Source organism: Bidens hawaiensis, unplaced genomic scaffold (assembly GCF_021521415.1).
Source record: "Bidens hawaiensis isolate Kalapana, Puna unplaced genomic scaffold, B.hawaiensis_p1.1 tig00011408_1, whole genome shotgun sequence".
Classification (NCBI taxonomy): Eukaryota; Viridiplantae; Streptophyta; class Magnoliopsida; order Asterales; family Asteraceae; genus Bidens; species Bidens hawaiensis.
The window spans coordinates 293,615-365,703 of record NW_027491887.1 but is presented as its reverse complement, the minus strand read 5'-3'; the positions used below and the strand labels follow the sequence as shown (position 1 = coordinate 365,703).

Genomic DNA, 72,089 nt, shown 5'->3' with positions numbered 1-72,089 from the left:
ATCTTAGGTTCCCATTGACAAAGTTTGTTTACCGTGTCCTTGAGAGGCACGGTGTTCATTTGACCGAGTTGCACCCCATGGCGATCGCCAAGATTCGCCACTTCGAGTGGGTGTGCCGGATTTTGGGCGTTGAGCCCTATGTTGACCGCCTGATGACCTTCTATACTTGGAGGTGCATCCAGGGGTGGTACACATTGACAACCCGGATTAAGGGTTTAAAGATCTGCGCGACCGAGCGCAGTCTTCGCTCGTGGAAGCGTGAGTTCTTCTTCATATCCGCTCGCGCCATCCCCATTGCCATGAAATTCAAAAACGGGCAAGCACTTCCCAGCCTTCACGCCTCCAACTACCAGGAGGTGGAATGGTTTGCGAAGATATCTCGGGTCCAATCTCCGGTTTACCGGTTTGCGGAGTCCGGGATGGTGATGCTGGGGATGAGCCGGGTGTGGAAGGCTGCGGATGCGCATAAGATTCCAATCGTCCTCGAATACGGTTCGAACTCTGTTCCTTACGGTATGCTTTCTTTCTTTTTGTTGATTTAGAATTTCTTCTAACTTTTTTTCCTGTTTATTTCAGAGGGGAACGACTTGCAGTCGCTCCTGAACCCGCGGGAGGCTGACGGTCCCGCACGGATGGGTACTCGCGCTCTAGATGAGAACGAGTTGCCCATCCTAGAACAAACGGCGGATCGGTTTGTGGAGGTCTATCCGCAAGGCCATGAGATCCTTAGCGCCCGTCGGCCAGGTAAGGCGCTCTTCGACCCTCGACCCCTCAATGTTGAAACCTCTGCTGGAATTCCTCTAATCGTATGTTCTGATGAGGAATCCGCAGATGGTCCTCCGTTGGTGCGGAAGAAGAAGGCTGCCGGCTGTAAGGGGAAGGAGAAGGTGGCCTCCACAGCCGATCCAGCGCCTCGGTCTGACTCGGAGACCGAGAGGGAAGAGGTGGCGGGGAATCCCGGTGGTGACAAGATCACCATTCCGGAGGCTGTGACAACTGTCACCGAAGAGCCCAGGATGACGACGGTGACCGGCGTGAAGAGGCCGGCTCCATCGGGTTCATCCCCGCCCGTCCGTACTTTCAGGCTCAAGAAAACCCGTAAGTACAACTTTAGCTTTTATCTTCATAGTTTGATATTGTTTTAACACTTATCTTCTTTACGCAGGTGTGGATGTTGACGCATTCCAGGGTGGAGCGCAGAGGAGTACCTCTCCGCCAATGACGGTAGGCTTGGTCAGCCTACCTGAGGCGTCGACCCAGGCGCCTGCGCCTGCTTCCGCTGGCTCAGTTGCTCACTCCTTTGAGCCGACTGTTCCAGCTGAGATGACGTCACCGCCGGCTGTGAGTGCGATTTTTACAGCATCCTTCACCGAGCCGGCGGTTACTATTGCTTCTGATTCCGCGACGGCGACCGCGGCGGCTGCTACCATGCCCCCGCCATCGGCAACGACGGCCGATCCATCAGGTACGCATGGGGCTTCTCGCAAATCTCTGCCACCTTCCCATCTGCCTGACCTCTTGGATGGATTTCCGTTGGGTTCAGGTGATGGGTTCGGCGGCTATCGGCCTGTAATTGACCCTACAGGTGCGTAGGGTTCTTTTGGCCCATTTTTTATATATATATTTTCTTTATCATCTTTTCCTAACTGCTTTGTTTTTTTGCAGTGTCGGATTCCAATGAAGTGTATGTTCCACGATGGAACATTCGCCGAGGAACAACCCTTCGTACCCCTGTGGAGTGCGTGGACTGGGCTCGTCACGCTGCTCCCAGTGGTGCGTTGGGGGAAGCCATGGCTAGCTACCAGGAGGGTAGGCTAACCAATGAGCTTCGGGTTCTCCTGGCCCGGATGCAGCCGCGTGTCGAGCTGCTTTGTCGTGAAAACGACAAGTTAAAAGCAGCTCGCCTTAAAGAAGTGGCTCAGGCGCGGGCTGTCCGGGAGGAGAACCAAAGGCTTTCCGCCGTAGCTGCGGAAAAGGAGAAGGCCTTCAAGGCCCTCGAGGTTGAAGTTCAGGCACGACTCGAGGCCCGTTCCAAGGCTGCCCAAGCTGTTAATGAACAGCTTCGGCTGGCCAAGGAAACTGCGAGGAACGCAACCGAGAGGGCCACCAAGGCTGAAGCTGTTGCTGAGCCTCTACGCGTGGAGAATGAAGAACTTAAAGCCAAATTAGAGGCTCTCCAGCAGGCTCATGATGCCTTGGCGATGGAAGACGCCAAAAATCTCCAGGAGATCTTGGACCAGAGGGGGGTGCTTGACCATACTGAGCGGAAGCTAAAGGGCGTCGAAGAGGCTGCGGCTAAAGAAGTGTTGCTTGCCAACCTCAACAAGAGTGAAGCCGAACGCGCCCGTAACGATGCTCAAGCTGCCCTCCAAGAAGCTCTGGTTGCCAAGGAATGGCTTCTTCGAGAAGCGTTGTCTCAGGTAATCTTTTCTTGTCTTTACGCTTTTCTTTGTAAATAGAAAAGGTTTGACACTTGTATATTTTCTTGTAGGTTGTGCATCGGGTCTTTGCTGAGACCTCTTACGATGATGCTATGAGCGCAGCCCTCAACGCTTCTCACGAGGATGGGGAAAAGGTCGGCTTCCTGCTTGGTCTAGGGTTCGTTGAGAAAGGCATCCCGCCTTCCAACTTCCCTTTGTACAATGTTGATACTGAAGCTGTTTACAACCAAGCCGTGAATCAATACGCCGCCTTCCCGCATCCGGTGGTGGAGAAGGTGAATGAAGTTGCTGCTGCTGATGATGGGCTAGCTATCCTTAAGGCTTTCCTTGAACTGCCACGCTCTACAGACGGTGCTGGTCCAAGTGGAAGTGGCCCTGAAGCCTGATCTTGAAGATCCCTTCCCACTGCTAGGATAGATTTATCTTGTACAGATTTATTTTTTTGTAGGCGGGTAGCTACCCGGCCATTCTTGTAATGAATATTTATGAAATATAAATTTTTGTGCGGGTAATACCGCTACTTTCGTTGGGTTCCTTGCTTTGTGAACGTTGTATGACTTGCATACTTTAGTTTAAATTAGCAATTTTCCAAGTGTTTAGAATAAGTTAACCTTTGAACGTGGTAGATAGGCGTGAAGTTTTGCTTCCTCTTTCGTGATTGTGCGGGTAGGACCGTCACTTGCACTTAGTAGGATGGCTAAACTTTACCATCTGACCTGCGTGTAGGTCTTCCTCATCTTTTTGTTAGAAATTCTGTTTTGAACCGTTCGACGCGCGGTTGTCAATAGGTTAGTGTTCAGTTCCCTTTTTCATGATTCATGCGGATAGACCGGCACTTTCATTTAATGGGATAACTGAACTTTTCCCCTTCAACTGACCTGCGTGAAGGTTTGTCGTTTTTTGGGTTTATGCGGGTTTTGCCGCCTTCCCCACGCAACGACTTCACGTAATTATGCGGTGAAAACCGGCATATTCGTGTTGAATAAATTAACCGTTCGACGCGCGGTTGTCAGTAGGTTAGTGTTCAGTTCCCTTTTTCATGATTCATGCGGATAGACCGGCACTTTCATTTAATGGGATAACTGAACTTTTCCCCTTCAACTGACCTGCGTGAAGGTTTGTCGTTTTTTGGGTTTATGCGGGTTTTGCCGCCTTCCCCACGCAACGACTTCACGTAATTATGCGGTGAAAACCGGCATATTTGTGTTGATATTTCATAAAAATGTAAAATCATCAGCGTCAATGTTTTAAGGAGAATCGTTTCCATTAGAAGTGGCTCTTGGCCTTTTCTTTACAAATTTGGAATTGATTTACATGCAAACTGTGTAAATGAGCTCCCTTCCATGTTGTTGGGATGGGAGTGCCATCGAGCCGATACGCACCTGGTTCGGGATCTCGTTCTTTACGCAGCATGTAGTCCACATTGAAGCTGGAATTTTCTTCGTGTTTTCCCCAGCTGGGGTTCTACACGCATCAGCCTGCTCAGCGTTCATTGCGCCACGAGGTGCGCGAGCGTTCCATCTCTGACGAATGCTTCGACCATGTCCTTTACGTCTATGCATTCTTCAGTGTTGTGGCCTTTTGTCCTGTGAAAGTCACAGTATTTGCTCCGATCAGCATTGTGACGATGTCTGATTATTTGAGGCTTTGGCCATGGGAGCTCCTCGGTGGCGAATATCTCGGTGACGCTTTTGGTGAGCGGCGTCCATCTGGAGTTCTTGTTGGATTGTACGTTATCCCTTCCGCCTAACCGATTTTGCAAGCCGGATGAGGTGTCAAAGTTGACCCTTGACTGCCAAATGCCTAGCTTTCGCTTTTTGTTTAATCGGGCGGTAAGGACGTTGTCTTCCCTTGTTTTCTGGGTATAGAGGTTTGTGTTCTGGGGGAGATCTCTACCCAGTTGCTTCTCCGTTTCCGCAAAGCGTTTTGCTGCTGTCATGATGGCATCCCATGTGGATGGCATGCCATCTTTACCCGTTAAGGTGCGGATGAGCTCTGGGTCGTTCGCGCCCTGAATAAAGGCAGCGCGAACAAGATCTTCGCTAATGTTACCCAGACTTAGCTTCTTCGAATTGAAGCGAGTTATGAAGTCTAGCAAAGATTCATCTTTTTCTCGAATGCACTTGAGGATTGTCCATTGCTCCTCGGTATACTTTCTTTGCTGGCTGAAGTGTTGGCTAAACTTCTGTTGGAAGTCTGCCTAGTCGTAGATGTGGTTGACCGGTAGACGATCGAACCACGCTCTAGCAGCCCCGACCAGTGTCATTTGGAACATGTAACACCATGTAGGTTCCGTCCAACTACTGACGGTTGCCCCCGCTATGAATCTGTTCAAATGGTCATCCGGGTCGGATATACCATCATATGTGCCTATGCTGGACATTTGTTTGGCACTTTTTGGGGCAATTGCTTCCGCAATGTCCCTTGCAAATTTGGACGTTCCCGCATTTGCAACGTTCGGTCTGAATGTTTTGGAGAAGTCTCGTGGACTTCCCCCTGTGCTTTTTGGTTTGAAGGCTTGTCCAAAATGCCTTCTCGGTTGGGAGTCCGTTTCCTTACGCTTCCCTTTTGCCCTATGGCGAGGGTTCGCGTCGGAGTCGGACTCCTCCGAGTCATCGTCCCAATATCCTTCGAATTCGTCAGCCTGTTGGACGGAACGCAAGCGTTCGTCCAACTCAGCTTGGAATTCCTTTTGACGTGCCTCCGCCCATGCCTTAACCTCATCGAGTTTTTGGCGGGGGAGTCTTGTTCGTTTCTCTAACTGGGTATCGGTGAATCCCAGTGAGCGATTATTTACTGCACTTGCCCCAGCTTGGGTAACTGGGGTAGTGTTCGTAAAATTTACTTCACTTGCCCCGGCTTGGGTAGCCGGGGTAGTGTTTGTAAAAACTGTGTTGCCGGTATTCCCCCCAGTAGCTGGGGTTGTGGTTACCGGAGTTTCTTTAACCATCTTAGAAGTTTGAAAAACTGGAGAAAAATGGAGTTCTAGCTTTATGCACGGATGGCGCCAATGAAGAAACACTAAGTGAACCCACGAGCAGATTACTGGTAACCTGGGGGTTAGATAGATGTTTCCCACGAGGGGTTAGACCCTGAGAAGATGGTTCTTCTGATAACCTGCAAAACAGACACCGTGAGCTTGTCACTGAGAAGGGGGGGTTCCTCCTTGTGACCACCCTCCGGCGTGAGAATCAGACTAGATTGCTCTTTAAATATAAGTGTATATTAAGAGATTGCTAGAGCAGATATCAGGTATAATATGATGATACAAGATAAGATATGATGGTCATACCATTTGGGGTATTTATAGCCGAAGGTAGGTTTCCAAGGAGGTGTGGCCGGCTGCAACAGTGTTCCTGTTCCACCAACAGTGGCCTACGCACGTGCCCTGCTGGTAGTTGGTGGGTAGGCAGCGGCTGATAGTGACCAGGCCTGCTGTGTACTATTCCTTTTCCACCAACTGGCGGCTACGCACGTGGTATGGCAGTAGTTGGTGAGTAGGCAGCGGCTAATAGTGACACAGTACAGGAGCATGCTGCTCGCCATACTGTGGTCAATAAGCTGTCGTATCTTTAGTCAGATCTTTTTCCCATACCTCGTCAGGTACAGTACAGAAGATCTTCCTGTATCGTACGGACTGGCGGGAGTATTCCCCCTCCCGCCCTTGTGCGGGATTGTTCCCGGCTTTGCTCATTCCTTCAGGTGACACTGAGTGATTGAGAGCTAAGTGCCTTGTGCGTGTAGCCTTGCTGCGCGGGTGGCCTTCCCTGATGGCTTGTATCCGAGGCTGAGGGGACAGGCGGAGTCCTTCACCATTGGGAGGCATTTCCTGCGGGAACAGCTTGCGTACTGCGCGTAAGGACGTCACGTCTCTGAGCATGGTTGGTCCTGCGGATCCAGTTGGTTTCTGCGCAGACGTTCCTCTTCAAGGTGAGTCTTGCGGGTCCAACTGGGCTCTACTGGGACCTACCTCTTCAGTAGGAGATATTTGATGGTCATTGATGATGTATGGGACATAGATGCATGGGATAACCTCAGATTATTTCTACCACATGACAACACGGGAAGTCGAGTTATGCTCACTAGTCGCCTCACTGAAGTTGCTAAGCATGCAAAGTCAGGTGGATTCGTTCATCACTTGGGATCTTTAAACCAAGAAAGAAGCTGGGAGCTGTTGTGTCAGAAGGTTTTCCGTGGGATTGAGTGCCCTGAATGGTTAACTAAACCAGGCATGCAAATAGCATAGAATTGTAAAGGATTACCACTTGCGGTGGTTGCCATTGCAGGAGTTTTAGCAAAAAAAGCATGGAATGAAAAGTTTTGGGCGGAAATTGCTTACAAGACAGGTTCATACATTGCTGGTGAGGGGAATGGTTGTCTTGAAATGTTAGGTTTAAGTTACAGACATCTTCCTCTTTACTTGAGAGAGTGCTTTCTTTATCTTGGTGGCTTCCCAGAAGACTACGAGTTTGAAGTAAAATGGTTGATGTGGTTATGGGCGGCTGAGGGGTTTATTAAAGAAGATGGCAATAGAAGCTTGGAGGATATTGCAGAGGGTTATCTGATGGATCTAATTGACAGAAATCTTGTAATTGTACACAGCAGGAAGTCAAATGGAGGTGTCAAAGCTTGTAAAATGCATGATCTTATTAGGGAGCTATGCCTGAAAAAAGTCAGGGAAGAGAGATTCGTAATTCAAATAGATGGGCTAATATTGCCCTCAAATGTTATCACACCACCCTATAAGCCGATCCGTAAGTTCATTAATACCGACGACCCAGGATCAAGTCATCCTTCCACTCAAAACCTTCGATCGCTTTTATTTGTCAGGCATTCCAGATACCTGAGTGATGGCATAGAAAAGTATTTTGGCTCCTTTGTGCTACTTAGGGTGTTAGATCTACAAAGGGTTGAAATAACTTTTCCCGACAACATGGAATTGCTAGTTCATTTGCGGTATCTTGCAATGTCGATATGTTTAGAAGATTTTCCATCATCAATTTGCAAATTATGGAACCTTCAAACTCTCATTTATAAATCAGCACATACTCTTTTCTGCGAATCACGTGACACCAGTGTTGTTTTACCAAGTAACATATCAGATCTGGTAAACTTGAGGCATTTGAAGAGCTTGAAGTGCCACTTTGATATGGGTTCCATTGAAAAACCAATGAATTTGCAAACTATTTCACGCGTGAGGTTGACAGATGAGGCATTTAGTTTTCAAAAGTATTTTCCATGCATTAGGAAGCTTTCATGCATTACTGAAAGCTATAAGCAAAATGACTTCATATCATCGACCCACCTTGAAAGGCTAAGTTTGCGGAGTTTTCCTGTGCATGGAAAGAATCAGATTGCACTCCCAGCAACATTGAAAGCACTTACGCTACGAAGTTGTTGCTTACCTTGGAGTGATATGTCAATCATTCAATCGTTGCCTAATCTCCAAGTTCTAAAACTGCACTCTGATGCCTTTGTGGGAAGCTGTTGGAACACAGATGGTCAAGAGTTCCCACAGTTAAAATTCTTGAGACTTGACGAGTTAAATATCAAACAGTGGGAGGTCTATAGTCCAAGCTTCCCGTGTCTTAAACAATTAGAAATTAACAGGTGCCTCCAACTTGAAGAGATCCCCCTTGAAATTGTTGACATACCAACACTTGAGCTTGTTAAAATCAGGAAATGTGCCTACTCAATTGATGAATCTGTTAGAAGAATTCGACAAGAGCAACAAGATATGGGAAACTATGGCCTAAAGATTGTAGTCGTTTGGTATTGGTTGTGAAGTTAGTCTGGCTGTGGCTGCTAATTTTGGTCTCGTTTTGTACAGTTAGTCTGAAAACGTTTAGTGTAATATTTAATGCTTCCTTTTTACATTGTAGTATCGAAATCAGGTCAAGAATTATTGTACATTCTAGATTTACTAAAACCCAAATTTTATTGGAACTTGTTGGCAACAAATCATTACTGACCGAGATAAATGTTGAATTATAATTTTCTGATGTAATCTAGCTGTAACTAGTTAACTGCAATAGTACTCTTAATAAATGGTGAGTTTATACTTTTCTCTATCTCTATCTCTACTATATATAAAGCATGAGTCAGGGTACTTAACTTGTTGCTTATTGTACAACATGCTATGCATATATTTAAGAAATTTTAAGGGCAATGTTGTCTTTATAGCACATAATGACAGTTAATTTAGTTTATTCCATAATAGTTTCAATTTTAGTCCTCTAACTATAATAAAATCTTGTTAATTTATAGAATACTTACACATCTACCCCTTATTTAAAACAAACTACCTCCATGACTTTTAAACGTTCATAACTTTTTCATACGTTAATATTCTTTTAAGAAAATTATTCTATAAAAACGAACATTTTATTCTCTTTAATTTGAGTATGATATTGCTAGAGTTTATTAATTTAAAAAAAATTAACATTTACGTGATTACCGGTTTGTAACGATAATGGGTCAGGTTAGGCGGTTCGAATCATGGGTCAAAATGAATTAGAGTCGGAACATGTCAATACAAAAGTTGGTTAATTTGGTTCGGGTCGGGATGAGTTTAGGTTGAAAGGGGTCATGTAAAAAGGGTATCGGGTCGAAACGGGTTTCGAATTAAAACGGTGTCTGGTCCAGATGGGTTTCGGGTTAAAACGGGTTGGTTTGAAAATCGATTTATTTGAAATTGTTGTACATTTTAGGCATCAGTTCCGTGATGACATTGTTTACACGTACCATACCCGATAAACACATGTCCAACACCACATAACGAGCATAACCCAACCTTGGTAAGCGCCCAACACCACGTAACGCACAAGTAATCAACGTGAGTTACACACATGATGTCGGTTAAGCATTTTAATGCATGTAACATGCATTCAGGTGCCGGTTATGTGTGTTCAACTGTCAGTTACACACGTACTGGCTTTGCACGAGTTACGTGCCCAATTTCGAGTTACGAACGCACCGTCATCGGGTTTGCGCACGTACTCCGCTGCATAGCGCGGACACCTGACTAGTAGTTGTTTCATCATATTCGGATAGGGGAATATCGGTTATTCCTATTTAGCCCAAGATTTTCGGTTCTGATTATAGGTGTAGAAAATCTTAATAGGGTATACTTATTATGGCATGAGTCACGTGCAGAGGACGCTGGAGGCTTGCATGGTCATGCAACTTAACCTGCAACGGTGTGTCAAACAGCAACCTAAGGATGTAATTACTACTCCGCCATTCGGGTAATCGAAACTAGAATATAATGTAAGTTTCTAAAATGCAGGTATTGCTGGATGAAAACGGTGTCACCGATGGACATCTTGTAGGTCTGTTTATCCTGTATGTTTGATAACAGTGCAAATGGGGTGGTAGATGAAAGCACTGTTAATCTTATGTTGTGAGATATACAGGTCTGTTTTGTTAACAGTAATCCCAAAGCTTACTTTTTCTTTTTTACCAAAATGCAAAGTGTCTGATCATCACTCCTACCCATTTTATAGACGATTTGTTTTTTTTTTTAAACATTATTAATTATGTTTGCCACATGATGGAGTTCATCTGATTCCAACTGAGTACCTATTCAAAAATAAGTACCCGTATCTCCTATTTCGACCATTTTGACCCGTTTAAAACTAAAACTTGCATAGTCTCTTAGATTACAATCAATCTCAAGTTCAATACTACAAAACCGCATTCAAATATATGAATTTGGTCTGTTAGAAACTGATTATTGGTGTATCTGATAACACCACCAGTGTCTGCGTGTATTGATGAAATATATACGCATATTCATTCTTTATAATTTAAGGTGTATGCGAACGATACCCATGAGAAACAGGATCGCGTAATATAAGGCAAGTAGAGAAGTACAAGAAGAATAAACTCGAGACAACGGTAAAAGTTTGAAGTGTCAAAACCAGTGCAAACTAAGTATTAATATGAACTAAAGGAGAAATTAATAAAGTATAAGAAAATTGTTTCAATGACATGTATGAAAAATAAATTTATGCCTTAAAAAATTGCAAAATAAATATTTATAAATTTCAAACTTCCTAAAAAAAATCGTTTTCTTCATTACATGTCTTGTAATATCTTAAATTAATCATTTATGAAAGAACAATAATTGAGTTATTTGTGCATATAAACTCTATTATCAGAAACACTTAGAAGCAAAAACAACTAGCAATAATGAAATTAACTATCCACAGTCTACTCATAATGAAAAGATTCAAATCAGAAACATTTTTTCAAACAAACATGCAAATCTAAAACAGTTTTTTTTTTTTTGTTACGAACGCTTGTTCGCGATGAAATCAACGAGTCTCGCGCATACATTTGGAGAAAACACACCTTCCGCCACCAACGGCTTCATAAACCCCTCAATTTCTTCATTTTTCTGCAACATTATCCTTTCTTTCCAAATACTCCAACACGATCGCTAACTTATCCTTAACGGGCTCCTCAAAAGGCAAAAGCCGACAACTCAACACCGCATTCTTCAACGCGTCGACACCTTTTAAGACTTGCCCATCCTCAACATACCCGATCATTAAACCATACCATGTACGAAAAGTAGGAGTACCCCCTTTCTCAACACCCGATTTCAAAACCGCTTCAGCCTTCCCTAATTCACCATTTTTAACATAAACATCAATCAAATCATCAGCTACCCGAAAATCATAAAACAAACTCGTCATTTCCCATTCTTTAAAAACCCTCTCGGCCCCTTCCACGTCATCAAATTTCAACAACGCGCTAATCATGCTCCTATAATTAACATTATACACCTTAGCTTTCTTTAAAATGTTCCAAATTCTTTCCATTTCATCTTTCTTTCCTAACTTTGCATACGTCCTAAGCACGGTATTGAGTATTTTGTACCGACCCTTTTTGGTCATCGCCATTTTTTCAACCTTCTTTAATAATTCCAAACTTTTCTCACCCAACCCGGCTTTCAGAAACGCGTTTGCAGCGATAAGATACGTCTCACAATCCATACCGACGCGGGGATCTGCTTCCATGACCTCCATGATCTTGTTTAACCCTTCGACGTTACCAGTCTCCGCATAAGCCCTTAACCGAGGAGTGAATGAGTATTTATCTGGATAAAGACCGGCCTTTTCCATTTCTTTAATTAAACCATCCATTTTCTCCCAATTTCCTACATTGTAATAAAGTTTCAACAAGATGTTGAAGGGAAAAGGTGTCATTACACGGCCCGTCTCACGTAACTTCTGGAACACGGCCTCTGCTTTATCTTCTAACTTTTCAATAGAGTAGATGTTAAGAAGGCATACATCAACAATAAATCCTTTGAATACTTATGAAATGTTATTGTAGAATTCTTCAGCTTTCTGTAAACCATGAACTTTGTAAATTAAATGCAGCCGCTCCCTAATATCGCCCTTTGTCGGGGGCATGTATCGTTTATCAGTCATCCATTCTGATATCTGTGAGAAAAAATATAACACATTTTAGGATTGTAGCAGAGAAAAACAGGTCAACTCTTTTATAAGTTTTTGACAACGGGCCAAACGATTAAGATATAAGAAAAGAGCTAACCAGGTAGCGCCCTAGCAGGTTGAATAAATGTTTAAAAGCTCAAAATTTAATACATTTATGACATTTAAAAGGATGAAAACAAAAACTTTGTGGGCCGACCCAACCATTCTCGGATTTTTTAAAACGATCTGTTTCGACCCAAAGCTATTTTTTGGTCATAAACCGTTTTGACCAGAACCTAATTTGGTTGGAACCCGTTTAGACCCAAACCAAACCGGACCTGTTTTAGATTGGCTCGTTCTGAACTGAACCTGGTCTAACCCATGACCAGGCCCGCCCGTAATGTCAGGCCTACTCAAAACATGAGTTGACCCGTTACCCAACCCGCCTTTTGCCACCTGTACAGAACGCTCACTGCATCAGCAGCAACCGGTCTATTACAGTTTGGAATTCCAGGCTTTACTGTAAGGTCAAATGGTCAACCTGTACCAAACCGTCACATTCTCGATAAAGGTCGTTTTAACTTTTAACCCGAACCCATTTCCATCCCAACCTATTTTGACACAAACAAAAATGTCACCTTTTTAAAACGGCCCGTTTTGACCAAAACTTATGTTCACTCAAAACCCTTTTTGACCCGAACCCAGTTTAGGCCCGAACTTGTTTTGACGAAAGCAAAAGTGGAACCTTTTTTAACCGTTTTGACCCAAACTCATTTTCACTCAAACCCATTTTGACCCAACCCCCAGCCCAGCCCAAGCCAAGTCGACCCGACCCGACCGTACATCCAAATAACTTAACCCTTTTCAAGAATTGTTTGGTGAATTCATATGGATAAAAGCAAACCTTTTTAGAGGCTTCAAAATCCTAAAATCCGTGTTACATGTTAGGGTACATGGGCATAATTAGAAGCAATAATACACAACTCAAAATATACAAAACATGCAAACCACAAGAAAAGACTCAATTTTTATCCTAATTCTTTAAACACAAAATTAGCATTAAGAACCTGAAGGGCATGCTTGAATCTTTTGAACTTGATCAAAGACTTAATGATTTTATCAAGAGAATCTTTATCAACTGTCTTCCCTTCAGTGACCCAGTGATCAAGAACTGGTACAACTGAAAGATCAGGATCACCCACTGGTGAGATTCTTCTGTAAAGTGATGATGAATCATGTGAGGGTAATTTTGTTGAAAATGAGGTGCAGAACCTCTTTAAGGCATTTCCACAAACACCTGGTGTGCGTAATCTTAATAATCTACAAAAAAGATTCATCTTTTACCAACAAATTTAGTGTAGCTGAGTAGGGTTTAACATTTGGGGTTTATCAGAACCGAATTGTCCTGGTAAATATATATTTTTTGATTTTTTTTTCTTGGTAACACAATCTATTAAGCGGGCGGTACGGTGAGAACCAATGATTAACTAAAATTAATTTGGGATAATTAATTAACCTTTTAGAATCGTGACTTTTTTGTGTATTATGTCATCGCACTCTCTAATTTGTCGTTCCCCTAGGACACTATACCGCCGCTTGTCACTTGATAGTACAAGAGGAGAGTTATTTGGCGTAACACACGGTTGGACTAAAGTCCAGGTGGGCTCGGGATTTGAACTGAAAACCTCGCAAGACCTAGCTCAAATTTTTCATTATTAATATCCACCCAAAGTGTCACAAGTAGGAATCAAACTTGGGTCTCCATCGAAGAACCCAAGCCTCCAACCACTAGGCCACAATTTAATCAATCATTAATCGGGATTAGTTGATGGATTTTTACAACCTTGAAATCTACTAATGAATTTTTAGTATTTATTTTTTCTATTATTTATCCTGAGTAATAAAACTATAATTATGCATGACACATAGCCTATAAGTATTGTGTTAGGTAATTGACTGAGATTTTACAATCAGATACAAGATTACAATTATCGGATAAATTTGTTCAAAAAGGTAGTGATTCACTCGGAAACTAATTCACTCATAAATTGGCTCATCTGCAAACGAGCTAAGTTGAGCCAACTATGTTTGAACTCGGCTCGAGCCCGAGCGAAGGTTGGCTCGGCTCATGCCTCATTCGTTAACTGACTCATTGGCTCTTTGAATTTAGCGCTGAAATTTATACATCTTTGTAATCGAAAGACAACATTTTTTTATGAAAAAGATATTACAAACTCTCCATGACTTGTTTGAAAGTAATACGTAAGTTATAATCCGATATAACAAATTATGAATATGTAGCTCATAAATTTTGCATTATGTCCTTACATGTATGTTACAAAATAGAATTTCGTTTATATATATATATATATATATATATATATATATATCAAATAGGTGTAAAATATATTTAAAAAGTTAAAACGGGTCGGCTCAACTGGCAACGAGCTAGATCAAGCTTTTAACAAATTAAGCTCGTAAAGATAAAGGAGACCATCCTGAACCCACTCCAACTTGTCTCGTTTACAACCCTATCTATACTATATATAATATACCAAATAAGGGCAAATTAAAACACCCATTTTTAAGTAATTTACAACACCTAAAGCATGAGGTACATGTATTAGTAAGGGTAAACATGTCTTTTAAACACAATTCATCCAACTTACAAGTTTGGTCCCTCATATTTAATCATATTATGTTTTTATAACTTGTAAACTAACTTCCCACCCATGATTTTTAAACGACTATAGCCTCTTCATACGTTAATATTTTTATAAACAAATTGCACCATAAAAACGAGCATTTTATTCTCTTTAATTTGGATATGATATTGTTGTAATTTTTTTTTTCATTTTAAATAAATTAATATGTTACGTAGGAGTGTTCAGTGTCGGTTTTGATGGTTTTTAAGTTAAACTTGTGAGTCCAACCGTTAATACTGATTTTTTGTCGTCCAAAACCAAACTCAACCATTGAAAGTTGAAACCGAATCGTTACTAACGGTCTGGTTCCAGTTTGGTTTCACAGTTTAAACTTTAATAATAAATTTAGTTTAAAATAATTAGTAATTTAAATGTACCATCAATTTTAACTAAAAACCAACATAATATGATACTTGATAGGGGTGAGCAAGATAAGGGTAAGACCTTTGAAACCCGGTTACCCGACTCTTAAAACCTTAATTAGACCCGAAAAAATATTATGGGTCGGGTAAAGGGTATTTAAATTTCACCTTAAAGGGTAAAATGGTTTCAAGGGTCCGACCCTTTTTCAAACCCTTGACCCGTTTACTCGATAGATATACATCAGATTCACGATTAATCCGAAATTTATAAGAGGTTTGTATTTCATATATGATTTATCAAAAATTTCCCAACTACTAAGAAAACTAAAAATAAAAGACCATACTAATGAATGGAAACATATATAAAGAAATCACTGAATGGTTCTCTACAAGTAATTCGGGAATGTGAATATTGTTTGCATTAGTTCAAATGATTTATAAACTTTCGAAGTTAGAAGTTACATTGTTATTAAATGAAAGTATAATTGTTCTAGGATTCATAAATTAAAGTCATTTATGAGATATGCAACTAGTAATACAGAAAATGAGATGTGATTACTGTCTTAAAGGGTAAAGGGTTGGACCCTTGAAACCCTTATTTATACCCGACCCTTTTATTGGTTAGAGGGTAGGGTCTCGGGTCCACGTTTCTTCCTAAAAGGGTAAAGGGTCCGGGTAAGGTATTAGGTAAAAGGGTCGGGTCTTACCCTTTGAACAGTCTTGAGATGATCATAAATAAAAAATGATAGTTTTAGCCACATAAATAGTAAATATTAATGGAAAATCTAGGACGTGAAATAATAACAACAAAGATTACAAAAGAAACATATTGTAATTAGGTTAATTTACAATCTTTTCTGGTTTCATATGGTCGGTTGTCGATATAGACCGCGAACCAACCGTTCACTACGTTTTGAAAATTTTGAAGCCGACCAACAAACCGAAAGTAAAAAAGAAAAAGAAAAAGAAAAACAAAGTCAAACCAATGACCGATTTAAACGATTTCAAGGTTTTAACCGAACCATAAACACTTATATTTGTACGTGATTAACATGTTCAAACACCCGCTGCATCGCACGAGCACTCGTCTAGTTATATTTGATACACGGTACACACCCCAAAATCCCAAAAAAAATTAATCTCAATTCTCGTCGGCCCGATTAAAGTCTAGGCTTAGTGAAAGCCCAAAACTTTGAACATAAACTTTACCAAATACTAATATACTACAATAAAAAGAAAAAAATTACAATTATTTACTACATTTGCAAAACCCGAAATACATAAGTTCTTTAAGGCATTTCTACAAGGAAAATTGGCCGAAAAAAGTCACATTTTTCGCCGAAAACTCAATCTTTTCGACCAAAACCTTAGATCGGACCTTTATAAACATTTTTCTAGCAAAAACCTTATTTGTTGAGGTTGCAGAAACCCTAGAATCACTGTTTGAGTCAATTGGTGGTGCTCAAATGATGTTGCAATTGGTTGGTTGTGAGTCAGTTGGTGGTGGTTGTGTTCAGGTAGTGGCGTACGCAGAAAATTATTTTATGGGGGGCGGATTTTTTTCCATAGTCGGTTGCTTATCGCATAATGGCAAGCCAATTTCGAGTCGGGTCGGGTCACGTAATTAAAATAATAAAGCTAAATTAAATTTCAAATATATAACAAAACTATATCAACCGTCGTTAGATATCAATAACAAAAATACAATATGCGTACATTGCTCTCAAGAAGTATATACAAATAATTCTATAAACTATTATTTAACAAATACACACCAACACATGTAACTTAAATATTAATTTGTTTAAACTGTCTTAGTTTTTTTTAAAATATACCTTTTCGTATGAAATAATAAAATTGAATAAAAAATTTGTAACATTTAACTTTATAAACTACAAAAGTTATATTAAATAAAGCTACAAATTAATTCAGTAAGATACAACTAAAGATAAAAAAATATTGAATTAAATTTACATATGAATATATAAATAAATCAAAAGTTAAAGAGAACCATAAATTTTAAATCTTACCATCTTAATGGTTGTAAAGTGTAAACTATAAAAACTAGAGGACCTTAATGTGTTTTTCAAATATTTAGTAACAGGATTCAAAAAGTACACTTTTTCTCTTTCACTTCTTCCTCATGTTCACCAAACATAAGTTGCAGACACTTGTTGTAAGCATTAACCGGGTGAAAAAAATTCTAAAATATATATTTTTGCCTTCTCTTTTCACCCAGATCCTCTAGTAGTCCCGTTTATGAAGGGCGGTGTCAAAATTTCATCCGGGGGGGGGGGGTAGTGTTAATAAATCGCATATATATACTTAAAGAAGATAAAGTTTTAAGGTGGGTGGCCGCCCCTCTTCTCCACATACTAGGTCCGCCCCTATGTTTAGGTTATGTTTTCCAACCGAAAAATGTGAGTTTTTCTACCAAAAAAATCTTTTTGACGGCCTGCAACTAACGACGTTAGTGTTCTGTTAGTCATAAACCGTTGTAAACATATACATCTTCAGTTGAGACTATCACCAACCAAGTGTAAAATTAAATTGGTTATTTGCAAATAAAACATAGTTATAGTTATTATTTAAAAGTTAAAACCAATATTTCATTTCTACAAACACCTGGTATGCGTCATATTAATCTTCAAATATTCATGTTTTACCAACAAATTCAAATTGGGCTTCCTTATAAAACTTCCATTAGCCCATTAACGAAAAGCCCAATAAACGTTTACCGCACAAAGTACAATTACACACTGCATCTGCAAAACCCTAAAACCCTACTGAAGCAATCAATCAATCAATCAATCAAATCCAATCAACCCCAAATTGAACGAACGAAATCATGATGCTTTCAATGGCGGGTCGATTGAGAAGCCTGCAAAACGCAGAAACCCAAATGAGATTATTTGCCACGGGTCAAAAATGAAAGTAATAAGGTGACATTGTACTCGAGAATCAGTCCGCTTGGAGACCCGAGTATAGCGATGACACCGGAGCTAAACGATTGGATTGAATCCGGAAAGAAGGTGAGGTCATCGGAGGTTAAGCAGATTATTCATGATCTTCGTAAACTCAGACGCTTTCATCATGCTTTAGAGGTTTGTTAATTGTCACCATATTCTGTTATTATTGTTGTTGCTTTTATATGGTTTAATACTTTGAATGAATTAGTTACATTTGTTAAGTTTTATAAAAGTATTTCGGGTTAAGTTGTGTGCACAGTTCGGTTTGGGTTAAAACCAAAACAAACACGAAAACTCTGGTTTTTGAATTTTCGGTTACGGTATGGTTTTTTCATTTGAGCTTGAAACTTTTGGGTTGAAAAAGTTGGTTAGAATAATGAATTTGGGTGTGCATTGTTTTGTTAATTAGTAATTAACTGATTGTTATGCATTTCGGTTTAGAATATGTGAGTTTTGGGTTAAAACCGAACCAAAAACCGAAACCTTGGTTTTTAATAATTTGTTGAAAACTCTTTTGTTTTTGGTTTTGGTTTGGTTTTGTCATGAGCTTGAAATTTTTGGGTCGAAAAAGTTGCTCAAAATAATGAATTTGGATGTGAGTTATTTTGTTAATTGGTAACTAATTGATTGTTATACATTTCGGTTAGAATATGTGAGTTACATGTAAAACCGGTTTGGTTTTTTCAGTTTTTATTACATCCATACAGCCAGTGAACACTTGGTTCATGTGCCTAATACGATTTTCGGGTTTGTGTGGGGTCTGACCAATCAACACGGCCAGTTTTAACAGTCCTAGCCCTGACTATGCATACTCGCATAGTATCTACATTTTTCATATAGTAATTGTCATATGCATCAGGTTGTAAATGAGACAAGCCTAACTCAAGCTCGGCTTAGCACAGGCTCGTTTGTTATTTGTTAATTTATTTATATACACTTATAATTAATTTTACTTGTATTTATAATGATATTTTTTATAAAATAACATAAAATATACCATTTAGTTTTTTCTATTGTAATTTCATATACAATGTTTATTATTATGTAAAAAGATATTTAATATATTAAAAAATTAAACAAAATTTATATAAACAGTAGGTTCGCGAGCCTATTTTAGCTTGATAAGTGAAGCTTGGACTCATTTATTAAACGAGCTTATATTCAGCCTATGCTCTTTTACACCCCAACTTATAATATTATAATATTATACCATGCTGCAGGTTTCAGAGTGGATGAACACGAAAGGCTTATGTGCATTCACACCGACCGATCACGCGGTTCAGTTAGACCTGATCGGTAAAGTCAAAGGGTTCCTCGAGGCTGAAAAATACTTCAACGGGCTAAGCGAGCAAGACAAAACTGGTAAGACATACGGGCCCTTCTCCACTGTTATGTCAGACAATGAGAAACCGAGAAAGCACTTTCACTTTTCCAAAAAATGAAAGAAAACTGTCTCGTTTCATCGCCCGTCACATATAATGACATCATGAGCCTTTATGTCCGTACCCATGAAGCTGATAAAGTTCACGACTTGCTAAACGAGATGAAAAAGAACGGAGTGTCTCCCGACAATTTAAGCTATAGAACGCTTATAAATGTGTACAGGGATGAAAAGGGTAAAATGGACATTTTCGCTCTCGAAAAAATATTAAAGGAAATGGAGGACGATTCGAATATCGTCATGGATTGGAACACGTATACGGTTGTTGCGAATTGTTATATAAAGGGTAATCTTTTAGACAAGGCGAGTAACGCGTTAAAGAAAGCTGAAAAACTGGCTGGGAAAGACGGGTTAGCGTATAACCATGTAATCTCGTTACACACGCGTTTAGGTAACAAAGATGACGTCATTAGAGTGTGGGGTCTACAAAAGAGCGCGTGTAAGAGACGGGTTAATCGAGATTATATCACGATAGCGACGTCGTTAGTGAGACTTAGTGAGTTTGAAGAAGCCGAGAAGGTGTTAACCGAGTGGAATTCATCGGGAAATGTTTATGATTTTCGGGTTCCGAGCACTGTTCTTAATATAAGGTTGGAGGGAGACTGGGAACTTAACTCGGATGTTGTCGACAAGTTGTTGGAGGGTGTCGGTGAAAAGGGGCGTGTGGACGACGTCGATGTGTTGCTTAAGGAGTCGAAGAAGTATATGAAGTTTGATAGGGAAATGTATCATAGTTTGATGAAAGGTTGCATTAGTGGTGGTAAAGAAGTAGGTAATGTTTTGAAACATATGAAAGATGATGGGATTGAAGAAGATGAAGAAACAAAGAAGATTCTTGGATTGAAGCAGAAGGTTTAACTGTTTAAGGATTCAGGAATGTGAAATGACAAGATTGCCCTCCACCCCGTTACCACACACCTCTCTTTTTCCTTGTAGTTTAGTAGGTGCAAAACAATTTTAATTTTTAATGTGATCTTCCAAGTCTTTGTTGCCAAATTTGCAAGTGTGTTATGTATGCTTATGCTTCACTCATATGTTGTATTGTGGTAGTGAGATGCGAGTACCTTAGACCGCATATCCTAAGTTCCAAAATAATATCCCGATCCCCATATCACAACTCGTAATTTATCTTATGTGATTAAGTCAGGATGTCGTTTGATTACTTTCAATAACACATCAATCGTTATGTATTCGGTTGTGTAAAACTTTGTTTGATGTTTTGCTTGTACATTTTATTCTAGAACAGTTATTTTACTAATCTCGTGAAAATAACGTTAACAGTGGCGGAGGGTTAATCAGGCATCATGTGGTGGCGTTGATAGCCGAAAGAAAAGGGCACATGCACCAATCAGCCAATGTCTCGATGATTGAGTGCTATGTGCCTTACTATTGGTAGGATATACTGAGTACGATGATGATGATGATTTTATTCTAGAACACTAAATTTGTTCATCAATATACATAAGGAAAAAAACATATTTAAAATTGTAATGGTAATGTAGTTAAAGTACTTTTATCTTAGAGAAAATGCAAAGCAGAATTTGTCAAATCACAAATGCACATTTTTCTAATATTGTTTTAGGTGGTTTCATATTGACATTTTCAATATTCTTTCCCACTGGCATCCTACCACCTCCATCATTGTGATATTGACAGTGAAGATTGTCTTTTAGTTTGTTGTTCATCAAATGTAAATAGTCACATTTCTTTCAGTTTGTTTGTCTAATCTTGCCTTATTCTTTATTTAATTGTGTATATTGATGCTTAGTCATTTACTTATTTATATTGGTTATTGAAAAAGTAGGCTACTAGCCATAATTTTAAGAGTTAAGAGGTTGCAAGTAAATCATGTTTTAAGGTATCAATTCAACTTCAACATTGACACTTATAATATTTGTAATGTTGATCAGTTTCTATAATCGATGATATAATGGAAACAAGGAAATATGTAATACCTGATAATCCAGTGATGTTTGAGATTGACATCTTCTTAATCTGATCGAGTTCCCCTTTAGGGTGTATGGTTAGGATGGAGATTAGGTGTTCTTGATGAACACGATTTGAGAGAGAGAGGTAGGGGATGATTCTTATGGTGTTATTATTCATCATTAGTTATTAACCTCTCTAATAAGCTCTCTATATATACACCCAAGGGAAACCCTATTAATGTTAGTAAGGGTAATTCCGTCCATCAAGGATTTACCAGTTATAAACATAAGGTTATTTAGGTCAATGATCAATAATAAGATAAATAATTATAAGGGCCATATATAAATATATATAAAAATATATTTATTCTAACATTCTCCCACTTGGCCTAGTAATTATTTATTATGAGCATTAGATTAGTCTGATCAGAGGTTAATACTCATTTTAGTTCTAAACCCAAATTGCAGCAGAGAAATACAGTCGTTGAATCAATATTCGACTCAGGACCCCCATTAATCATACTACAACTCAAATTTAAAACCTAACTTTAGGATCAAATTGACAAATAAGCCCTTACCGTTGATTTGTATAATTAGTGTCTATACGTCTTTAGGCATGCATGAACGTATTTAGAGACAAAACAAATTTTCAACGTATGAGGAAAAATTAATAATTAATCATTCATAGTACGATACGCAGTTGCGCTTGGTCATTGGTAAAACCCGTCTCTATTATTGGCCATTTAGGAGACTTATGGGTGACAGACCTTTAATTAGTGGATCCATAAGCATATCATGAATGCATTCGATACAAAAGTTTAGTTTCCTCTATTTGTTCTTAAGTCATAAGCGAACAATAATTTAGACTTGTATCGAATTCTAATGCAGCTCCGCTTGAACTGTTACTGTTCAAGAAATAAGGGTAGCTGACTTTATCACAATAAGTCTTCAATATTGGATTTATATGAAGTTAATAAATTATGAGTCAACTGATAAAGTTTTCCAACAACATTTAGTGACACGTTGCGTTATGATCAGCAACATATTATGTCATTATAACTTAGGTCGTTGTTATCAGTTAGTTAGGACTCCTTCATGAGATAGTAATGTCTACTGACATAAGGATATACCCAGAAGTTGACAAAGTTAGAATATTAGTAGTCAACCGTTTTTTAGTTCTCACTTCTTCTTCTTTAAATTATTGTGTCTCGTTTCTTAGAGATATTGTGATATTTTATCAGATGCTTCACAATAGAAATAATTAGTCGAGTGTTTAGCAATGTGACCAATATCTAAACGAGTATAGATTTGAACCTTCTTAAGGCATCTAATTAATGATGCATAAGGAAATAATCTCATTTATCCTATTAGCCTCTAAAGGAGAGCAATATTGTATGTTACAAGTGTAAGGACCCGTTTCATGTAAAACATATAAAACTAATGAGTCTATCTCGGTGTATTTTGATAACTATTAAATAAGAGGTATCTCCGAGATTGATTAGGTCAAGATATGCGTTAACAATACTTTGACTCATGTAACATATACTTGTCAAAAGAATGTCATTTATATAAGGACAAGTTTACATTAGTTGCTCCCACTCATCTTGAGGTAGGTAAATCAATCCACTTAGTTCTTGATGAAGAGAGTTGCATTATGATTTCATTATTGATTCTTGCATCAACCCATACATGGATTTTATTGACTTACAAACTAAGTGTTCTTAACCTTCAGTTTAGAACTTACAGGTTATTTTACGAACATGTAGGCCAGTGTTAGGGAAAGTTGTTTTAATGTTCATGTAATGTAGCTCTAAATTATTATAAGCTACTAGAACAGTGATGATCCTCAAAGTAACCTTTTGTAAGACAAGGAACTAGGTTCTTTGATAATTTATTCCCTCTTGAGTATACCTTTATCAATCAATCATACCTTTAGTGTATTAACGTTATTCATTCAGATTTAGTTTAGTAATGACTACCTTTTAGGTAATTCAACCAAATCCCAAACATTATACTATTTTAGAAGATTGATTGATACTAATGGTTTAATTAGAAGAGGTAGGATCATTAAACCTTCCAAAATCTATTTAATCTTTAGTCAGGTAGGGTACATAATCATCAAAGTTAGTAGGCCTTTGAGACCTAGATGACCTCCTGAGTTGATTATTGGGTTTATAAGGAGTTTCATATTTTCAGGTATATTAGGAGCAATATTAGTTTCTAAGTATGTAAGAGTTGGTGCAGTATGGTGTACAAGAGGTGTAATCGGAGTTAAAGTAAGCGACAATCTCTCCCCCCGCGTCTTGTACTTAGCCAAGTTATGATAAGGACTTTTACTGCTCCTACTGACCTTAGAAATATGTAAGAATTCAGCATGCTTAGGGTCAACATCAGAAGACCAAAAAAAATTCTAATTGAGGATTATATTAATTAGTCTTGGTAAGAAATCTAAGTTTTCCCATATTTAGGTATCCAACAAAATTTGTTATGAGTAGCATTAAATGTTAAGGAGACAAGATATAATGGAGCAGTGTCTTATACAAGGGATGTTTTATGAGGTAGATTAAGTTGTTTCTCCCCCATCTCTTGCATATAAGGACACTCAGTGCTCCCACTGATCTTTTAGGCCTCTAAAAGTCCATACAAGTTTTGGCGATTCATGTCATAGGAAACTTTCATACATTTTAGACTTGATTTCCTTATTGTCCATATTTCATAAGAAATTTTAAGGACATATTTAGAAGGAATACTGATAAGTATATATGAATTGATTTCTTTAAAGAACTTGTCCAGTAGGAAACAGATTAGATACAAGTTGATATTCTTCTAAGCTCCACTAATAGCAGTGAATTTTAACTTATGGTGGACCTCACTTACTCCCTTTATCCAGTTTATATTTAGGGCATTTAACACATGCTTTCAAATCACTAAGAATGAGATTTAATGGCAATTCATCCTTTGTCAACCGAGTCATGATTTCTCATGAAAATTTTGGTCTTAATGGATGAAGTACGTAAGTCTCATTTATCTTTTGTTAAATTCTCATTTCTATGATAACAAAAGGTTGTGAAATTTGTAGCATCGCTTAGTTTTATCTTATAAGGTTTCTATTCAGATAATAACGACCGATAATATGATAGTTTTAGTTAGTAGTGACTTTGTTTTGGTCATTTAAAACCTTATAACTGTCAAAATGTAGCTTTAGTATTGATACTAAATTCTGAGTAAACTCTAGAATGTTTAAGGTATCATAAAGCTTAATACAAAACAGCTTTTATGGTTCTTACAACCTTAATATTAAATGAGTCACTGACTCTCATCTTAATTATTATCGATTTCTGATAAGGAAACGTATAAAACTAAACTCAACTAACATGTGTTAATAGGGATATTAATATTAGTGGAGTTAAATATCATTAATTGGTAACTACCTTTCTTAGCCAACTGTTCACTTGAGGTATGGATAGTCTCTTTGCTCGTGCCTAGTCTAATGGCATGATTTTGCAGTGAGACTTTCCCTTTGAGAACGTAGAGCTGGAAGCAGTACTTGTATTTTGTTTCAAGACTTTAGAACTATCCTCTTTTAAGGTTTAGTGGTAATAAGGTGAATAACATTTGATTTTCAATTTTAGGCATTCCTTTTCCTGTACATATATTGCTAGCAACACACTCAGTTTCCTTTAGTACTTCTGAGTGTTATAGTTGATTCTTAAGGCATCTAATTGTACTGGTGGAAAAGTAATACACTGAAAAGACTTCATTAAGTTCCATGTATAAGCTCTCAGTTTATGGGTCATGGAATTAAATATTAGGATGTATTCACAAATGCCAATTAACCTTTTTATTTAGAATTAGAGTGTTTTGCATGCATCTTAGGAATTGTTTTGATTCTATTATTTCCATAGAAAAAAAAAAAAAAACGTTAGTCTTAGGAATTTTAGAATCCGTAATTGCTCACCTGATAGGAATCATGTAAGGAGTTCTTGATTATCATAAGAGACATATTTATTTATCCCACTGATTATGCTCAAGTGTTTTTCTGTAATACTTTTATCAGAATGAGCAGTAAGAATTTCAAGTCTTTAAGGATAATCAAGACTCAAAAGGGCAAATTTTATAAGACCCTTTTAGAAGCAAAACTCTTCTTAGGTTTTGTAATAAGAGTGGATGATTTAGGTTTGAGATTCAAACTTTATAGAAGAATTTTAGAGTGATTTATGTTATGGGTAATCTAATAAGGCAGACTGAAATTAGGATCATTAATGAAGGATCATTAATGTAAGGATCATTATGAAGATGTGATAATTTTAAGTATAACACCAAAATTAATTTTATTATACTTAAATAAAATAGATCACCGTTGGGCAGAAAATGTATTATTTAAGTATAAAATTCTTGTGCGAAAATAATTGTAACAAATCGCCGTTGGGCAGAATTGGAACAATCAAGTTGTTATGCACAAGGTAAGTTTGCAATACATAAATGTAACAAATCACCGTTGGGCAGAATTGAGACATTTAAGGTATTTAAGGCAAAGTTAATGTCATTTGAGTATCTAGCAATTTTAGGATACTCATCTTTTAGATGACTATGCTTAGTTAGACTAAAACAACTTTGTTAAGCTACCACATCACCATTGGGCAGAAGTGAACTCATGAAGTGTTGTTTAAGTTAAGCAAAACTAAAGTCATGCGAATGTCTGATAATGTTAGGACATACACTTTTAAGTGACATACTTAATTAGACTTAAATAACAATATTAGGTTACACATCACCGTTGGGCAGAAGTGAACTATAAGTGTTATTTAAGTTAAGTAATTTAACGGAGCAGGGCCCCTTAATCAGTTAGGTTATATATAAGGGTTTCTGATCATTCGCAACATGTAAGATATAAGTAAAGTTGCGATTTCTTCGAAGTGATGTTGCGAATTTGGTTAGGGGATTTTAGATGTTGCGAACAGTGCAGTCATAAGTAATGTTGCGATTGATGTTTTATAAGAGATGTTGCGAATGATGTTGTTATGAGAGATGTTGCGAATGGAGTTGTTGTGATGTAATCAGCATTGTTGCGATTTAAAGCACTCGCAACATAATTGTTGCGATTAAGAGTACTCGCAACATCCTGTGATTTTATGGGCTGATCGCAACATCAATAGGTAATACTCGCAACATCTTGCAAAATTAGCTCGTCGCAACATCTTAAGTAATACTCGCAACATCTTAAGGTTCGCAACATTAGTGACTTTTCGCAACATATGTCCCTTCGCAACATTCTGTGATGCTAGGTTCTGATCGCAACATAATTAGTGGACATTCGCAACATGTTACTCGCAAGATAATATGTAATTCTCGCAACATCATGCGATTTCGCAACATTTCATTTGTTGCGATTAGAGTCCAGTTGTTGCGAATAGATGCCTTGATTCGCAACATTAGCAGAATTCGAAAAGAATAATCAACCTGATAACCTTTTCCTAATTTTAAGGGATTTGGGAGATTCTGTTATAAAGTTTTAGATTATCTCAAAATTTAATAAGATTTCAAAATTATATCTTTTATCTTATTTAAAAGATTTTGAAATTAAACTTAGAGATAATATTATCTCTTTAAAGTTTTAGATTATCTCTAATTTTAATAAGATTTCAAAATTATATCTTTTATTTTATATTAAAGATTTTGAAATTAAACTTAGAGATAATATTATTTCTTTAAAGTTTTAGATTATCTCTAATTTTAATAAGATTTCAAAATTATATTTTTTATTTTATTTAAAAGATTTTGAAATTAAACTTAAAGATAATATTATCTCTTTAACATATTTCATTTTCCCAAGTTAATCCTAATTAAGGTTAGTTTTCGAAAATTATGATGTTCTTCAAGAACATCTTCGAAAAAAACAAGAACAGTTTCAAGAATTTTACGAAACTGTTTTCGATTATATTATCAGATTTAATACTGGAATCGAAATCTGAAAGTTTTGTAAAACAGATTTCGAAAAAAAACAGGTTTTTATAATGAACAGGTTTTAATCAGACCTAACAATTCGTTAGAAGTAATACGAACATCAGATCCAATCAGTTTTATGATGATGATCAAAACCGTAAACTTAAGGGTTTTAATCAAAAACTCGTTTCCTATTTTAATTCCAGTTTTTATGGACATCGAAGAAACTGATTAATCAACATCATGCTCTGATACCACATGTTGATCAGTTTCTATAATCGATGATATAATGGAAACAAGGAAATATGTAATACCTGATAATCCAGTGATATTTGAGATTGACATCTTCTTAATCTGATCGAGTTCCCCTTTAGGGTGTATGGTTAGGATGGAGATTAGGTGTTCTTGATGAACACGATTTGAGAGAGAGAGGTAGGGGATGATTCTTATGGTGTTATTATTCATCATTAGTTATTAACCTCTCTAATAAGCTCTCTATATATACACCCAAGGGGAAACCCTATTAATGTTAGTAAGGGTAATTCCGTCCATCAAGGATTTACCAGTTATAAACATAAGGTTATTTAGGTCAATGATCAATAATAAGATAAATAATTATAAGGGCCATATATAAATATATATAAAAATATATTTATTCTAACATGTAAGCCTTGGCAAAGTTGAAGTGCATTTTAAACCTATAAGCTATTCATTAAATCATGTATAAGTTTTTATAAGTGACTAACTATTGTTTATAAAAATTGTTAATTGTTGGATTTTTTAAAACTAGTTACACTTATATGAATTAACTCGTTAACTTAAATCTATTGTTAATTCTCGTGAATTAGTCAAACCACATGAATCAAGGGTGATTGTAAATTAACCGAGTGTCCCAACATTTCTCTTTTATTGTATAAGAAAATTATGTATTATAATTTGTATCTTAAAGATTATATAATTCTAAGAAAACTCGGTTATGTAAACTTATAGTTTTTTTTAATTTTAATTTGTTTTGTTTATGATCTTGATTTTTTATATAGAAACAAAGATATTACATCAACATAGCAGGTAGGCGGGCAACAAGCTGCGCCGCCACCTCTATAATGCAACAAACTTATAGTGTAACAATTATTTTATTTTGTGTTCACATTTCAAATTTTCAATAATTTAAAAAACGAAATAAAAATAAAAAAAAAAGAATTCAAAAAATGACTAATAGTATATTTATTCCATGATTGATAGGATATATATTTATTCCATCTTTTAGGTTTATCAGTAAAAAGCTCCACAGTCCATATAAACTTTGTCTTTTGATGGTCAAGACAAATATCTCATTTTTTTATTAAATCACATGAACTGCAAATATTAAAAAAATTATGCCATCATATCTCTTTCAATTTAATATTGTCACAAAACATTTAACTTCCTTAAATTTCGGTCCATAAAGTAGTTCAGTATGTCTCATTTTATATTTTCCCAAGATTCTTTGTCCAAGATTTCACACTTTCTTTTTACACTCTGCAAACACACACAGTTGTTGAAGTTCTTGAACAAACCCTAAATGTTAAAAATCAGTTGCAAGTTTTGATCTTTATTAAAATCAAAATGAGGGTTTCATTAGGGACAGTAATTGGAAGGTTTCCCTTTTCTTCTTCAAGTAATGGTGGTGGTGAGCAGAATCAAAATCTTGAAGTGGGTGACGTCATCAGGCATGATAGAAGATGCAGAGATATACCTTTTCTTGTGTTCTTCATTGCATTTTGGATTGCTTTGATTGTTAACTCCAGTTTTGGGTTCTATAAAGGCAACCCTTTGAGGTAATTTCATTAACTATTTTGTTCAAGTTCATGTTTCTTGAAATCCCATTTTACCCCTTGTAATTTTGACTTTGTGAGCACTTGTTTAGTTTTTTTTTTCTAACCAATAAATTTGATCAAATTTATGTTTTTTGAAATCCCATTTTACTCCTTGTAATTTTGACTTTGTGTGCATCAAGTTAGGATTTTTAACAATATACATGTTCAAGTTCATGTTTCTTGAAATCCCATTTTACCCTTTGTAAGTTTGACTTGGTGTGCATCAGTTTTAGGTTTTTATTCATAAATTTGATCAAATTATTGTTTCTTGAAATCCCATTTTACCCCTTGTAATTTTGACTTTGTGAGCACTAGTTTTTTGTTTTTTTAAAAAAAAATTTTAACCAATAAACTTGATCAAATTTATGTTTTCTGAAATCCCATTTTACTCGTAATTTTGACTTGGTGTGCATCAATTTAGGATTTTTTAACAATATACATGATCAAACTAATGTTTTATTAAAATCCCATTTACCTTTTGATTTGTGTACTTTGTTTGCATGAATTATTCAATTTAGGGTTTTATAAAGGTAAAACCTTTAAGGTTTCTTTAGCAATAAACTTGATGTTCTTGAAGGCTTGAAGCCCATCTTTACAATTTGATATTTGTTTGGTGTGTATCAATTTATGGTTTTAATAAGATTAGAACCCTTGATTTTGATTTTAATATGTGTATATATATGATTCAATGTAAAACTCCATTATACCTTTTGTTTAAGTTTACTTTAGTATGTGTCTATTTGTGATTCGAAAGTCATTAAACTTATTAAAAGAATAAGATTACTTCAATGACACTCCTAGCACAAATGCTCTATAGAATAACAACAATTTGAGCAAAACCAACCATAAAGCAACATTTTTTCGGCTTTAAAATTGTTTAATTTTTAAAATAAGCCAATGAATCAAGTTAACGAGTGTCGTTAGATTCCAACTTTTGTAGTAAACTAAGTCCATTTTATTTATTGTACTCGCATTATTTCCTACTTTTGCAACACCTAGATTGAAATTACATATTTAGCGTTATGATCTTCAACGAGAATTAACTATATTTACTAGTTTGTTCAGCATACGCAAGGCGTTTATTATAATTAACACTTCAATTAATTTAAAATGCCACACATGAAAGTGTTTAAAACTCAGATGACTTCTACTCATAGTAAATCGTATGGGTGTAAACGAGCTGAGCTCGGCTCGTGTTAAGAGGGTTCGAGCTCAAGCTCGGCTCGTGGGTATTTTTCAAACTTGAGCTCAGCTTGTTTATTATTTATTAATTATATTATTATTTTATTTAAATGTGTATATATTTATATATGTTTGTAATTATAATTTTATATACAGTATGATCTAATAATTTTTATCATAATCTTATATACAGTAATAGTTATTATATAAATATATTAAATAAAAATATAATGTAAATAAAAAGACATTTAGGCTCACGAGGCGGCTCGAGTTTAATATCCTAAGTTCAGGCTTGAGCTCGTTTATGAAATGAACCTCAATAAAAGCTTGAGCTTGTTTAAGCTCGGCTCGATTCGAGTTTTTAACGAGCGGCACAACTCTTTTACACCCTTAATTAAATGTACCATGTTGTGGCTCCTCTGTTGTGCAAGTTAAAAGGAGACTCGATTGTGGGTCCCGTTGGCTCAACGTAACACACTTTTATTTTATTTTATTTATTTTATGCATGCTGACATTGTCAATGTTTCATTAGGCTTGCTCATGGTTTAGATTACAAAGGAAATGTGTGTGGTGACAAGAATGGAAACCCCAATCTTCATGGGCTAGGAGTAAGATATTGGGTAAACCCTAATCAAGTATTTGAAAGCGGGTTCAAAGACACTCATTCGGACTTGGAAGATTTCAAAAGCATTTGTTTAAAAGATTGTCCTGTGCCCTCTGAAGATACTCTCAAGTGGGTGTGTAATTATCCTGAAGGGGACGAAATCCGTCTTTCAATGAAGCAATGGGTGTCTCGGGATTATGATTATTTCTCGTTTTTAACGCCCGATATGAGAAAGTCATCCTTACAACTTCTTGGTCCATGTTATCCTGTGCTTTTTCCAAGTGTAAACGGTAAGTGCTATATTGGACTGTTCAAAAAGTTCGCGGCTCACTTGTAGACAAGCTGGCTCGTGGCTTGCTTGTTCGCTTGTTTATATTAAGGCTCAAATTTATACACACACACACACACACACACACACATATACATATATGTAACTTAAAGCGACATTTTTAATATAAAAAATTAAGAAAAGTTACTAAAATTTCTTGTTTGGCTCGTTTTAAAGTAAAGGCCAATTTAATATATACACTAATTATGCAATATTTAGTTTATAAGTTCTGGATTATGTGTATGGCTGTATGCTACAAAGATTAGTTTTACTTTTTATATAATAATAATAGTGTAGTATATAATCATTTTTTTAATAAACGAGCAGGCTCGGACAAGCCATGACCTGGCTCGTGCTTTTGATGAGCTGAGCTTGAGCTCAACATTCAGCTTGTTAAGATAAACGATCCGGCTTGGTTTGTAAATGAGCTGAGCCTGAGCCCACCCTGGCTCGACTCGGCTCGTTTACAACCCTAGTGCTATAAGAAATCCTTTTTTTTGGTTTTATAGAGACTTACCAAAATAATCACTTATTAGTCATGAAATCATTACAATTTACACATTTGCAGTCTTGTGGAGTTGTGAATTCATGACGCGCAAATCAAACGTATCTCTTCAACAATGGCACCAAATGGGTGGACAAACAGTTGATGATGGTATGATGTTAGATAAAACAGTTCACAAGTCCATTAACTCTCAATCATCCGTCTTAAAGGTTTAAAACTTTAAATTTTATCTTTACAATCTTTTAAACTAAATTCTTTAAAATTTAATCAACTTTTTATTAAGAAAACTAAAATGCTAAAAAATTATGTATGCAGCGTTATGTTGCGGATATTGGGAAAGCATGGCCCGTCTTGATTGTTTGTGGAGGACTATTACCTTTAGTGTTATCGCTGGTGTGGCTTGCAATGATTCAACGCCTTGTTGCTGCGATGACGTGGGTAACGGTCACCCTTTTTGATATTCTTATTATTGCCGTCACCATGTTCTTTTATTTGAAAGGTTCGGACTCCTCTTTAACAATTCTTTTCATCTCTTAACAATGCTACATTTAATTGTGTTTTACCATGACAAATACCCAAAATGCCCTTACATAATGATAGCCATTAGATGAATTTGCATCATATCAGTGAGCATTGGGGTAAAATTCTTGTTGTCATGGTTGTGCATATTAAAAAATGAATGTAGAGAAGTAAAGTTTTCGACTTTTCTCCTATTTTTAATAATTACTAAAAGGGGTAAATTCATCATTTCTGTTGTTATGCATGTAAGTTTCGAAATACAGAAATGCTGTAATTTAAACAGGTTCTTTGTTATAGAAACCAAATTGGTTCGGGTCAAGAACTTAAAGAACGTGAATAAAGAACTTAAAAAAATGTAGAGAAGTGAAGTTTTTTTTCGTAATTTTGGTAATTACTATAAGGTGTAAATTCTGAAAGTGATTATGGTTGTAAAGTATCGATCATTATTATTGATAAACAATGACCCTATATATAGGGAAGAATACAACCAAGAAATAAGGGAAGGATATACACAATGAATACAATGATTATCTCTAAATAACTAACTATAATCTATTCCTAATTTACATAATAATTGGCTGGCTAAGACACCCCCTCAGTTTGAGCGGGTGGATGACAGACGCTCAAGCTGGACTGAAATGATTGGAATAGTTCACGAGATAATCCTTTGGTAAATATATCCGCATACTGCATAGAGGATGGGACGTGAAGAACTTTAATGTGCCCCAGACGAACCTTCTCTCTGACGAAGTGTATGTCAATCTCTATGTGTTTTGTCCTTTGATGTTGAACCGGATTATTGGACAAATAGACCGCTGAAACATTGTCACAAAAAACTACTGATGCGCGCGTTAAAGGAGTGTGAAGTTCGAGCAGCAGATTCCTAATCCAAGTCGTTTCTGCAACCGCATTTGCAACTCCCCTATACTCAGCTTCCGCACTGGATCGTGAGACAGTAGGCTGACGTTTAGCAGACCAAGATATAAGATTGTCACCAAGGAAGACACAATAACGCGATGTCGAGCGTCTCGAATCTGGGCAACCGCCCCAATCAGCATCAGAATAGGCAACCAAGCCATGTGAATCAGATCTCATGATCCGTATACCATAGTCAATTGTTCCTTGCAAATAACGGATGATACGCTTCATAAAGGCAAAGTGAGGATCTCGAGGCTCATGCATGAAGAGACACCTGTTGAACTGCATATGATAAATCTGGACGAGTAAAAGTTAAATATTGCAGTGCACCAGCCAGACTCCGATATAATGTCGGATCCGAAAATAGAGTTCCATCTGTAGCACTTAATTTAGATGAAAGATCAACCGGTGTTGAACAAGGTTTGCACGAGGACATGGAAGCGCGGGTGATTATGTCTTTGGCATATTGGGTTGGTGACAAGAAAATACCATTCTTTTGCTGAGTAACCTTTATTCCCAAGAAATGATGTAGACAACCCAAATCAGTCATGGCAAATTCCCTTGAGAGCGTGCCAATAATGTTGTTTTAAGAGACGGTCATTAGAAGCTGTGAGGACTATATCATCAACATATAATAATAAATATGCAATATTAGACGGGTCCTGTTGATAAACAAATAAAGACTGATCACAGGTGCTGCTACGAAACCCCTTGGAGGTAATAAAATTAGCAAAACGGGTGTACCAAGCCCTCGGTGCCTGTTTAAGACCATACAGTGATTTCTTCAACCGACAAACGTGGTTAGGAAAACGTTTATCATAAAAACCGGGTGGTTGATGCATAAAAACCGTCTCATGTAGTTCCCCGTGTAAAAAAGCATTCTTTACATCAAGTTGATGAATAGGCCAAGTCCTTGACACAGCAAGAGACAAAACCGTGCGAATAGTGGCTGGTTTGACCACGGGACTAAATGTCTTATCACAATCGACACCAACTGTTTGTGAATTTCCATTAACCACCAACGTGGCCTTATAACGTTCCAATGATCCGTCCGATCTAAATTTATGCCGAAATAACCACATGCAACGAATCACGGGACGGTCATGTGGGCGTGGAACAAGCTCCCATGTTTCATTATCCTGTAATGCCGTATACTCGGTTTGCATTGCATGCAACCAATTTGGATCAGTTAGGGCTTTGGCATAGGAAGTAGGGACCGGGGAAAGGGAGATGGTGTTGTGTATAGATAAAGGGTTGGATTGGGATTTGGAACGAGTTGTCATGGGATGTTGGTTAGTAATCGGACCGGTTGGCTGGATAGGATGGCGTTGGGCTTGGGCCGAAGCTGGTATGGTGGTAGAGGGGTTGGTCAAAGGTGGTGCAAGACGAGGACGACGCGAGTATGTGAACGGGTATGGAGCCGTGACCGGGTTGGGTGTGGGCAGGTTAATGTTGGGTGTGGGCTGGTTAATGGGCCAATGGAATGTGAATCCAGGTGGGGTGGTGTCGTCCAAAAAATTGTATGAGGTAGGATGATGAGGAAGTGTAAACGAGAACACGTGCTCATCAAAGGTCACATGTCGGGAGATGTGTACCTTGCCTGTGGTAGGGTCGAAGCAACGGTATCCCCGAAAGTCAGGTGGATACCCGAGAAAAATACATCGGATGGACCGATGGTGAAGTTTATGAGGCTGAGTAGCTGATGTGTTAGGGTAACACGCACAGCCGAACACACGTAAGTGTTCGTAATCTGGGTGACGAAGATAAAGAGCAAATGTAGGTGTGTAAAAATTTAGGCGTTTGGTTGGTAATATATTGTGAAGATAAGTGGCGGTGTGTAGGGCTTCAACCCAAAACGAAGGAGGTAGATTCGCATGAATTAAGAGAGCCCGTATAATGTCGTTCAGGCGGCGAATCATACGTTCTGCCCTTCCATTTTGAGAGGATGTTTGAGGGCAAGAAAAACGGAAAAGCAAGCCGTTTTGTTGGGCAAAAGTTTTAAACGCTAAATTGTCAAACTCACCCCCTAAGTCGCATTGAAAAGTTTTTATTTTGCGGTTAAATTGGGTGAAGATTAATTGATGGAATCTGGCAAAAGTGGGAAAGGTTTCGGATTTATATTTTAGGGGGTAAACCCACACGAAGTGTGAGAAATTGTCAATTAGCACCATATAATACTTGTATCCTGTTTTACTCGTGATTGGCGAAGTCCATAAATCGCAATGAATAATATCAAAAGGAGCAAAAGTAAATGTATTAGACGAATAAAAAGGCAATCTTTTACTATTTGAAAATTGACAAGAATTGCAAAGATTGTGACTCTGGTCCTTATTACATTGAAAATTAAAACTACGATTTAAAATATCTAGAACTTGCGCCCCGGGATGTCCTAGACGATCATGCCAAGGTAAGTGGTGGAAAGCAATAAAGGTGGCTTGAGGCGGCAGTTGAGGCGGCGTGAAAGTATAAAGATTCCCGGTACTGTTGTGGCGAGATAGTGTCTTCTTAGTTTTGAGGTCCTTCAAAGAAAAACCAAACGGGTCAAATTTGACAGACACTTGATTATCACGAGTAAAACATCTAACAGAAATAAGATTTTTAATTATTTGAGGGCTATAAAGGATGTTTGGGAGTATATAAGTTCGGTTTGGTAAAGGGTGAAAGCCGGTACCTGATCCTTTAATTGGTAAAAACATACCATTACCTACCAAAATATTACGACATACAGGAGTAGAATCAGGGATAACGATTTTACCTTGGTCTTTAGTGACGTGAGACTCGGCCCCTGTATCCATAATATCTGAGTTCCAAGCCATATTAGGAGAATTAACCCGCATATTAGCCATTGCAGCACTCAAATCAGTTAGGCAGAAGGGGGGGGGGGTTATACATGGGCTGGTTGAATCCGGGTTGTGCAAACTGAGCCTGAGAGTAACCGGTGGTCGGAGGGAAGCCGGTGAACTGAACCTGAGGAGCCGAGGGTGGGTCGGGTTGCTTGTTGCCAGACCATTGCTGCTGGGTCGGGTAAGGACATGGTGGAGGTGTCCACCAAGCCCAATTAGGAAAAGAAGACGGTTGTCCCTGATAGGCGGTCCATGGGGGCTGTTGCTGAGATCTGCCCCTGCCTCTGCCCCGGCGATTGGAAGCCCCGCCTCTGCCTCTGCTGCCACGACGATTATTGGTGGAGTAGGAAGCTTCAGATTGCTGGTTGTTGTTGGATGAAGAGCCGGCTGAAGGCGGCGCTGCAGTAGCAGCCAAAACTGTATTCTGTGAGCCCTTCTGAGCTTCAATCCGGATGACTTCGTCATTAAGCATAGTGATAGCCTGGTCCCAATCAACACCCTGCTGATTAATTAGAGAAGCAGTGGTGTTATATTCAGGTGGAAGCCCGCGAACAAGCTGAAGAACAAGCCGTGATTCAGAGACGGGCTGATCAACATCGGCCAATTGGCTGGCTAAATCGGACAGCCGTTGATAGTAGTCGTCAACCGAGGAACATGCTGTCAGTGTGAGATTACAAAACTTCGTCTCAAGCGCCGCAGCGCGAGCCTTTTTGTTGCTTAAGAAGATCTTCTCGAGTTTTGTCCAAGCCGCTCTAGCCACAGTTGTATCTATAAGACGTTTCATAAGATCATCCGAAACGGTGCTGTAGATCCACTGAAGAACCAATGTATCGAGTTTTTTCCATTGGGCGTATTCGGGAGATGTGGCGGCTGGAGGGGCTGATTCATCGATATGGTTTGACACCTTATATGCAACAGTATGAAGGCGAAACAGTTTTACCCATGCCGAATAAGTAACCTTCGTTCCGTCCAAAGTCCGGATCTTGGATTGAATGTTCGACACGGAGTAGGCAGGATGAAGAGGATCGGGTTTGTTCGATGATTCAGCCACGGTTTCTTTCGTCATGGTGACGGGGTCGGACGTATCCGGTGAATATTAGGGTGGGATCGAGAGAAAAAAAAAAGAAGCAAAGAGAAGGTTATCAGATTATGGCTCTGGTACCATGAAAGTGATTATGGTTGTAAAGTATCGATCATTATTATTGATAAACAATGACCCTATATATAGGGAAGAATACAACCAAGAAATAAGGAAAGGATATACACAATGAATACAATGATTATCTCTAAATAACTAACTATAATCTATTCCTAATTTACATAATAATTGGCTGGCTAAGAAATTCGTCATTTATGGTTATAATTTTCTAATAACACGAAAATGCTACAATATAAACAGGATCTTTATTGAAATGTTGGTTTTTAAACAGCTATACAAATATCGAGCTGAATCTTGTTATTACTTTAATACCCTTCAGCTGGATGGATCGGAAATGATGCTATCTCACCTATCATTGGCAAGCATGATCCATATTATCACATATCTGGTCGGGTACGTAACTCATTAAACTACAATTCACTTTTTTCTAAAGGTGACAGACTGACAGTTTCAACTCATAATGGAATGAGTCAAATGGGTTGGAAGTGACCCAAAGTCTATTTTCTATACATACTACTAAATTTGTATTAGATATTAGAATGTTTTGTAATCATAATTATCCCATTGAATATTTATACATAAAGTTAGTAAACAATTGACAAAAGTGCTCGTGTCAACACATTTTTTGCGGCTTGCACTTACAAAATGTCCTGTTGCAATCCGCGCACCAGGGTGTAAAGGAGCCAAGCCGCTTGTGAGCTACTCAAGATCGGCTCGGTAAAAGCTCGAATCGAGCCGAGTTTAAACAGGCTCGAGCCCAATCTTGAGCCTAAAAATGAGCTTGTTTAATATAAGAGCCCAAGCCCAAACTTTACTTATCAAGCTCGAGTTGGCTTGTGAGCGTAAACAAAACTGTTATTTATATAATTTATTTATTGTATATGTATATAATAATATTTATTAATTATAAAATTATGATAAAAATAACTAAATAATATACATATAATGCTATAATAATTATAAATATATATAAGTTAATTAATAAATAATAAACGAGTGAGCACGTACCAAGCTCGAGCTTGAAAAGGCTACTCACGAGCTGAGCTCAGGCTCAACTCGGCTTGTTCACACCCCTACCGAGCATGTCCTGATTTGTTACCCAACCCAAATATGTTTATATTTTCATATTGTTTCAGGAACGGGGCCATCTTCATTTTGTTGCAGTACTCATGACAATCATTATGGCTGTGGCCATCCTCTCATCGATTGCCATTGCCCGTCGTATCGTGATGGCAACTTCCGTACTAAAGGCAAGCGTTAAATTTGAATGCTTTTACAAAAACACCCTTAATTTCAAGATTCATGAGTAAATTTTCTTGCTTTAATTTATAAAACCACCCTTAATTTCAAGATTCATGAACAAATTTTGTCGATTAATTTTACAAAAATGCCCTTCATTTCAAGATTCATGAACAAATTTTGTTGATTAATTTTACACAAATACCTTTCCTTTCAAAATTCATGAACAAATTTTCTTGATTTATTTTACAAAACTACCCTTAATTTGAAGACTCGTGAACAAGCTTTCTTGATTTGCAGGTTGCATCCAAGATTATAGGAGAAGTAAGAGCTCTAATTATTTTCCCAGTTATGCCCTCCGCCCTTCTCGCCATCTTTTACATGATATGGATTTCGGCTACTCTTTACCTCCTTAGCTCGGGTCAAGTAGTTAGAGATAGATGCAATGCCAATTGCTGTGCTTACGATCTTCGGTTAAATCATGTGAATTGTGAACGCTGTTGCGGGCATACGATTCACTACACTCCTCATATCGGGTTTGCGGTTTTATTTCACATATTTGGGTGGTATTGGGTCACACAATTTGTTAAAGGCTTTTCTTCAACAGTTATTGCGGGCTCCGTTGCTTCTCATTATTGGGCCCGTGGTGAAGTTCTTGTAAGTTATCTTACATCTATGTTGGTTAGTCAAAGTATAAACTATAAATTGCTGAAAGAAAACTGACTCCTGAAAAACATGTAAAATTACGTAACTACCCCTAACTTCAATAAACTCATTCTAACTTTTTGTGTCTTAACTATCACTTTGAAATTGCACATGTCATGATTAATGTGTAAACATGAAGTGGCTGACACTAAATTATTATTGCAGCAAGAGATTTCATTTCTTCCTATATTCTCTTCGGTAAAGAGGCTTGCGAGGTATAATATTGGCTCGGTGGCTATTGGCTCGCTTATAGTCTCGTTTGTCGAGTCATCAAGCCGGATACTAAAACCGCTTCGCCGGAAACTAATGGTGGTTGATATTAGTACTCACAATCGGGTTGGAAAATTTTTGTCTGTTTCTTCCCATTATGCCCTTGCAGCTATCGAGTGGATCATCAAGTCGGTCAACCACAATGCATACATAATGGTAATTGTTTATACCGTTTTTCTGTCTTTCTTCATTTCGCGGTCCCGTCTATTCTGGGACACAAAATACAAATGGTAAATTACAGTTTTGTCCTTTAACTTCGACAAGTGAAACCTTCTATTTTGAAAGTCAAACACCATACTTTTCATAATCAAAATTATCACGTGTCGTACTTTCAACATTCTTGTTTGAAATGTGTAACATTCTAGAAGAGCATTAATGTGTTTAGTATTTATGCACCAAATGTTTATAACATGTTAGATTTTAAACACTGCGAAGTTTGTTTGACTCAGAAAAGTCAACTCAAGAAAAATGTTTGTTTTGCTTTTACAGATTGCCATCACAGGTGAAAGCTTTTTTGCAGCTTCTGCAATGGCAACCGAGTTGATTAAGAACAATATTATGCGGATCGGGAAGGTGAATGTTATTGGAAATGTTATTCTTTTTCTTGGGAAGCTTTGTGTTAGCCTTGCAAGTGCTTTGTTTGCATTCCTTATGTTGGATAATCACCGGTATAAATCTGCACACAACAAGGTCTCCTCGCCATTGATCCCCGTGCTAGTAAGTTTTCTAACCGCTTTCATGTCATACTGTTCATCAATTGAACGGCAAATGAATTATTTATTGTTTATGATATTATAAAGTTTGGAGCTAGGACTATTCAAAAAGCTCGTGGCTCACTTAAAGTTTGATAAAAAAAACTCGCTTGAAATTGGCTTGTTTGTAACTGAGGCAACGAGCTGAGCTGAGCCAGCTTGGTTTGTAAACGAGCCAAGCCCATGCCAAAGTCAGCTTACTCGTTGGCTCGCTTGTTTGGCTCGTTTTAGCTGGCTCATTGGATCGTTTAAATTAAAGCTGAGTTTTTTATGTGTATAAATTATATACCCTAAGTATAACCCAAGTTTTTAGTGTATATAATAATATAAATTTTAAATTTTGAAGTTTATTAGTTACGCATTATGTGTATGTAAAAGCTTTTTTTTTCTTTTATATATATAAATATGTGTAAATATATAAAATTAATTATTTCCAAAAAAATAAACGAGCTGGCTTCCTGGCTCAACGAGCTACGAGCCGGCTCGATCTTTCTGCGAGCTGACCCCGAGGTCAACATTTCAGCTCATTAATATGAACGAGTCAAGCCAGCTCTGCTCGGTTTATAGATGAACTGCGCCCTAGCCCAAACTGGCTCGACTTGGCTCGGCTCGTATATGGCCCTATAAGGAGCAATAAGTACAAATTTAAATTTTTATAAGGTTATATATGTAATTAATTTACTATATAAATATTAAATTCTAGAACCTATTAAAGAACTAATTTTAAGTAGAGAACTGTATAACCGCATAAACACATGTATTCATTGCTTTAAATGTGATACATATGATATTAAATCTATTTTGTGTGGTTACATGCTAATAACAAAACTCGTGATTGTTAAACTTAAACAGGTATGTTGGGGTCTCGGTTTTGTGGTGGCGACACTCTTTTTTGCGGTGGTTGAGGTATCTATAGACACCATTATACTTTCATACTGTCAAGATTCCGAGGAACATAGAGGGACCACACAATATGCAACACCGCTCCTCATGCAACCCCTAGATGACCCTAATGAGATGGATACTCATACTCATGAACAATGACAAAGTAATCTTCTGTTATTGTTGTATTCCAAGATGTACAACAGCCGAAGCATATGGTACAACATTCGGTCCGGGCAAGTGTTTTGATCTCTAGGATATTATGTATTTTAATAGTTATAAAGTTAGGATAGATTCCTCCTTGCCATTGATTTTTATGAGTTGCGAGCATTTATTTGGCACGATGATTACTATGTAAACGAACAAAATAGTCGATCTCTATGTGACAGGGTGCGGTTTTGAGGAAGTTGGTCCAAGATTTTGCGCGATTAAGATGTTGGTAACGTGTCAAAACGGGCTAGGTTGAAACGGGCTAGTCATTAATGTATGGTTGGATTGACTTGAAGCCTTTTTTTACTTTTTTTTAATAGAAGATTATAAATAATATACAAAATAAAATATAAAAAGTAGTTGTAGGCTTAAGCAGAAGTGTACATTTTTAAACACCTTTGGGTTGAATGGTTTCGGATTGGGTCAACAAAAGTCAAAACTTGTTCGCGGGGAAGGATTGGTTCATGTTCTAGTTCGGGTTTCAAACCGGTTTCAACTGATTTTAGTGGCATCGGGTCTAAATCCGATTACAACATGCTGGTCAGCTTCGGTTTCAAACCGATGTTCTAGCCTAACAGTTTCAATATCAGTTCCGGTTACGAACTGGTTCTGAACCGGTTCAGAATCAGTTTTGTTATACCTCTAGGTCAGGCTTTCGGGCCTTTTAAGGGGTCAGTTCGCACTTAGCAGACACGAGCTTTTGGTTTTTGAGCTTTGGGCTTTTGATGTAAAAGGTATAGGTAGAGGTGAAAAAGATAAAAAACGTTCCCAACCGAATAACAAAAAAACCAGTTTGGCCCAAACCAATTTCAACCCAACCCTACCCGGCAATTTGGATACCGGTTCCCCCTCACATGGCCCAAACTAGTTTCTACTAACTAACCCGACCCAAACCAATTTGTATGGGTTGGAATATTTTGTACCAAAACCGGTTTATGACCCAAAATAAACGACGCCACTAGCTCTTTTCGGATAACAAAAGTAGGTCTTTTAAAAATTATCAGAATAGATCTTGAGGTGATAAACATTACTTTCATAATCCGTTGGACTCGGCTTAAGTAATATCACAACCTTAGACGCGATTAGACTTACACATTCAAACTATTGAAAAGAAGACATAACAATTTGACACATTAATATCACTAGACCAAAGTCACTTTAATATACGTCCATATCAAATAATAAAGTAAATTTATATGCTGTTTCTATTTATATACATAATAATACTAATAATAATAATAATAAGTATAAATTGGATGTGGCTCAATGGTAAAGCACTCACTTAACTAGTGAGATGTAGGGTGTTCAAACCTCACTACCACCAATTTATATGGGAGATATGAGGGATGATCCTGACTTGCCAGGGTTTGAGTCCTGATCTCACCCGGTTTTACCGTCTCCTTGTTGTCGTGCCATTAGGCGGGTGTGGTGGTCGGGTTTTATCCGGTGAATCCCTCAATAGGGTGGACCTCTAGGGGCTTCATCCGTCCGGAATAGTAGCCGGCTCGGGCTACCTTTGTCCAGTGGGGACCGCGTACAGAGTACCCAGCACACCGGCGTTAGTCGTTCAAAAAAAAAAATAATAAGTAACTTATTATATCATGCGGTTTTTAATGTGGTCGACATATTAATAACCTTTTTGAAAGAATCCTTAAATTATCTTATCGTTGACCTAACATACGTCGAACGATTAAGAATGCCACGTGGAATTAAGGACAGTCAAACACATGGTTTTAGTTTTTATCGAAGGATTGCTATTTGTAGGTATTCAAAGATGTTACGTGGCATTAAGGATAGTCGTACACACAATTGCTTTGAAGTTTTATACAATGATTGCTTGTTTGTGGTTATTCAAAGTATTATTATTATTATTATTATTATTATTATTATTATTATTATTGTTGTATTGACTAGTATGGTCATTTGTGTTGTGGCTATATATCAACCTTTATTTTTGAAGATTTAATTGAACAAAAGTATTTTTTTTAGTTACTTATGTTAAAATAAAATTAGAATCTATCAAATTCTCAAAAGAATTAGAAGTTAAAATAGTTAAATAAATTTATGTTATACGTTTGGATGACAAAATACAATAATAATTTTCTGACGTAATCAATTTAAAACCGAAAAACGGGTTAGAAAGTAAAATAATGTGGGAATTTGCTGGTTTTATAGATATTATATCCTTAAAATTAAACTATACAAAGTATAAAATGCATTTTTAAGGACTACAAGCTGTAAGCCTGTAATAAACGATATTTGTATCACTTCTAAATATTTATTTGATAAAATATATATGATTATTAAAAGATAAGTACAAAACCAATGAATATTTAATCCAACACCATAAGTACGTAAATAAGTTTATTTCTCATTTAAACACATGTAAACTTGTTGAATAAGAATAAGAAAACATACAAAGATTACTTTACTGTTGCATGCAAGAATTAAATAAAAAAAAGCAGGTACTACCGGGAGTCGAACACAGGTCGCTGGATTCAAAGTCCAGAGTGCTAAACCATAGAACCGATTTGTATATATTTCAGTAGATAATTAATATACCTAATAACTCAATGGTTTACTGAAATAACTAATACAGCTTTTTGATTTTCTAGTTCGGTTAATTGATGAATTTCTCTCTCACACAAACAAGGGTCTATGACGGGTTAACTGGTTGGATTGGTGAACTCCAAAACGACTCGTATATTTATTAGTGTCTAATACATTAACCCCGACACACGTAACATTACGCTCTGTTCGTGTCGTGTTAGAAGTTGACGCTCCTAATTACCTAAGTCAGTTATATATATATATATAATATAAACGAAACCATAAAAATCCTACGTGTCGTGATGTGGTCGCTCTCCCTTTTTGTGGAGTCACCAGATTTGCTTGATTTTTAAATGAAGGTTTCTCATGCATTTGACCCGAATTTACGGTATGTGTCTCATCAAACCTAGATATTTGTTAAATGAGTTATAACATCTCATTAAGTTAAAGATAATATCACCAAATATTTGATATAAAAATTTATCATCAAACCATATATTATTAAATTTCATACTAACAAAAAATAAAAATTCAAAAAGTAACAAAAATATTAAAAATAAATAATATAAAACAATATAATGGGATAATATTATATTTCCATTTGCATTTCGAAAAGTGAAGTTAGAAAAGAAGAAAGAAGAGAAAAATGGTGGGAACACAGAAGAGAAGACAAAAGACTATCCCTGTCCACTCCACCTACCGTATGTATGTATGTATGTATGTATGTATGTATGTATCAACTCTTTGATCTGATCATATCATGTTCAATCATACTAATTGTCTAATATTTACTTGTTAGTATAATTACACAAACCATAAACACGACCTACCTATAATTACACAATCCTCAAATCAAACTACTTACTTATTATTATTATTATTATTAATGAATGAAGAAACATTTGATTGATTTGTATGATTAGGTGGTGAAGAGTCAAGAGATAGGTTTAGTTTATTAGGGGGAAGGTTAACGTACAAATGAAATTAACGTGCTAAACATGAGAATCAAGTAGAGTAATTAATTATATATACAAGTAGAGTAATTATAATTAATTATATATACAAGTAGAGTAATTATGTAATTACATTATAGAGTAATTACATAATTACTCTACTTGTATATATAATTAATTACTCTACTTGATTCTCATGTTTAGCACGTTAATTTCATTTGTATTTGATCCAAACCCAATTTATTACTATGTTTATTTATTGGTTAATGGTTTTATTTAATAATTGAATGTTTATTAAGGTGTTTGATTTCAATTACTAGATATTATGAATTTGAGCCATAGTATGTTTATTTGGCAACTTATTTTATGTATTAGGGCTCTGCTGTAATATAATAGGTTTGTAAGTTTATTGAATAAAACAAAGAGTCACGGATCGCGGTGTTTGATCACCGAACCAGTTGAGACTGTTGTTTCTGATTTCCAACATGTTTTATGGGGAGTTATATAATTTTGAAATTCAATAGCACACACCTAACTGAAAAAATCATGTCAATCACTGGTTCTAATTTCTAAAATGTGTGTGTATTGATAGTTTTTGTCACTTGCAAGCCAATAACGAGTGGTTTGTCTGATGTTGTTCTGTATTTATTTTACAAGGTTGAGTTTTCATTTGTAAATCCAACAAACATGAGTTGTAGCTGCTTCGGTTCCTCACGTGTACTAAAGAAACAGTCGACTACTCCTAGAGAATTAGAAGGTAAAATTTTTAATATCTTTTTTTTTAAACTGTAAGATACTAATTATATGTGTTATTTCATTTTCTCTTCAAAGTCTTACTTGTATTTATGAACCTACTGTGTTGTTTGTTTGTTTGTTTGTTGCGTAGGTTTTTCTCTTGATAATATAAGGAGCTTTTCATATAAAGAATTACGATTAGCAACGTATAACTTTGATCGAAGTACCAAGATCGGGTGAGGAGGTTTTGGAATCGTTTACAAGGTACTTATTTGTATTCTGTTTCTTTACAAGTCTTACTTCCTAATATTTTGACAGTTTGTTACCATCCTACTTTCATCGTAATCTTGTATAGTTTTTCAATAATGTAAAATTTTAGTTTAAACGAAAACAGGTCAAAAGTTTCCCAAAATATGGTATTATCATGATAATAAAGCTTTTGCCACGGTATTTAACGTTTTAGTTAATGCTAAATTTGATCAAAATATCAGGGAACCCTTAAAGATGAACACACGTTGCAGTGAAGACACTTTCTGCTGAATCAAAGCAAGGGGTTCGTGAATTTTTATCAGAAATCAATACGATAGCGAATGTCAGACACCGAAACCTCGTTGAGTTAGTTGGATGTTGTGTTGAAGGAAGTAATCGTATTTTAGTATATGAATTTGTAGAAAATGGCAGCCTTGACCAAACAGTATTAGGTAAGCTTTATTGCTTATTATTAATTAGCACATACTGAATAAAATAACAGCCTACGTTCAATTCTATTTTTACCTGCAAAGTAGCAGCTGACTTTTAGATTTATTTCCTAAAATGGAATAAGTCACAAGTATATAACTATCTTCATTGAAAATTTAAATTGCCTATAATGGGAATTGAGTCAAAGTAGGCTGTTAATTTAAGGGCCCTCTTATGAAAACACCACCTTTAGAAGTGTACACCAGTGTGCATCTCACACCATATCATACGGACTGTGTGATGTCACATGTCACATGATGTTAAATCAAGTGTGAACACCAGAGTCTGTCACGTCATATGAACCGTATGATCTTGGTTTTAAAATGCGCGCCTCTTACGCTGTAACGCATATCGTGCTGATTGCGAGCATTATGTTTTAATCAGAATCCACTTCAACTGAATCAAAATCCACTTCAATTGGTATTCAAAATCCGGATTTGCGTCCTTGGGTGCTTCAAAGAATTATAATCGGTGTTAAGCGATCGTGATGCAGTTGGTTTCCGAAAAAAGTAGTGTTGCAGTTGGTTTTCAAAAATCAGCAAGTTATTGATTTTGTAAAATTCAGTCTTTTCAAAATTCAATAATGTCCTTTCTTTTGATTTTATATATTACTGATTTGCTTATGCATATTAGTATGCTTTATATAGTTTGATCATATTCGCAAGCTTTTTTGAATTAGTATGTTTCCTTTTGAATTTTAGCTTAATGTCGTATATTAGTATTTTTCTAATAAAGACGTGATGTGCTCGCATCACGCATCAGAGTTTTTGACCAAACACATTGGAGCGCATTACGCAATTTAAAACCAAGCGTATGATAGTGCGAAGAATGGTTATACACTCCGTACGATATTGACAGGGGCCACATAGGTCAAACACATCATACAGACTGTACGATTTGCTCTTCATACAACCCATATGACCATTTTTTGCCTGCCATACAGCCCATTTGAACTTGTTTCCCCTATCACACGACCAGAATGACGCTTCGGTGGTGCCATCTGGATAATGTGTCAGTATTGTACTATTGTTCTTTTAGTCGCAACCTTATCTGATCCTTTTATGCAATTTGCCCTTTTTAGTTAAGTGCCAAGTTAATATTTAACCTTATTACAGGTAAAAGAAATCATGTTACAGAGCTTGACTGGGAAAAAAGATCTAATATTTGCATCGGTACAGCACGAGGACTTGCATATCTTCATGAAGAACTCAAGCCACATATTGTGCATCGAGACATTAAAGCTAGTAATATACTTCTAGACAAAGATTTCACACCAAAAATTGGAGATTTTGGATTGGCTAAACTTTTCCCTGATAGCATCACTCACATAAGCACAAAACTAGCCGGAACAAAGTAAGTTAATATTACAAATTTCTTGTTTATTTTTATTACAAAGATACAATTCATATACCCAAATGATCATTCTAGAATTGTTCTAATCTAAGTATAACCTGTTTAGAATGTTATCCTCAATGGTTTCTGATCGTTAGGCATGAGTTAAGCTTCTTACTAGAATTTTGCTTGATGAAATTCTATTTTACTCTTCAGTGGTTATTTGGCACCGGAATATGTATTGGGGGGTCAACTGACATTGAAAGCCGATGTTTATAGCTTTGGGGTCCTGGTTCTTGAGATAATAAGTGGAAGAAGTAGTTCATTATCAAGTTGGGGTACAGATCAGAAAGTTCTATTGGAATGGGTAAGTATTATTTAAGAAAAAAATTAGAAGTTCATTGTCGCGTATTTATCTTTACTCATGTATCATTTTAGTCGTATACTAGTATATAAACCATGAGTTACGTAAATACAAAAAATGGATACGCATATCTGATTCGCGTATCATTTATTTTGGAGGCAAAAAGCATTTTTTGGGATGTTCTCTTATCATATCTACTCCTAAAATAGTATATAAACCACGATACGTCAATACAAAATATAGATACATGTATCTGATTCGCATATCAAATACCGAGACAAAAAAGAACATATTTTACACATATCAACGTGATTTGCATACATTTATATCTTGTATTTTATCATTATCATTGATGTTATTATTAATATTATTACCATTTTTTAACACGTCTATGTTATGTTACAAAGGCATGGGAGCTATACGAAGAGGGAAGACTTCTAGAACTCGTGGACGACCAGCTTAACACATATCCTAAGGATGATGTCATCAAGTACATAAAAGTAGCCTTTTTTTGTACTCAAGCAACCGCAAACCGGAGGCCCAATATGAGCCAAGTTGTTGACATGCTGTCGAAAAACGTTAAACTTAACGAAAAAGAACTTACACCTCCGGGATTTTTCCAAGACTCTAATGACAACAAAAAGGTATCGGGTGCTTCCACGAGTGGACACATAACCTCTTTCCCTACTACAATCACGCAAGTAAAGCCTAGATGAATTCAACGTTACGAAAATTTTTTTATAGGATTTTATTATATTTCGTTATTTTGTATACTGAACGGTAGAAAGATACAGGTTGGTACCATTTATAAGGAGATTCATATAGAATGTTAAAAGTTTATTAAGATGGAATAACGATCCGTTGTGACCGACTGCTAACGTGCCGAGATGGGTTCCACTGTCTACAACCTATCATCTTGTGAATCGGAGGTGGTGGTTTTGGAGGTTGGCATAGAGATTAAAGTTCGGGAAATTGAATTATTTTGAGAAGATTTAAGTTGATTATGGGCAAAATTTGTTATTGTTTTTGTTGGTTCTAAGTAAGAAGATATAGAAGAATATTTTTGTGCATGTCTATATGTAAAAGGATGCCCATTTATGTGAAGTTTTAGTCTATAGTAATTTCTTTATCAAAATTATAAGAACATTCTTAATATTGCAAGTAAAATTTTAGAAAGAAGCGTTTAAGCAAGATGAATTTTATATTGAGTTTGTTTTACACTATGTTAAAACTCGAGATTATTTATATTTATGTATAATTACCTATTTAATTATAATAACATAAAATTTATTACTTTTGTACAATTAATTGTTTTATCATAGTAACAATTACTGTATTAAATAAAAGAATAGTTTCATTTAGAATCAGTGTTTACTTAAATTCGGTATTTGAAGCTTGAGATTAAGCTTGTCACCAAAAGAGCTTCAATTAAGGCAGGAACCCCAGCTTAATGTCACGCACTGCCAAAGTGCACAACATTTTTCGCGACATCTGGATCATTCCGGGACAAACTAGAGCAGCATAGAAGACTCCGGAACCACCCGGACCTTTCAAGAACAACCCGGTATTCTCCGGAACAATCTAGCACAGCCCGGCACACTTCGGAACAGCCCGGTACTCTCTGGAACAATCCGGAACAGCCCGGTCCTCTCTTGAAAAGCCTAGCACTCTCCAGAACTCTCCGGAACAGCCCGGTACATACTACATCAGCCCGGAAGACCCAAGATGCTTCTAGGACAACCAAGAAGCTTCAAGATCAGCCCACAATCATCAAGATGCTGGATATTTTTTAAGAAGGATCTAGTAACATGCTAAGATATTTGTATAGAATGATCTAGGTTAGGAAGACTCTAGAATCAGCCCTAACTAGTATAAATAGGTGTCATGGGGTCTCATTTGAGACAACCTAAGCTCTTGTACTCATAAACACTTGTAATCCATCTTTTTAGTAATATAAACTCTTTACTTGTATACTTGTATCAAGTATTACAAGCATCACACTCTTGTTTAAACACAAGCATCATTACTTGCAACATTGCAAGGTAACACACTTTACTAAAGACTTCCGCTGCCAAAACACTACAAACCTAACCATCAAGGCTTACTTAGACCAAGTTCTAAGGCCGAACGCGAGTCAAAGAAATAACTCCGTGACAGTTGGTATCATAGCGCGTTCGATTCATTGGGGTGGCATCTGAAAAGAAGACCGAAGATCTAATCCTCACCACGGGAGCAGGAACTCAGAAGGGCAAAAAGTCTGCTAAGGAGCTGATTGCTTCCTTAAACAAACGAGTCGAAGACACCGAAATACATGTCGATGCACTCAGAGCTGAATTCAACACGTATAGGGAGCACGTCGATGAATCCCTACACGAAATAGTCCCCATGGAAAGCAACTTTGGAGAACTACGAGAAAAGTTTAAACTTGCAATCACGCTGACGAAAGCCGAAATAAAAGAACTACTAATAAATGAGCTGGGGCAGATTCAAGAAAGCTTTGAACGCAAACTTGCGGCACATGAAGAAAGCTTCAAAGAATTACAAACAGAAGTGAAGATACTCAAGCAAGCATTTGCAAATGGAGGCGACGCTGGAGGCACCAGCAAGGTGGATCACCCAAAACCAACACCATTTGTTGGCAAGAGAGAAGCACGAGCCGTGGACGACTACCTTTAGGAAGTTGAACAATACTTCAAAGGCATGGAGATAAGAGAAGACGCCAAGAAAATCAATACGGCGGCACTCTATCTGAAAGACACCGCTGCACTATGGTGGCGACGTAAAAACATGGAGATTGAACAAGGTACGCGTACTCTTACCACATGGGCTGATTTCGTCAAAGAAATCAAGAAACAATTCTATCCGGAAAGAGCTCAACATGAAGCAAAGATCCGACTTCGAAACCTTAAACAAAAGGGATCACTTAAAGAGTACATCACCAAATTTACTAATCTCGTACTCGAAATTCCGGATCTTTCACCTGAAGATTCTCTAATAAACTTCATCGATGGCATACAATATTGGGCCAAAACCGAACTTGAACGTCGCAATGTTCAAGACTTGTCATCAGCCATCGCTGCTGCTGAAAATTTGGCTGATCGTAACGAACAACGATCACCAAGGCCCACATCCGTGGATCGCTACAACGAAACTGGTGGGGGAGCCAAACCCATCAGCAATTACAATCAAAATCAAAGAGATGACACAAGAAAACCAACATACCAACCAAGGTATGGCAAAGAACCAATGACGAGTAAGAATTGTTTTCTTTGTGATGGGCCACATGACACACGAGATTGCCCAAAGAAATCCAAGTTGACAACTTTGATAAAGACTGAAGAAGAACCCGACGAAACCGAGGAAGTTCGTCTAGGGGCGGTGCAACTACAATTGTTAAACACCTTAATCGCTCAACAAGGAACACCTTCCACAATGGCGAACCAAAGTAACCCGACATCTGTTGAGGGCAAACCAAAGGGACTTCGCTTCGTTACCTTGGAAATTTGAGGGCAACGAGTGAAGGCGCTAGTCGATACCGGCGCAAGTCACAATTTTATAACTCCTGAGATGGCCAGGAGGCCCGGCATAAGAATTACAGCTCATGAGTCCTGATCAAGCCCGCATCTGGAGACGCTAAACCAATCCAAGGAGTAGCCTGGGGAGTAAGAACCAAGATCGGCGCGTGGACCGGAAAAATGCATTTCTCTGTGGCACCCCTAGATGACTACGATATCATACTTGGGATGGAGTTTTTCCGAAAAACAGGGGCTACCATTGCACCAAGCATGAACACTCTTTGCATAATCAAAGAAGGTCAGGTGTACACAATAGCTATGGAATCCGGAAAAAACAAACGAGAGACAACCATAGCGGCTTTAAGACTCGTCCACCCAAGCCGAGGGTTAAAGACTCGCAACGAGGGCGTTGCGAAATCGGGTGGGGGAGGATGTCACGCACCGCCAAAGTGCACAACATTTTTCGCGACATCTGGATCATTCCGGGACAAACTAGAGCAGCCTAAAAGACTCCGGAACCACCCGGACCTTTCAAGAACAACCTGGTATTCTCCGGAACAATCTGGAACAACCCGGCACACTCCGGAACAGCCCGGTACTCTCTGGAACAATCCGGAACAGCCCGGTCCTCTCTTGAAAAGCCTAGCACTCTCCAGAACTCTCCGGAACAGCCCGGTACATACTACATCAGCCCGGAAGACCCAAGACGCTTCTAGGACAACCAAGAAGCTTCAAGATCAGCCCACAATCATCAAGATGCTGGATATTTTCTAAGAAGGATCTAGTAACATGCTAAGATATTTGTATAGAATGATCTAGGTTAGGAAGACTCTAGAATCAACCCTAACTAGTATAAATAGGTGTCATGGGGTCTCATTTGAGACAACCCAAGCTCTTGTACTCATAAACACTTGTAATCCATCTTTTTAGTAATATAAACTCTTTACTTGTATACTTGTATCAAGTATTACTACTTGTATCAAGTATTACAAGCATCACACTCTTGTTTAAACACAAGCATCATTACTTGCAACATTGCAAGACAACACACTTTACTAAAGACTTTCGCTGCCAAAACACTACAAACCTAACCATCAAGGCTTACTTAGACCAAGTTCTAAGGCCGCACGCGAGTCAAAGAAATAACTCCGTGACATTAAGCTTCTTTAGGGTCAACTCGATTTGTAAATTAAGCAAGTCAATATCTAATAGCTCACGGACCACTCGACTATATATTTACATTTACCATTAACCGCGTAATTTGCTCATAAATTAAAAAAATAGGAATAATAATACTTTAAAGAAGATACTTAACTGTTACAAGTGTTTATTGACTTGCCTCGTTTTTCAATATTTGGAACCTCACGAGGAATTAGCTAAGCTGCCGCTTTCCAATATTGTTTATCGGCTTCTTTGCGGAATGTTTCTTGTTTCGCAACATACATTTGAAAAAATACAAACATATGATTCTTAACTAGGCCTGTAAATGAATTGAACGGGGAGTGTTCGTGTTCGTTTAACTTTCACTAAACAAACGTTTGATCACAAACAAATAAACAATTGTGGCTTTCTTGTTTGTGTTCATTCATTTAGAAAATGAATATGTTCGTGTTCGTTTATGTTTGTTTGTTAATAGTATAGCTAATTCTTCACGAACATAACTAAACAAAGATGAATGGAAATAAACAAACATAAATGAGCAAATATCAGTTAGAAGTAAGTGTGGGCTTCTTCATGTTCGTTCATTTGTTTGTTAGATAAATGAACCTCTTTGTTTACAGGCCTATTCTTAACTGTCATATCAACAATGCATTCGCGTGCAATACTATGCATGATAGGGAGCTTCCAAATTTAAGTTTGAGCTCAACTTGTTTTAAACTCTAATTGTCAAGATCGAGCTCAGCCCATATACAACTTTCAAAATCAAGCCCGACTCGTTTATTATTTATTTATTAATTTGCGTGTACATATATTTAATACTCGTATATTTATAACTTCTATAACAAATAATATAAATAATTTAGTTTTTCTTATTGTAAGTTTTTGTAAAACTAATAAATATTATGTAAATATGTATTTAGTATATGAAAATTTGATTTAGATATATAATACTCATTTAGACTTGTAAGCCTACTCAAACTCAATAAGTGAAACTTAGGCTCAAGCTCGGCTTGATCTTGATAACTTACATGCAGCTTGGCTCATTTTTACAACAGTTTTTTTCTTTTAGTATTATGAGTCTAGAGAAATTCAAATGAATAAAACTCGACCCAAAATCCATGACACAACTTTGTGTGTGTATTTAGTTATTACGAATTACAAAATTAAAACTCGTGAATTGTTCATGAACTTAGTTTAGTTTTATAAACAGTTAGAATTGTGACCCACAATCTATGACTTAGTTTTGTACCCATTTTTTCAAAGATCATCACATAATCTTTTTAAAATACAGAAAACTGTCTTATAGAAGACATAGGAAGGTCATCATAATCCCATATATAAACACAGTCTAAGAAAAAGATAAAAGGAGAATCAAGTTTTTTACATTAAACATTAGAATTAACGAGTAATTAGTAACACTCGTAACTTCATAGCTATAGTTATAATGGACATTATTATTACCATTGTAGTCGGTAGAGGGTACCCGATATAAAGATGAGGCGAGTATCGGTATCCCTGTCTCATACCCCGTTGTAAAACCGTGTCCAATACCATATCCATGTCTCATTGGGTTATCCCAATCCGATATTCCTTGTATTGGGAAAATTACTCACTACAGTTTTAAACGCATTTCTTACTATATAAATTTTTATAAAATTTTATTACCAACAGAAATTAAAAATATAAATAGTAAAAACTAGTAAATTAGTAGATTATTTATTTTATTACCTAATGATAATAAGTTAATTAAAAAGGTTTACATATGGTTCGGTTAATCAAGCGGGATAGTCATTTAATAACATATTTGTCTCATATTCGAAAAAAAAAATGTTAATTTAATCTCATCGTGAAAAGTTTCTAAATTAATATCATACCATGATACCAGAATACCCGTCCTAAATTTTTCTAGCGTTAGATTTTCCCATCAAGTTTGAGTTCCGTTTACCATCCCTACACCATATATTGTAATTTGACTCGATTTATCTAAACCACACGTTGGGTCAAATCCGATAGTACATTCGGTAAATGTAATAGAAATCACGTATACCTATCCGAAAATTGAACGGTTTATTCAATGGAAATATCACATTTGCCATTACCAAAATTCCTTAAAACAACTAAAAACATCTAAATTTGGAAACTAGCAGCAACTACACAAGTACAAAGATACATGAATCACCATCATCTTTGTCAGCATGATGGTTGCTTCCAAGTCTCAAAACACCACCAAATCAAGAAACTGCATTGATTTTCAATCCTAGTTTCGTGCTTTGGCGGTTTTCCGACCATCCTGGCGGCCAACACAGACCAAAATGAGACCATGGTGCAAGTCAAAGCCAAAGTCAAAGTCAGATACAATATGCTTTTTTGCATCTTTGTATCCAAGTTCAAAAACAACCAAACGATCTTGCCTTGAAGGGTTACATTCACAGGCGGTGTTTACAAAATCGACCATATGGTAAAGCAGTTTGTAATAAAAGATCCATTTAATGAAAGAATATTGTCAAGGAACGAGAGAGGCTTTTTAAGGGTATCTTGCAGACGCTGCCATTCTTTGCATAACTCTCGGGTCCTCTGGTCGAAAGCGTTTGGTTGGCATTCCTTGATATGATCTGATCAAAATAAACAAATTAATGTGTTAAAACGTGTCTTCAATATGAGAAACAACCTTTTATAAATAATTCGCGTTTATATTTTTATAGTAACAGACCTGGAAGAAAGTTGACGTTTTTGAGGGTGTTGCCCGATCTTTGCTTTCAAATTTTGGAAAGCGGATTCTGCAGCCTGATGTGTAAAGTAAAAACATGAAAATCAATCAGTGTCGCTTAAAATTGGTTATGTATTGAACACGTCCATATTATATAATAATATAGAAAAACATATATGTACCTGCATCTTAGCTTCATCCCACGTCAACCCGACTCCCTTACCCCACACCTCCCCATCTATTTCAACCTGAAAACATAACCAAAACACGTGATAAACATTGCAAAAAACGATAGAAAAAAAAAGTTTCATAAATCACAATATAAACAATATGTCACAACAGTAGTACCTGTGCATATAGTTCATTGTTCACACGCATAGTAGTTGGAACGTGAGGCTGCGGTTGAAAAGTGAAACCTAAACCCTCCATCATGCACTGAAATGGTAAAATGTTATGAATCAGTAACAAGTGTGGATTATAAAACACGGTGACTGATATTATTAAAGCTATAATGAGATCTTACTAGCTCACTAAGTGCAGCTATTGAGCCTTGTTTGGGAATCCCATCACTTATAAACTTTCCCACTTCTCCTGAGTTTAGGCATGATAAATACTTATCTGCACGAATATCGCCTACAATGGTTAGAATATGGTTGAAAGAAAATAATTACACAAAAAATAAAAGCACCCGGACATGAACAAGTAAACGAAAGGGTTTTCTTTTTTGCGTTAGTTCACAAGAAAATGAGTGTGTTCATATTCGTTTATGTCTGTTCGTTAATAGTATAAATGAATGGTTCACGAACAGATCATGTTTGTGCTTGTTCGTTTACCATTAACCAAACAAACGATTGAAAATGAACAATTAAATGAACACGGTAAACAAACGAATGCAAATGAATGAACGTTCACAAACATATACGAGCAAACAAGACATGTGTTCATGTTTAATTCTTTTTTTTACCTGCCAAATTCTTAAGAGATGACTCAGCAGCATGATGGTGAGCTTCCCTTCGCGTTCTCCCAGTTGCATCACCGATTATCTCTCCAGCAAACCACACCTGTAATAGACGGTCGATTGTTTAGCCCAAAATTAGTGACTCAGAAATTGTCACATAAGTAACAAATATTTTTTTATAAAAATTCAAATACCTCAAAAGAGAACTGCAGTTTGGTGCTAGGGACCAAAGACGACTTGAACTCGACCTGCATTATATAAATAGTAAGTTGACCGAACAAGAAACAGGTCAAAATTGACCAGTTTATACATAAACGGGCAAAAATTGCGCCCTTTAGATTTTAATGACACATTTGGTAGATAAAGATCTATTATTATAATACCTTGGTTCCGCATTTGGAGGCAATAAAATGTAGATATTCAGCAGGGGATTCAGCAAACATATCATTTCCGCCCATTTCATTGACCATATCCCTGTAGTCGAATGATGCTTCATCCCCTTCAAAATAATCCGATTATTAGACAAAAAGGAAAAGTAATAACTTATTTCCAATTCTTGATGCGTTTATTATTAAATATGCAAAGTTCATAGAGCCAACACAATATCAATTACAAGATCAGAAATCTTTCCCAGCTTAACAATCTTTATGAGTTTCACTGTCATCGCTCCTTTGTTAACCATTTTAGCATTCGTTTATTAAGACCATAAAGAATAAGATTTTAAAACTTTTACAGTGAATATGTTTCCTGTTCAGATAGTGACAAAAATGAAACTTTTTTTCAATCATGGATGTTTATTTTGGACCATGTATACACATTGCTAGTTGTCGTTTATTATATGCAACTTTATGAATACATATACGTGTGATCACAAAATACATGTAGCAAATGACAAAACTACCGTTAATTAATATTAAATATATAAAAAAATGATTGGTTATTAGAAGCTCATAAACTTTTTTGGAGTTCCATATTTGTGTATGTGTACGTATATAATTCACGTATATATATTGCAAAAACTAAATAACAGATATGCAAGAAAAGGATCTTAAACGGGCTTACATGGGAACGAGGGGTGAGCAGGTGGAGAATGACTTAACCCCCACCTATCATCTCTTTGATGGACCTGAAAATATACATATATGTATATTAATTACATAGATCTTACTAAACTAGCTTCATACATAAGATCAGTAGAAACAAAACTTACCTCCTCGGGAACAAATGGCGGTAAACGAAAAGTTTGTTTTTTGTTAGCATGCACAGGTTCAGTAGGTACAGAAAACTCATTATGAGACGGTGATATTCTGTTAAACCGTTGTGGACCCGTGTCTTCACCCAACGGGAACCACCCACCACGTGGCTCGACCCGAGGAGCCGGAACTTGCATTGGTGGCGGTCTTACAGGAAACTGCGGTGGTGGTTCAGTGGTGACCGGATGTTTGATGTCCATACCGTGTTGTAAAATGAGGAGTCTGCGTCTTGTGTCGGAGTCAAGTCCAGATTCTGGCAGCTCACCTTCTTCCCGTGCAGGTGAACTGTTCAAACTCGGTTCTTGACGGGCTGTTTGAGTTAACCATTCGAGTATGGATAGCAACTGATTCTTAGGGTAATTGACGGTTATACCATTTGTCGGTACAACAGGAATGGGTGCGGGTGCAGGTGCAGGTGCGGGTGCGGGTGTGGGTGCGGGGTTGTACAGGATCGGTGCTTTAAGTCCATGGTCAAGACAAGGCGTCACGGGAGCAACTGTTGATGAAGATGTAGACTCCTGGACGGTCACAAATAAGGGTGTGAATTTATGACACGACAAGAAAACATAAACGAACCTAACACAAAACTAGCGGGTTTGGGTTTAGTCTAAACGAGTTCGGGTCGAGTCGGGCACGTTTAGCTAAACAGGTGGAGTTTATGTCAACCTGATGGTTCACAGGTTGACCCGTTTAACCCATTTGTTTATTTTCTTAGTTTTTAAAATGTGAATGGCATAATAACTTTAACTATAAGGGTATTTCTAATGCCACAATAATATTACTTCAAAGTATTTATATGTAAAAACCATTTAAATGTGAAGCACGGCCCGCTTAGCAGCCCTGGCCACAAAATGAAGTGTCAAACAATTAATTATTTACTTGTGAAAATAAAAGCCGTTACCTTTAACCTTCTTTCTACTTCAGCATCCGCAATTCCATCAAAAGTGACTGGTTCTTTACTACCATTTAAACCACAAGCATCACCCTCAGACTCCAAATAGTTGCTCACATCTGGAGGCAAAATATCTTTGATTTCATCTTCATACGCGACTTCATTGATTCGTTGCAAAAGGCCCTCATCAAAGTCTCTGTTCAAAGATAGATCATATGTTCAAGTATGATCTTTAAGTTAACAAAAACGCATGTAACACTTTGCAACGAATGTATATGTTCTTACTTGAAAAATCCACCTCGGGCACTACAAGCAACATTTCTAGCAACACGAAGGACAGGAACAGCACAGTTTTCCTAGAAGCAAAACCATATACATATTAATATAATACATTTTAAGTTAAGAAAATAATATTAATATGGTTAGTTGGTAAGTACTTCAGCTTGGGGAGCATAATACGGTGAAAAAGCAGGAACAGCATGAACACGCGGTTGATCTCTCTCATCCCACACTTTCAAACGGTCATCAATAACTAATGCCATTTTGGGATGGCAGTTACCATCTTGAAAAACATTAATGAGTGATTTCTTCGACGCTGTTAATATCCATAAAATGCGTGTGTAAGTGTATAACAATTACATAATATAAATGTAAAATATGAAACACAAACTAACCAGAGTTCACGCACACGATACGGTTTGATAACTCTTTTACAGTTATTAAACTTGAATCTGGATCAAGAAGCCTCCACATTTCCAAAGCATATTCTCGTTCCGCCATTGTACAAACATAAACCTCAAACCGCTTTCGTCCTTTTGCAAACAAGTAGCTTCTAAGATCCTCCCACGCGGGTCTCATACGCACGAGAACGCTTGTGTCACGAATCTTGATAAACGCAATAAAGATGTATTAAATTAATAAATAAATATACAAGAATAAGATCAAGATGGTTACTTTATAGAACAGTAACCAAGTTCCCTTATTGTCCCTCTAAATTTAACATATATAAATCTTGGTTACAGTTTGACTTAAATTTAACAATTATGAAACTTGGTTATTATTCAGTCAACTTTTTTTCTTCAAGTTTAATGAAAATAATTATCACTTATTAGACGAAGAAGACGCTGATGTATACCATTGGGTTGATACGGGTAAGGATGATATTCTTCTCTTGCAATCTTATAACTGGACGAAGAAGACGCTGATGTTTGTCTGATAAAGCGGGGACAACCTCGGACTCTGCTTTGATTATCTTTCCGTTTTCAACAACTTGATCGCTTTCCGCATATTGTTTTAATATGTTTCTATCGTCTTGATAGCGTTTAATCTCGGAAAGCATACCAGCAATGCGTGCCGGGTCCTTTTCAGTGTTTAATCTCCTTTGTATGGCTTCAAGTTTATCTTCAAATGACCTCAAAGTATTGGCTACTACGAGAGTCTCATCCAGGTCAAACACAATGCCAAGACACCTTAGGTTTAACATGACCAGACAAGATTCGTAAAGCCCCGGTGGAACGATAAATCCCCAAAAACATGGAGATGCGTCGTTTCTTCTAGAACACATTGCTACCAAGTGCATCTCATCTCCGCCAAGTGAAGCGACAGCAGTCTGCATATGGTGATAAAGTCGACAATACGTTAATATGGAAATTGCATTGAATATTAACAAGACAGCGTATAAAAGACGCACGTTTATGTAGTAATAACTAATGAGATCACACACGTCAAGTAAAAATGACTGTTTATATCAGGAAATCAATATTACACGCGAATATGTATTTATATTGTCGGATATAATTAAGATATGAATTTAGAATGTATTAGTTCAGCTCCCTTTAACATCTCAACGGTTAATCGAAACAATTAAAAGATTTCTATATGGTTTACAGTTTTATTCTTTGTGTCAAGATTACTCCATGTCCATGAAGAATCATCCAGATTACAAGTTATCAGTCAGATTTACAATCTTTGGGTTCAAATTTCAGGCAAATCTGAAAATTACAAGTCGAATCGGTCGCTCAAAACTTAAAAAAAAATGATTTGTTGTTTGTATTTCTTAGATCCAATTAAGTAAAACTCACAGATCTGCACATGTAACTGGTTTTCATTTGTATATTTCAAACTGAATTTCAAGAACCAGAAATTATAAGTCGTAAAACATTAAAAAATGATTTTTTTTCCTGTACTTTTTAGATCTAATTTAAGTAAAATTCCCAGATCTGCACATGTAACTTGTTTTCATTTTGAATATTCCAAAATTGAATTTCAAGAACCACAATTATAACTCGAATCAGTCGCTCAAACACCAAAAAATATAGTTTTTTGTTTGTATCTTTTAGATCTAATCAAGAAAACTCCCAGATTTTTCTTCGCACGTAACTGGCCCTCAATTCGTATATTTCAATATCGAAATTCATGAACCACAAATTATAACCCACCCGAATCAATCTTCAAAACTTAAAAAAAAAGGGGGTTTTTTTGTTTGAATTTATTAGATCTAATAAAAAAAATTCCCAGATTTTCACTTGTATATCTCAAAATCAAATTTCAAGAACCACAAATTATAACTCGAATCCGTCGCTCAAAAAAAAATAAAAATTGTTTGTATGTTTTAGATCCAATCAAGCAAATTCCCAGATGAACACATGTAACTGGTCTTCATTTGTACATTCCAAAATTAAATTCCAAGAACCCTAAAACTTTTATAAAAAAAAAATCAGTTTTTTGTTTGTATTAATTAGATCTAATCAGTCTTTCATTTAGAACCATCAGTCTTTGATTGATTAATCTTTTTAAAACACAAAGTCCTCCTCAAAATCAATTAAAGGTCTCATCTTTGTCCATATCACCAAAGTCCTCAAAATTAATTAAAAACTTATTATTAGGGTTCCAATTTCAATTTTATTAAATTCTTTTCTTTGTTTCTTTCTTTCTTTTTGTACCTTGTTTTCTCCAAGTAATGTCTGGTGCAAAAGACTCAACTGCAAGTTGTTGGATTTGACTTTGACTTTGTTGTTTGACTTTGACTCCTCCATTTTCATGCAAACATTTGAAGCAGCAATTGTGTACACAACTGCTAATGGTGAGCATCTTTCACTGGGTGTGGAATAATAACATATCCTCAGTTTATTATTATCCTTCAGTTTCAAATTAGGGCTAATTATATTAACCTCAACTTCACCCACCAATTTCTCTCCGTCATACAAAGCCATCACCACCGATTTATTCATTTTCTTGAAATTCAATTCGATTAATAATAATAATAATAAAAATACAAAATTTATCACAAATCGGACTCCTGGGTCTTCTTGGATTAAGTCATATACGTATAAAAATCACAAATTTATACTGATTTTGATGGGTTTTTCAAGATCTGTAATGGGTCGTGATTACTTTAGATCAATTTGGGGGAAGTGATAAGATAATCTTGATTCTCGATTGGATGAACAAGAAACCCTAGATTAGATTAAGGGGTATTGTACTTTTGAAGGCAGGTTATATAATACATAAATAATAAATATAAATATTTATTAATAAGAATAAGAAGATGTGACACACGCCGTTAGTTTTGGGGTTAGCCTTAGCTGTCCTTTTCAAATTTTAAATAAAAATAAAATATAGATATAAGTAGCAAGAAGACAAAACATATACAAACAAAATTTTAGAACAATCATTGTTAACATGATGAAAACGACGTGGTTAACAGAAGTTCATCTGTGTTTTATACATGACTATAAAACAATTTTAAATTTTATTTAAACTATACAACCTAACATGTTAATTTTAATTATTTAAAAAAAAATTATGTAACGTATCTTTTTATTAACGAGTTTATCGTTTTTAGACAGGTGCCCAACTAACAATCCTATAAAATTTGGAACGATAAGTCGATATATATATATTTTTTTAATTATATTTTTAATGCAATGGAAACGAAGATCGAAAATATTATAATTATATTTTCTTTATAAACAACCAACAATGTAAAAGGAAGAGTAGTTTAATTTGGAATGGCATTTTCTTTTTTTCTAAATTTAAAAGTTTTCTTTTCTTTTTGTTTTTTACATTAAAATCTTGTCTCTAAAATATAGATATTTTGTAATATCATATTAATTTTTGTCTTTAAAAAAAAAGACCATATCTATATCTATATCTATATTATATATAAATGAGGAGTGATGGGCAATGGAGGTAATTTCACAATTACATGACAAGGGCAAAAGAGTTATTTCATAATTGGGCATAAAAAGTAATTTGCCAACACTTAGATCAATTCTTAAAGCACTTGGTGCAACTTGATGAAGCTTCATTCACCTACGAAGTTACTCTCATGTCATTTGCCTAATGAAGTTGGAGGAGATCCAAAGGTTTTCCATTTAGTGGGGGTTTAAGTAATTATGATAATTATTATAAGTTATTATCCACAATACTATCATCTTAAAGTCTCATGATGTTAGCATTAGTTACTTCTGTAGCATCATTTTTTATATATGTGTGTACTTATGAAGAAATCCTATCAATGTTATATGCATTGCACGGTAGGGGTGCTTATCTTGTTATTATTTAGTAAATTCAAATGACTTAACTCAATTCATCTTTTGGATGGTTGTTCGATGTTCCTTTTATTTAAGAAGAAAAGAAAACTACATGTACTGTTCTTTTCTACACATTTTTTAATATAATTTAAACAAATTATTTTGATTAATGCGACTTAAAATTAGTATGATTAGTTTTTTTTAAGTTTTTGGTTAATTATATGATTATTCATGTGTCAACTCAGGCATGTATTCTTCTTCTTTACATTTTTTTTATCATAATTAAGAAAATTATTCTGATTAATGCAACTTCAAAATGGGTATGATTAGTTTTTTTTTATGTTTTTGGTTAATTATATGATTATTCAGGTGTCAAGTCATTAGTTTTGGATAACAAGAACGATTTATTTACCCAAAACCCACAACTAAAAAGTGTTTATTCAAGAATGAGGCAACTTCATATATACCTCTCAATTAACAAAAGCAGGAGTCATAACAGGAGCAAGAGTTTATTGTGGTATGATAAAATAAAAAAGTCATATTATCTGAAATACGTGTAGATGCTGATGATAGCATTAATATAATACGCAGGTGATGGTTTGGTGTGACTGTGAAATAATGGAGCTGAAAAGGTTACTTAGATGCATGTTTTGTGTATAACAACATTATAGAAAGTTAAATTTAATATAGAACATTTATTGTGTTAAATTATACCGGAAGTGTATGGCTTGAAGAATGTCATTGTTTGTTTATGTTTTCTAGGCGAGGTTGGATAAATTTGTAGAATTGGAATCTATTGTTGTCTTGATGATGAGATTTAGTGTGTTTTTAACTTTTTATTAGTTGTCATATCATTTTTAGGAGGTGCTATAAAACAGAGTCCAATAAAACCATATGGGCTAAATTGTCTTAAAACGTACATGTGTCATTGTTTTAATTTTTCCAGATATGAAACATAATCACAAAAGTTAATCAAGAACCACCAAACAAGCATTATAATAAATTAAGACATGATCATATAGACTTGTAATGTCCCTAAAAGAAACTACTAAGTTATGTAAAAGTTTACTTCAAGTACTTGATATTTATAGATGCAAGCTAATAACTCATCAATTTAAACCAATATTAATTAATAGCTCATCAAATTAGATTAGTATATTCACAAAATGAAACCCAATTTCCATCAACTCACCAATTAATACTCATTGATGCATCCATTCAATGACACTTTCGGTTTCACAAACACCATCACTAGCCTTTTTCCAAGTTAACTCACATATTATTCTTAGCCACTATTTGCAGCCAAACATTCCATCTACCACTCTTCTCACAACAAGTATGCATATTGTTAATTCCATCAAACACTTTCAGAATGTTAGAAACAAACATTCCCTCTCGCGCACTTTACAGAGACAACAAGCACAAGTACCACTATTCGGGCCACCCTATTCAATATTTTTTTGCATTATATGTGAATACCGGGTATGGTGGGTAAAATCTTAGTTTTACGCAACAAATTTAAAAGGTAGTTAATATAAGGATTAATTTCATATATACTCTTACAAACATTACAAATATCATATATACCCAAGCAAAACTTAATATATCATATATACCCTTACAAAGAAACTAAAATATCATATATGCCTATATACACAATTAAAGTATCATATATACCTCTGTTAATTAATAATAATTTAATAAATGACCATTTTACTGTTACTTTTTAAAAAATTTAACTTTTATTTATGCCCATTTTAACGAATATACCATTCTACCCCTTTCTATTACATAATGTGTTTATACCCTATGTTATTATTTTAATTTTAATTGACGTTTCTCACCTTTAACGACAACCAAATCGTCTCTCGTCACTACTTCAAAATTGCAAACGATTCGAAGATTTATCGCATCAAATGGTCTACATTATAAACCTTTTATTGCTTCTAATCAAACAAGAGTACTATGGTCATTTTTTAAATTTTTTAATGAATTGATATGTTAATAACTTTTTAAGGGCATATACGATTTTTTTAGTTTTGCATGGGTATATATTATATTTGCGATATTTGTAAGGATATATATAAAATTGCACCTTAATATAATCATTCTCTATACACTAATTAACCGATTTGTCCAGTATGTGTGTGAATAGAACTCGAATTTTGATGGTCCATGGGTGAAATGGATGGGTCGTTTCGAAGGATTGGGGTAGGAATGATCAAATATATATTATTTCTAATCTTCATGGAGTCATGAACACTAATTGCAAGTAAATTTGCTATTAGAGAGGACGGGGGCCCCATATAGATAGAGTGAATGGCTTCCAAATCACATGGCAACACCACCTCACACAATAAGGGTGAGGTGCGTGACTTCATTTCATGGCAAATGTTTGCCACACAAAATTGATTCATTATTGACCATTGAAGAATTAAAATGAATTAATAGAGTTTTAAGTACTTGTGGGTAGGTGTTGGCCAGTAATTTTGTGGTTTATGGGTAATTAAGGGTAGAAATGAGGTAACAATACATGAGTGACAGATGCATGAGTAATACCCATGAGTGCCCATTTTCCCCTTACATCTTAAATATGTACATGCACCATTTTTATACACATATTTGATAAGATACTAATGAAATAAGAAAACCCGCACCAAGAATGCCCCATGACAAAAGCAAAACTCATACACCACTAAGCAACACTAACACGAGTTCCGCTTCAAGAAAGGATTCATTATCAAAATGTCCAAAAGGACCAGACCTTGGTACACTCATAACATATTTCATTACTCATATGATTTAACTACAATTTATACAGTTTGTTTTTATTAACAAAAGTAACACTGTTGGTTGTTAGCAACACCCACACCTACTTCAAACACAACTAAACTACGATTAAAGATCAGATGTCCTATCATGTTGCTAAGAAACATTGCCCCATCAAACGTCATAGACAAGGGAACAAGGCTATATGCAAGGCATTCAAGCGTAACGCGATTGACACTAAGATAGCTATCGGGAACACCAAGGAAAAAGAGTGTTTCTACTAAAGTATTACATTCACCGTATCTGCAGACGACATGTTAGGCGTAACATTGCTTTTGAAATAATACCGTTTGCTGAGGTTATTTTAAAATTATTCTGGTATTCCTATCTTAATAACTACCTGGATTGGTTCACTTATATCTTATGTTATTGATATTTTTAATATTACTTCATGAATCAAAACCTTATTGTTAATGTTGCGTAGATTTAATCGAATATAAAAAAAGCAGTATATTTTCTAAATCACATCATTAAATCATTTTACACTAACTATTTTACACTAACTAAATTGTCTTAAAAATATCAATAATAAAATTTAACTATTTTTCTAACTAAATCTGACAAGAGTATCATGAATAGGGTGACACAGTAAATTTTAATTTTTGGTGATGTAGCATGTGTGTGAATAAAACTCGAATTGTGATTGTCCATGGGTGAACATGGATGGGCAATTTGGGTGGATTCAGTTAGGAATAAAACTCGAATTGTGATTGTCCATGGGTGAACATGGATGGGCAATTTGGGTGGATTCGGTTAGGAATGGTGAAATATATATTCTTTCTAATCTGCATGAGTCATGAACATTAATTCCAAGTAAAGATGTTATAACATGGTTGCATGCCAGGTTCTCTTCGTGGACTATTAACCACTCTTACATGATTACAAATTATAATAATAACTCATTAGTTTATATTCATATTATATATTTAAGAAATGAAACTAACACTTTATCAAGTGACCAATATCGAAATTAAGGGAACAAGGCTAATATGCAAAACGTTCAAGTGTAGTGTGATTGACGCTGAGATAGCTATCGGGGAACATCAAGGAAAAATATGTTTCTACCAAGGACAACCCTAACCATATATGAAGATGACATGTCAGGCGTATAACATTATTTTAAAATAATGCCGTACGTTGAGGTTCTATTAATAAATGTCATGTCTTGCTATCTTACTGACTACTTGGATTGTTTCACTTTTATCTTATGTTTCTTACTGGCATTTTTAATATTTATCTTATGAACCAAAACGTTATTCTCAATTTATATGAACTACCCTTTGAGTCCACTAATATCTTTATGGAGATTGACATGGTATTTTTTATGGTGCATTTTCTACTTTGCTCACAAACTCTAGGAAAGTTGTAAAGTTGAAGAGATGACAAGAATTACCAATCTTCTAGGACTGCTATACCTTACCACTTTGAGTACTTGTAATGTTTGATATTATTATTATTTTTTTTTGTAAATAAATGTACTTAATTTAAGCAGGTAAAATCATTGTTGATGGTAGGTTTTGAAATTTTAATCAACATAAAGGATTGAATGTGTGTTAATTGGTGAGTAGTTAGAGTTGAATTTATCTAGGAGATGAAAGAGATACTCAAACAAAAGTCAACTAAGCTATCTGTTCACGAATGATATAATGGGTAAAGAGGTGGGCATACGCGAGTTGGTTGTGCACATGCATACTGGTGTATGCATATATATTGGATCGATGATGTTATAAAGTAACTGATACTTGCATAAACAAAAACTTTCTACTTGGTGCCTTACAAACTGTCAAGCAAGAATATTAACAAATATTTCACAAAACATGATGTATCCAATATATATGCATCTATTAATATTTTAGTGCGCACCCCCCTCTTTCATCCACACGCGCACACACACATAAAGAAATGCAAAAATGTGATCGCACTTATAACCCATTACACACCACGCCAAACACTACAAACCTACAAGGAGACAAGTTACTCGAACCCGTAGCAACGCGCGGGCACTTTTGCTAGTTATATATAAAGGAAGAGTGATGGGCAATGGAGGTAATTTCACAATTACATGACAAGGACAAAATAGTCATTACATAATAGGGCAAGAAAAGTAATTTGCCAACATATACATCAACTCTCAAAGCTTTTGGTACAACATCATGAAGCTTCGTTTTTTGTGACATTACTTTTCAATCCTTTAGAAAACAAAAGGTTATGGTTTAAATATGTTATTATTATTATTATGGTGACTATTCATATTTTTAACTCTCATGTGTCATTATGTGGCTACTAACTTTGTTAGCCTATATATAGTGGCTTCTTGTGTATACATGCATACATACCAATGAAGAACAAACTCTCTTTTCTCTACTTATTATGCTCTCTATACACTATTCAAAACGACAACCACAACTAACATAAAGAAAGGTCCGGCTTTGGATTTAGAATGGTGGACTAATCATTGTTGGTTCTCATTTGGGGGAATGATGTGTAGAAATTAGAATGTTTTGATGTTTTTGTACGGAAAAATAATGTTGATGCTATTTTAAATCAAACTTGTACTTGATGTATGTGGTTGATGAAAGTGATACTAATATTTTATATGAAAGTGAGTAATGTAACAAAAATTAGAATCAAATAGTTATACTTATAAGTGTACATTTAAATACAATAAGATAAGGGACTCTTAATATATACATGTTATATATAATATATACATGTATGTGTATCTATATATATATATATATATATATATATATATATATATATATATATATATAGAGGCAGTTACCGAAGGGTGCTTCTAAGTGCATGTTTGGTTGACAGTTAATCAAGAATAGAATATGGAATGGTAGGCTGAGGAATTTAATACAAGCCCAAAGCTAAATGTTGGATGATTCCAACTTTTCACAGCTGCATCAGCATCCCATGTGCATGATGCATAAATCAGCATAATAAGAAGAAAAAAATAATCTTATTTTACAAAACTTTGTATAATATTTTTAAGTTAACTTCTTAGGTCAAGTGTCATACCTTAACCAAATATGTTGGATTTGCATCTGTGCCTGTTTGAATTGTAGAAGGCATAACGAAGATTAATGTTGTCTCCATCACGAAAATACTGAAGAACAAAGAGTAGCTGGGGTTTCATCAGAAAAACTAACAAAGTAAATAAAGAAAAACATTAGTCAAAGAAAGTGAGTAATGTAACAAAAATTAGAAATCAAATAGTTATACTTATAAGTGTACACTTAAATACAATAAGATAAGGGACTCTTAATATATAATATATACATGTGTGTGTATCTATATTATATATATATAGAGAGAGAGAGAGAGGCAGTTACCGAAGGGTGCTTCTAAGTGCATGTTTGGTTGACAGTTAATCAAGAATAGAATATGGAATGGTAGGCTGAGGAATTTAGTACAAGCCCAAAGCTAAATGTTGGATGATTCCAACTTTTCACAGCTGCATCAGCATCCCATGTGCATGATGCATAAATCAGCATAATAAGAAGAAAAAAACAATCTTATTTTACAAAACTTTGTATAATATTTTTAAGTCAACTTCTTAGGTCAAGTGTCATACCTTAACCAAATATGTTGGATTTGCATATGTGCCTTCTTGAATTGTAGAAGGCATAACGAAGATTAATGTTGTCTCCATCACGAAAATACTGAAGAATAGAGAGTAGCTGGGGTTTCATCAGAAAAACTAACAAAGTAAATAAAGAAAAACATTAGTCAAAGAAAGTGAGTAATGTAACAAAAATTAGAAATCAAATAGTTATACTTATAAGTGTACATTTAAATACAATAAGATAAGGGACTCTTAATATATACATGTTATATATAATATATACATGTATGTGTATCTATATTATATATATATATATATAGAGAGAGGCAGTTACCGAAGGGTGCTTCTAAGTGCATGTTTGGTTGACAGTTAATCAAGAATAGAATATGGAATGGTAGGCTGAGGAATTTAATACAAGCCCAAAGCTAAATGTTGGATGATTCCAACTTTTCACAGCTGCATCAACATCCCATGTGCATGATGCATAAATCAGCATAATAAGAAGGAAAAAATAATCTTATTTTACAAAACTTTGTATAATATTTTTAAGTCAACTTCTTAGGTCAAGTGTCATACCTTAACCAAATATGTTGGATTTGCATTTGTGCCTGCTTGAATTGTAGAAGGCATAACGAAGATTAATGTTGTCTCCATCACGAAAATACTGAAGAACAGAGAGTAGCTGGGGTTTCATCAGAAAAGCTAACAAAGTAAATAAAGAAAAACATTAATCAAATATATAACAACATATACACGATCACAATGTGGGCTATATAATGTTGAACTAACAAAGTAAATAAAGAAACAAATTAGTCAAATATAGAACAAAATATACATGATCACAATGTGGGCTATATAATGTTGATCAATAACCAAACGAACTGTTTGCATCTTTAGGTGGATTTGAAGGAATATAAACAATTATTTTGTCTTTCTCTCAAACCACCTAAGGTAAAAAAAACTCCATTAAACACACATAATAGAAAACCAATTTGTACTTGTATGCATAATTAAACTTTCACAATTAAATGTTTCATTTGTGCCTAATTTAACTTATAATTTAAATATCAATAAATTAAACCAAAAAAGGGGGAAAAAAATTATTCCAACTCACGTTAGCTGGCTAACTGGTAGAGTCGTTAGTCCTTAAACATTGTAAAGCCTCATGTAACAACTTGCAAAAGAAAATATCTGTCAAAATTCAAGAAACACCAAAAACCAACGTAAAGTTTATAGCTTACAAGATTTATTACCCGAAAATCGCAACATCCGGATATAATTTTTACTTATTCAAAGATAATATACAAACAAAAACAGGCAAAAGAGTTCAAATTTAAATATGAAAACACATAAAGGTTGATTCCTTTAACATTCCCAATACTTTTGTATAATAATTACATAAAAAGAAAAACATAGGTCAAAAAATATAGTTTTCCCTATTTGTTAATGAAAATTGTCATCACGGGCAACCTGCTCACATTAAACGAAGACCACCACTTTTATTATCAGCCATGTGCCTACTTCTGCCACAGTTATGAACTCAGTGTACTTACGATTGAGACATGGTTTCTCTTTTATCATTTTCTTTACTACTTTTTTTTTAATTAACATATGATATAAAAGATATTGGCCATGTTAAGACCACCTAACCTTAAAGTCATATTAAATTAAATTAAATAACCTATCATTTTATATTCATGCAATGAAACTCCCACTTCATAAAGTTACCAATTAATACCTAATATTTTCTAAATCACATCATTACATCACTTTACACTAACTATTTTACAATAACTAAATTGTCTTAGAAATATCAATAATAAAATTTGACTATTTTTCTAACTAAATATGATAAGAGTATCATGAATATGGTGACACAGTAAATTTTATTTTTGGTGATGTAGCATGTGTGTGAATAAAACTCGAATTGTGATTTTCCATGGGTAAACATGGATGGGCCATTTGGGTGGATTGGGTTAGGAATGGTCAAATATATATTCTTTCTAATCTGCATGGAGTTATGAACATTAATTCCAAGTAAATGTGTTATAACACGGTTGCATGCCAAGTTCTCTTCGTGGACTATTAACCACTCTTACACACATACAAATTATAATAATAACTCATTAGTTTATATTCATATTATATAAATAAGAAATTAAACTGACACTTTATCAAGTGACCAATATCAAAATTAAGGAAACAAGGCTAATATGCAAAGCGTTCAAGTTCAAGTGTAACGTGATTGAACCTGAGATAGCTATCGGGGAACACCAAGGAAAAACATGTTTCTACCAACGACAACACTCACCGTATCTGAAGATGACATGATTGTCAGGCGTAACATTATTTTAAAATAATACCTTTCGTTGAGGTTCTACTAATGTCTTGCTATCTTACTAACTACTTGGATTGTTTCACTTTTATCTTATGTTTGTTACCGGTATTTTTAATATTTATCTTTTGAACCAAAACCTTATTCTCAATTTATGTGAACTACCCTTTGAGTCCACTAATATCTTCATGGAGATTGCATATGGTATTGTTTATGGTGCTTTTTCTACTTTGCTCACAAACCCTAGGAAAGTTGTAAAGTTGAAGAGATGAAAAGAATTGCCACATCTTCTAGGACGGCTATACCTTACCACTTTGAGGGCTTGTAATGTTTGATATCATTATTCTTTTTATTTGTAAATATATGCCCTTAATTTAAGCACGTAAAATCATTGTTAATGGTAGGTTTTGAAATTTTAATTAACATAAAGGATTGAATGTGTGTTAAT

At 35.9% G+C, this 72,089-nt stretch overlaps 2 protein-coding genes and 4 pseudogenes across 6 annotated transcripts in view; 4 read left to right on the top strand and 2 right to left on the bottom strand.

The window, feature by feature from the left end:
* LOC143537823 (putative late blight resistance protein homolog R1B-14) overlaps positions 1-8,226 on the top strand; it is an 11,528-nt gene extending 3,302 nt beyond the window's left edge. The window contains exons 3-4 of the mRNA XM_077031502.1: positions 6,423-6,644; positions 6,690-8,226. Coding sequence (XP_076887617.1) covers positions 6,423-6,644; positions 6,690-8,226 — 1,759 coding nt within the window. The remainder of the gene's footprint in view (positions 1-6,422; positions 6,645-6,689) is intronic.
* A 2,433-nt stretch (positions 8,227-10,659) lies between these two features.
* Positions 10,660-13,279, bottom strand: LOC143537835 (pentatricopeptide repeat-containing protein At2g20710, mitochondrial-like; annotated as a pseudogene). Its single transcript, XR_013136149.1, has 2 exons — positions 12,958-13,279; positions 10,660-11,896 (listed from the first exon to the last, which is right to left on the bottom strand). The product of XR_013136149.1 is annotated as a pentatricopeptide repeat-containing protein At2g20710, mitochondrial-like (transcript).
* A 4,528-nt stretch (positions 13,280-17,807) lies between these two features.
* LOC143537836 (pentatricopeptide repeat-containing protein At4g21705, mitochondrial-like) lies at positions 17,808-20,309 on the top strand (annotated as a pseudogene). The gene is made up of 2 exons (XR_013136150.1): positions 17,808-18,061; positions 19,147-20,309. The product of XR_013136150.1 is annotated as a pentatricopeptide repeat-containing protein At4g21705, mitochondrial-like (transcript).
* Positions 20,310-28,644: 8,335 nt separating this feature from the next.
* Positions 28,645-41,466, top strand: LOC143537834 (choline transporter protein 1-like). Its single transcript, XM_077031511.1, has 10 exons — positions 28,645-29,055; positions 30,809-31,170; positions 31,777-31,922; positions 32,029-32,212; positions 37,472-37,545; positions 38,289-38,402; positions 38,692-39,048; positions 39,262-39,522; positions 39,856-40,083; positions 40,971-41,466. Exons 1-10 carry the CDS (start codon positions 28,844-28,846, stop codon positions 41,160-41,162), a joined length of 2,130 nt encoding a protein of 709 aa, XP_076887626.1. The 5' UTR covers positions 28,645-28,843; the 3' UTR covers positions 41,163-41,466.
* A 3,762-nt stretch (positions 41,467-45,228) lies between these two features.
* Positions 45,229-48,716, top strand: LOC143537814 (cold-responsive protein kinase 1-like; annotated as a pseudogene). The gene is made up of 6 exons (XR_013136140.1): positions 45,229-45,470; positions 45,600-45,712; positions 45,940-46,149; positions 47,302-47,539; positions 47,735-47,885; positions 48,290-48,716. The product of XR_013136140.1 is annotated as a cold-responsive protein kinase 1-like (transcript).
* A 6,074-nt stretch (positions 48,717-54,790) lies between these two features.
* Positions 54,791-61,836, bottom strand: LOC143537833 (RNA polymerase II C-terminal domain phosphatase-like 1; annotated as a pseudogene). The gene is made up of 15 exons (XR_013136147.1): positions 61,311-61,836; positions 59,504-59,977; positions 59,043-59,253; positions 58,806-58,963; positions 58,654-58,724; positions 58,378-58,564; positions 57,286-57,994; positions 56,607-56,722; positions 56,418-56,471; positions 56,230-56,326; positions 55,789-55,898; positions 55,614-55,700; positions 55,448-55,513; positions 55,269-55,342; positions 54,791-55,170 (listed from the first exon to the last, which is right to left on the bottom strand). The product of XR_013136147.1 is annotated as an RNA polymerase II C-terminal domain phosphatase-like 1 (transcript).
* Between the last annotated feature and the right edge of the window lie 10,253 nt (positions 61,837-72,089).

What these genes read in the sequence shown, in the direction of transcription:
- LOC143537834 (XM_077031511.1), top strand. Translation starts at nt 28,844, where the DNA reads ATGAGGGTTTCATTAGGGACAGTAATTGGAAGGTTTCCCTTTTCTTCT. An exon ending in GCTTTTTCCAAGTGTAAACG is followed by an intron (nt 31,171 to 31,776) that starts GTAAGTGCTATA and finishes ACACATTTGCAG; the next exon opens with TCTTGTGGAGTTGTGAATTC. An exon ending in ACCACAATGCATACATAATG is followed by an intron (nt 39,523 to 39,855) that starts GTAATTGTTTAT and finishes TTGCTTTTACAG; the next exon opens with ATTGCCATCACAGGTGAAAG.